The sequence below is a fragment of the Nelumbo lutea genome, chromosome 5 (genome assembly GCF_056320005.1).
Source record: "Nelumbo lutea isolate HS-2025 chromosome 5, American lotus-T2T, whole genome shotgun sequence".
NCBI lineage: Eukaryota > Viridiplantae > Streptophyta > Magnoliopsida > Proteales > Nelumbonaceae > Nelumbo > Nelumbo lutea.
The window spans coordinates 10,943,646-11,014,705 of NC_142688.1; the positions used below are offsets into that span (position 1 = coordinate 10,943,646).

General features: G+C 39.2%; 4 protein-coding genes across 11 annotated transcripts; 3 read left to right on the forward strand and 1 right to left on the reverse strand.

The window, feature by feature from the left end:
* Positions 1–511: 511 nt before the first annotated feature.
* LOC148850305 (caffeoyl-CoA O-methyltransferase-like) lies at positions 512–2,131 on the reverse strand. Its single transcript, XM_088946336.1, has 5 exons — positions 1,791–2,131; positions 1,598–1,677; positions 1,347–1,491; positions 1,129–1,260; positions 512–993 (listed from the first exon to the last, which is right to left on the reverse strand). The coding sequence occupies exons 1-5, from the start codon at positions 1,884–1,886 to the stop codon at positions 700–702; spliced, it is 747 nt and encodes a 248-aa protein (XP_088802462.1). The 5' UTR covers positions 1,887–2,131; the 3' UTR covers positions 512–699.
* Positions 2,132–17,245: 15,114 nt separating this feature from the next.
* Positions 17,246–25,415, forward strand: LOC148850306 (NAC domain-containing protein 71-like). Of its 3 annotated transcripts, XM_088942406.1 has the most exons (3): positions 17,246–17,923; positions 24,049–24,375; positions 24,906–25,415. In XM_088942406.1, the coding sequence occupies exons 1-3, from the start codon at positions 17,420–17,422 to the stop codon at positions 25,056–25,058; spliced, it is 984 nt and encodes a 327-aa protein (XP_088798532.1). In that variant the 5' UTR covers positions 17,246–17,419; the 3' UTR covers positions 25,059–25,415. The 3 variants fall into 3 exon arrangements, 1 of the variants encoding a protein (XP_088798532.1); XR_016098616.1 differs by lacking the exon at positions 24,906–25,415 and having other exon boundaries at positions 17,287–22,458; positions 24,049–24,168; XR_016098617.1 differs by lacking the exon at positions 24,906–25,415 and having other exon boundaries at positions 17,287–19,472; positions 24,049–24,164.
* Positions 25,416–36,941: 11,526 nt separating this feature from the next.
* Positions 36,942–46,934, forward strand: LOC148850307 (E3 ubiquitin-protein ligase MBR2-like). Of its 3 annotated transcripts, none has more exons than XM_088946550.1 (7): positions 36,942–37,809; positions 38,939–39,084; positions 40,883–42,753; positions 45,968–46,021; positions 46,318–46,416; positions 46,505–46,648; positions 46,734–46,934. In XM_088946550.1, the coding sequence occupies exons 3-7, from the start codon at positions 40,975–40,977 to the stop codon at positions 46,863–46,865; spliced, it is 2,208 nt and encodes a 735-aa protein (XP_088802676.1). In that variant the 5' UTR covers positions 36,942–37,809; positions 38,939–39,084; positions 40,883–40,974; the 3' UTR covers positions 46,866–46,934. The 3 variants fall into 3 exon arrangements, 2 of the variants coding, with proteins under 2 accessions (XP_088802676.1, XP_088802677.1); XR_016099589.1 differs by having other exon boundaries at positions 37,493–37,809; positions 45,968–46,171; XM_088946551.1 differs by lacking the exon at positions 38,939–39,084.
* A 12,194-nt stretch (positions 46,935–59,128) lies between these two features.
* Positions 59,129–66,243, forward strand: ALC (basic helix-loop-helix (bHLH) DNA-binding superfamily protein). Of its 4 annotated transcripts, XR_016099915.1 has the most exons (9): positions 59,129–60,310; positions 60,443–60,556; positions 60,651–60,716; positions 60,803–60,868; positions 61,195–61,240; positions 64,494–64,811; positions 64,891–64,960; positions 65,632–65,764; positions 65,853–66,243. XR_016099915.1 is itself a non-coding variant. In XM_088947700.1 (8 exons), exons 1-8 carry the CDS (start codon positions 59,762–59,764, stop codon positions 65,905–65,907), a joined length of 1,371 nt encoding a protein of 456 aa, XP_088803826.1. In that variant the 5' UTR covers positions 59,129–59,761; the 3' UTR covers positions 65,908–66,243. The 4 variants fall into 4 exon arrangements, 2 of the variants coding, with proteins under 2 accessions (XP_088803826.1, XP_088803827.1); XM_088947700.1 differs by lacking the exon at positions 61,195–61,240; XR_016099914.1 differs by lacking the exons at positions 61,195–61,240; positions 65,853–66,243 and adding an exon at positions 65,407–65,542 and having other exon boundaries at positions 59,131–60,310.
* The last annotated feature ends 4,817 nt before the right edge of the window (positions 66,244–71,060 follow it).

Sequence of the window (71,060 nt, forward strand, 5' to 3'; positions counted from 1 at the left end):
GGCCCATATTCAGGGTTGGTGTTGATTTATAAAACCCCAAGTCAGGATCGGCCCATGTGAAAAGTGGTATTCAATGAATTAAGCCCACCTCTGCAATGTGCGAGTGCGACCACCAAAGAATCCACTCATGCGCCTCACGGGCACATCCACCGTGCATCGGTAACATTTCCGATGTGCGTGTAAGGTCGGAGTGAGACAACTTATATAAAAAGAGTAAATTCGGTCTCGATTTCAACTAGATAGAGTTTACGTCCACCGTGCATTGGGGACATCTCGCATGAATAATAACTTAGTACGGTAGATGTTCCAATACATATTAGGATGCGCGTATTCACACTTTACTGCCATATTACTTTTAGTAGACCCCACCTAGATTCACTAGTTTCGTTTTATCTGATTTTTTTCTGAAATCCAAATGTCAATCAATCGCGCCTTACAAAATCTATGGCTCATTTGCTGGACGGTGCAGATGATGCATCATTACATTTGCTTTATGTGTTAATAATTTGACTGAAATAAAATAATAACCATATCCCTCGATACTCGATAAACGGTAAACGGTATTACATCAACAACCCCAATAAGGAAAGGAAAAACAAAAAGGAAGAAAAGAAAAAAGAGAATTCCATTGCTCTTTCTTATGGTCAACCCTTTCTATTTTGATGAATTTGGAAGTGGGGTTCAGGTTGAGACTTGAAATCAGCTGATGCGGCGGCAGAGGGTGATACCGTCGCCGACGGGGAGCTGGCAGATCTCGATCCTGGGATCCACAGCCAGGGCTTTGTTAAGCTCCAACACGAAGTCCCTGTAATACCTGACGTACTTACGGAGGGGCGCGTCCGGCGGAGCCACCACCGACCCGTTCCAGAGGGTGTTGTCGTACCCAATTACACCCCCGACCTTCACCAGCTCTATTAGCCTCTTGTGATAGTTGAGATAGTTGTCCTTGTCCGCGTCCACAAATATGAAATCGAACGTCCCATGATACTTTCCCTGTAAATTCATTCATATTCACAAAGCCCGTATATCAATAAATCCACCGTTTGTTGTTGATTTAACGATTGAAGGAAGAACGACTCAGAGATGGATGGTGGTGGGTTAATGAGGAGGAAAGGATTAGGTACTTACGTCTTCGATCATTTGGTCGAGAACAGGCAGAGCAGGGCCTTCCTGGAAATCGATCTTGTGGGCTACTCCCGCCTTTTGAATTACCGGCAGGCCCAACTCGTAATTCTCCCGATTGATGTCCATGGCCAAAATCTGAATAAATCGGCAGCCAATATTTTAATTTTCTGTCAAATATTCTCTGTTTAATTATTTACATTATGCAAAGCAGTTTTGGGTACCTTTCCGTCGTCGGGGAGGGCAAGGGCGGTTGCAAGAAGAGAATATCCGGTGTAAACGCCGATCTCCATGGTATTCTTGGCGTTAATGAGTTTGAGGAGAATGTTCAAGAACTGACCTTCATCGGCGGAGGTTGTCATGATATTCCTGTTTTTTCCCCATGGAGATTCATATATTAATTAGCTCCAGTCCCACAAAAACCTCTGTTTAATATGGACCAACAATTATATGAGATGAGGGGATTGAGACCCACCATGGATGTTTCGCTGTCAATTCTCGGAGCTCCTTCATGGCCTCTGGTTCTCTGGGGTACACGCTGGTTTCAAGTATGTACTGCAGACAGAGGCAGATTTATCAGGAAAAAGAACAACTCGAATTCAAAGGAGAATGAGTATGGAGAGAAGAACAAATAAATTTAGATGAGACTGAGAAGAGAAGCTGCTTACTTGATAGAGAGCATCACTTTGGAGGAGACTCTTGTGGCCGACCTCCTGATGTCTTCCGGCCTGGTTGTTTTGTTGCTCTTCCTGCTTGGTTGCCATTGATAGTCTCTCTGGGACTCTTGCTCTGTTTCTTTCTCTCAGATTTCTTTAGCCTATGTAACCCTCCCTCAACCGATCACAAAAGAGAAAGGAAGGGAGTAGTATTTATTAAGCAGCATTGTCGGAGCTGGTGGAGGATGGTTCCACTGACCGACCGCCCGCCCGCCAGCCAAATGGGAGATTGTAGTTTGGGAGTTGGTGAGCTCCCTCCAGCCTGGTGCCTGGTGCGGCCCACAAAACCCCCACTGACCAAATCCTTTTAACTACATTGATGTGGACCGGCCCACCCACTCTTTTACTGGTCGTAGGTGGAGGTAAAAATTATACTTTACACCTTCTCTTGTTTTTTATTCTCTAGTACTTCCCTTCACTTTTTCTCCATTTCTCTTTTGTATTAAACAGACTTTTCAAAACCTCTGAAAACCCCTCATATCTACTCTTTAGAGATGAACGGATTTTGTAAATTTATATCGTGGTTCTAAAAATCGGACCGGACTGGACAGTCGGACCATTTGACCCTGGGACCAATTTATATCATGGTTTGAATCACTGTTTTCAAAATTGGACCGGACCGGATCAGAAAAACTAGGAATGACCGGTTTTATTTTTCTTCAAAACCAAATTTCCCCTAAAACCGTTGATTTTGGTCAACAAACCGTTGAACCGGCCAGTTAATAGTTCAAATTGTTTGAACCGTTTGAATCGTTTGTACGGTTTTGACCATTTTCCAATTTTTTTAATTTTTATCATAACTGGCCGGCCATTCGGGTTGAACGGTTGAACCGTTCAAATCGATAACCAGATCCTTGACCGATTCGTTTTTAAAAACCATGGTTAGAATAATGCTCAAAGTATAACCACATGGGCAACAACTAGGAAAACACCTCGTGACAACTAGGAAAACACCCACCCAACAAACTTACGAAGTTGGTGACCCACCCGGGCACCAGTCTGGCCGGCTTGGCGCGACATGTGCGCGGCCTGACGCGCACCAGTCTGGCGCGACCTGGCGTGACCTGCGCGGCGCGCGCGGCCTGTGCGAACTGCGCACGGCCTGCGCGACCTGGCCGACCTGGACCCGTCGACTGACACAGGCGCCAGTTTGACGACCTGATCTAGGCACTGACCCGCCGACTGACACAGGCACCGACCTGACGACCTGTCCTAGACACTGACCCGCCGACTGACATAGGCGCCAGCTTGAAGACCTGATCTAGGCACTGACCCGCCGACTGACACAGGCGCCGACCTGACGACCTGGCCTAAACACTGACCCGCTGACTGACGCAGGCACCCCTTTGACAACCCGGCCCAAGCACTGACCTAGCCGCCTGACATAAGCACTAGCCTGACGACCTCGAGGGGTTCACCACCGTACCCCGGTTCTGACAGGATGCGACGAGTCTTACCGTTTGGAGGCTTTTCACCCACCTAACCCGCGAGGACTCCGGTATATAAAGACCTCACCCCCCAAAGGGGAGAGGGATGGGAAAAAAAGGGAAGTAACCCTGCTCTCTAGCTCTCTCATATTATCTTCAAAGCTCTCTACAATAAGAGTGCTAACTTAAGCATCGGAGAGCCCCCACCGGGAAAATACCCCTGGGACCTCTGATTCAGTTCTCGCAAGTCCTTTAGCTCCCGCCACCTACGAAGAGGAGGAAAAGATGGAGTTCTCGAAGGTCCCTCAGCTCCCGCCACCTACAAGGAGGAAAAGATGGAGTTCTCGGAGGTCCCTCAACTCCCGCCACCTACAAAGAGGAGAAAAGAGATGGAGTTCTCGCAGGTCTCTCAAATCCCACCACCTACAAAGAGGAGGAAGAGATGAAGTTCTCGCAGGTCCCTCATCTCCCGCAGCCTACAAAGGAAAGAAGACCACCTCATGCTGAGGGCAGTCGGATTGTGCCGCACCAGGGAGCTCCAGCATTCTCTAAGGCATTGGCCGCCCAGTAAGCAGTTCGCCACCAGGCAATTCGTCCCCAGGCAGTTCGCCACCAAGGCAGTTCGCCCCCAAGCAGTTCGCCACCAGGGAGTTCGCCACCAAGGAGTTCGCCACCAAGGAGTTCGCCACCAGGCAGTTCACCACCAAGGCAGTTTGCCCCCAGGCAGTTCGCCACCAAGCAGTTCGCCACCAGGGAGCACCACCAAGTAGTTCGCCACCAGGGAGCACCACCAGGCAGTTCACCACCCGGTAGTTTGTCACCAAGTAGCTCTCCACTAGGGGCTCGCCACCGAGCAGTTCGCCACCAAGCAGTTCTCCCCCAGGGAGTTCGCCACCAAGTAGCTCATCACTAAGGCACGCCACCACCGAGTCAAATAACGAGGTACTTAGGCAAAAAATTTTACATCACAAAACATTGGTACGTGGCCGAAAACGGTTACATCAGTTTTTAAAACCATGGTTAGAATAATGCTCAAAGTATAACCACATGGGCAACAAGAACAAACAACCAGAAACTAAGTGATGGAGCGCGATCCGGCCGGTCTTAGCTGTCCGCGGCCTTGCTTCTGAACGGGGTAGCAGGGAACCTAAAACGGAGGAGATGGGGAAGCTCCAGGGGGGAACCCAGTGTAGAGGCTCCGAAGCTCAAGTTAGAATCCTTCAAAAGCAAGGTAATACTAGATAGCGCAAAGTTTGCATACCTCGTTTGTCGGGGGGCAGAGGACTCTTATAATCACTTCGTGCACTCGCCCCGAGGCCCTTGTCAGGTCGGGTATGATTACCCTTGTGCTTGTGAATTCGGCCGTCGTCCTTTCTGCTGAGACAGAACCGTCACTGCCTAATCGTCTTTCTAACTGGAGATGGCGGTGTCAGTGGCGGTGGCAGGTGGCCGTTTAGAGTGCTGCCGCCAAACGTCAGATCCCAAGTCAGTCAGGCGCGGCGCCCTCAGGCACGGACTTCCTTAGTGTCAGGCATGGTACGACTTGTTTGGTTTTGGTGCCCAGAAGGTGATGCGAAGTGCTGAGCGAGGCGAGGTCTTGAGCTCGGAGGTATCTATAGGGCAGGTCAGTCCGGCGAGGTGTATCCCAAACTATCACAAGGTGGGTCAGTTCGGCGAAGTGTACCCGAGCTGTTACAAGGTGGGTCAGTTCAGCGAAGTGTATCCCGAGCTGTTACAAGGTGGGTCAGTTCGGCGAAGTGTATCCCGAGCTGTTACAAAGTGGGTCAGTTCGGCGAAGTGTATCCCACGCTGTTACAAAGGGTGAGTTCGGGCCCCCCGTAGAGAGTTCAGTCCGCTGGTGTCCCTTTGTTCCCGCCTAGGCTTAGCCCCTTTTGCCGAGCTGTTGTTTCTGCCACATGTCACGTAATAGAGAGGTCGGGCCAAATCTTCCTTCATCACTAACTAATAATATTACAAGACTAAATAGTGGGTTCATTTGACTAAATAGTAAAATTAAACTAAATAACTAGACAAGAAGTAACCTGAGCACTCTAAACTTAACATATTGCCAAATCATCAAATTTGGATTAAAGGGGATTTGAAGGTTGCCAATTGTCATAAACTGCCTTCCAAGAGAAAGATCATCTGCACATCAGTTGGAGAGAAGGAAATCAAGTAGATCCACTCTTACACATCAGTCAGTGGATCTATTATCTACGCCGGGTCAGTCCCATGAGATCTTCAGTACAACTGTAATATATGAACATCTGCAGCGTTGTATTTCTCAAAAGATTGACATAATTTACTCTCCCTTTTTTTTTAAAAAAAAAAGGGTCAAGATAAATTTAAGAAAATGATAAAAAAAAAAAGTGAATGGAGTTTTGGATAATAACATTTTTCTGATAAATGGGATACTCAACAATAAGTAGCCCTCCCCCAACTCTCAATCTCCCTAATCTTTGGTAAAGGTAGGGGTGCAATTTGGGCGGGCCCAACCTGAGTCCAGATTGATTCGATCAGTAATTTTGTGGCTGGCCTTGGGATTTTTGTTTTGGGGCTGGGCATGCGTCCAAAAGTTTAAGCTTTTAAATTTTTTTTGGATTGGATTGGAGCCTAAGGGCCTGATTTAACCTGATCTTTTCCCAATCCAAGCCCGACCTGATTATATACATGTAAACTTATCTATTTATCTATACATATTGCATGCATGATACACACATATATATCACTTTTTAGTTTTTAATATAGATTAATTGACCAACTTGAGCCTCACCCAAACCCTGATGCAACCCGAGTGCATCAAATATTTGTGTGGGTTGGGCTCAAGTTCAACAATTCGGGCTTGACCTCAAGCAGGGGCTGGACTTGAGCTTAGGGTTGCCCTGAAGCTAAAACCCAACCCAACGCATCTAACTTGCACAACAAGGATTCGAACCTAATCCTTCATTATTCACTACAACCAAAGAAATGTTTAGATTAGGGTGGATTCGATCTAAGCCAAGCCAAATATTTGATAATTCAAGCTTAACTCAATAGAAAAAAACATGAAGCTCAAGTTTAGGATTGAGCTAAATTTGAGTTAAAAACATGAAATTGAATTTGGCTCAATTCAAAAGCTCATATATTCAAGTTTGACTTGGATCAATGATAATATATAAAAAATAAAAAAATATACATAAAAAATTTATGTAGAAAATATATATATAATATACATATAAAAGATTATTTATCATTGTACATAGAACAAATTAAGAATATTATTGATGCGACCGGTTCTGGTCACGTACCGATTTTTTATTTTTTGCTAAGTATCTCGTCATTTGACCTGCTCAGGAGAGGATGGTGGAGCTCCCTGATGGCGAACTGCCTGGGGGATAGCTGTGCCGAGCTCCCTGATGGTGAGCTACCTGGGGGAGAGCTGTGTCGAGCTCCCTGATGGTGAGCTACCTTGGTAGACTCGTCATTTGCCCTGCTCCTAAGCGGCTTGTGACTCAGAGAATGGTGGAGCTCCCTGGTGTAGCGCAACTTGACTGCCCCCTGCATGAGGTGATATTCTCTCATCTGTGGACAGCGGGAGCTAAGGGACCTGCGGGAACTGAATCAAGGGACCTGGGGGTATTTACCCGGTGGGGACTCTCCGATGCTTAAGTTAGCACTCTAATTGTAGAGAACTAGAGAGCAGGGATTAGCTCTATTTTCTTTCATCTCCCCCCCCCCCCCTTTTCTTTGGGGGTCGGAGTCCTTATATAGCGGTGTCCTATCAAATCAAGCATAACCGCCTCTATCTCTCAGCCGCAATTGTTACCGCCAGAGTTGAGGTGGCGAGTGCAAGCAGCTGTTGCAGAGTACGGCTCTGCCAAGCAAGGGACAACTCTCAGGTCTGGCAGGCATGGCATTGCCTGGCGAGAGACGTGGGTGCAAGTTTCTAGATCTGTCAGGTACGATTGTTAGGCAAGAGATCTTCCTGTGATATGCCGAACTGCTCTTCCGCGAGCTACCCTGCAAGTGGCGAGTTGCCTATGGCGAGCTGCCTGGGGGAGAGCTATGCTGAGTTGCTTGTGGCGAGCTCTGTCGAACTGCCTATGGCAAGCCATGCCGAGCTATTTGTAAGTGGCAAGCTCTGTCGAGTTGTCCGAGTTGCTCGAGTTGCCAAGTTGTCAAGAAGCTGCACTTGGTTTGCATGAGGTGCCAAGTGTCACAATTTCACTAGAGGGCCAAATCCGCCCTCATCAATTATATAAGTCGGAGTGGCCATGTTTGGGAGTGCTTATGTTAAAACTTAAAAGTACTTGTTTATTTGAATAACCACTTATTTCATATTGGGCATTCGGTAGTGGTTTTCTCTAATAAGAACTTAAACAAGCATTTGTGACTATTTTGTCCTATGTTTTTTTTCAAATTTTACAAAAATACTTTTATAAAAGTACTTTTACGAAAGCATTTTAATAAAAGCACTTTTGTAAAAGTACTCTTACGAAAGCACTGTTATGGAGACTATTTCGTCCTTTATTTTTTTTTTATACTTAAACAAGCATTTGTGACTATTTTGTCCTTTATTTTATTTCAAATTTTATAAAAGCACTTTTACAAAAGTACTTTTATGAAAGCATTTTAATAAAAACACATTTACGAACGTATTTTAATAAAATCATTTTACAGAAGTACTTTTATAAAAATATTTTTATGAAAGTACTTGAATAAAATTCAATTAGGGATAGTTTTATAAGTGGTATTTTAAAATTCAATTAGGGATAATTTTGGAAGGAAAAAATTGAATAAGTACTTGTCTTATAAGCACTCAAAAAGTTTGGAAGTTTGGACTTGAAAATAAGCTCCTATTTTTTTAAATAAAGACTTATTTTGGGCTTATTTTCCAAGCACCAATAAGTGCTTGATGATGTTTTTTTTTTTTTTTCAAATAAGATGAATTCCCAAACATAGCTTAAACTTGCAAAATTCATGAATCGAATTTCATAGATCTTGTGTTTAACTCGAAGCATGGATTAAATCCATACGAATCAAGATATTCACAAATTGAGCTCGATAGCGCGTTTGGTTCTCGCTTGATAGCGCGTTTGGTTCACCCACAATTTCATAGCTTCGAAATTGAAATATTAAAAGAGGTGGTGGGACACTGGGACCCTTCCACCAACCGCTATCTCTTACTTCAACACCAATTACGAATTACGATCTATCACAAAATTTTACTGTCCCTTTTTTTATGAAAGAAAGAAATAAGTAGAAGTGATCACGGTGTTCATGCATTGGAATTCTGGGCAAAAGTAATATATAGGAAACAAGCAGGTCCATTACCAACCACAACGTAACAGGTCATATTTGTTGGGGATTGCGACCTGTTGATTTATTTGTCTATTTCCACTAGAATCCTACAAAAGTTTTGCTTGGACCTAAGCAATAGAATAAGTCTTTGATTGTTAGGTACTTGCAATCTGCACATGCCAGCATTAGTTGGGGATAATGCAGAAAATTGAGAGAAAAGTAAGAGTTTCTTTAAGAATGCTCATTGCATCGTCTCACAGCGCTTTAATTAAACTTGTCACGGTGAAACGCAAATGCAATAGTTGAGCAAAGCTAATTTAAAATGGTCTTATTGTCATGGTTAAAAGTATCCATACATATAAATGAAGATATTTCTTTTTTTTTCAAAATTCGGCTTTTGAGAAAATACTAAAACATATTTTTATTAAAAAAGAGTGAAATCCCAAAACACCTTTGTTTTATCTGTCGTAGCTCAACGGAAGAAAGCTTTCCTTCGCGCGCCCAATCGCTCTTACAGACGACTTATTACAGTCTCACAGGCTTGTCACGGCCATGTGCTTTGGAGTTTGGGTCTTTGGGGTAATAACACCGAGCCGGCCATTTTGGTAACAAAAATATTAAGCCAACGTAAAGCTTAAATTCGGGTTCTAGTTATTATTCGTAATGACTAATGAGTAAGGGTGTTAATCCGACTGGATTTGGTTTAATGTGATCCGGTTAAATGTGAATACATTACAAATGGATCAGGTGTAATCCTATCCAAAGAATATTTTGGATTATATTAGACTAGTCCAATTTAATGCTTGTACTATTTAATCTATTTAAATTTGTTTTAATTTAGATTAAGTTTAACATAAACCTGATCCATTGAAACCTACTCACCTATGTTCTTCATGGATCAGATATTGACTCAATCTAACTCAATCCAATATAAATTCATTACAGATGGACCAGGTCCAATTCAATCCAATGAATACTTTTGGCCATTAAGTCTAGACCAGTCCAATTCATTATGTCTTCTTGGTCCGTCCATCCGTCCAATTTGATTTTGATTTGGACAGCTCCAATCCAAAGCCAGTCCAATATTGACACTCCTAGTAATGAGTAAGCCCGATAATTCATTAGACATTATTTGAATGAACCAGGAAAGCCGGGTAAGCACAAGTACAAGGACGATTGGACTACTCTAAACCCATTCCAGTCTGTGATCTAAACCGGAGAATTACTGATGTGGGCACCATTAAATTTTCACTTAAACTCAATATGGAAATAGTATAAATATAAATGTGTATGTTATAAATACATAAAAATACTATAAAGTATAAGGTTTTGCACTCTATATATTTTTATTTATACTCCTTGCAAATTGAGCCTTAGTATAAATACAAATATGTACAGTGCGCAAATCTTGTATTTTGTACTCTAAACCTTATATTAGCATTATATATATTAGTATTTTGTACTCTTCCCAAACTGAAGGAAAGAGTACAAATATATTAAGTACAAATAAATACAAAATACAATGTTTTGCATTCTATGTATTTGTATTTGTACTCCTTCCACATTGATCCTTAGGTTGTATTTGGTTGCAGTGTAATTTTATTTATACTAGTACAGATGCATAGGAGTGCAAATGAAAAAAGTGTAAATTCTTGTTTAATTTTGTTTTGGATTTTGCTTCATTTGATTTATGTCTTAATTTACTTCGTCAGTACTGCAATTAAACAAAATAAGCTAAAATTTGAAACAAAAATATGTCAAAATTTACACTCAAATCATTTGCACTGCCATAATTTTGCATCAGTGAAAATTTATTTGCATTGCAACCAAATGTAGCCTTAGGCTCAGTTTGGAAGGAGTACAAATGCAAATATGTAGACTGCAAAACCTTGCATTTTGTATTATTTTGTATGCATTTGTACTGTACATATTTGTATTTGCATTACTTCCAAACTAAGCCTTAGTGAAGATTTAATGGTGCCCACGTTAGTATTTGCATTGTACATACCTTCCAAATTGAGCCTTCTGGTTTTTTTTTTTTTGGCGGGGGCGGGGGGGAGTGTTAAAAATCCTTACAAAATGATTTCCTCCCGTAAGAAACTATTCAGTAGTGACCCATGCAATGCACGGGGCTACTGAAAAAATGAAGTAATGGTGATTCACCACATTTTTATATATTTATAGTTATTTGCATATAAAAATAATAGAAAAATAATATTCTTTTCATTTTAATATATAGCTTATATATTATGAGAAGTAATTGCTTAGCATGAAAATCAATTGATGATGACTCATTTGATGGGTTTTCAGACATGTTGTAGTTGAGACTTGAGATCAAGTATTGTTGTTCCTAGGTTTGGGGGATAGACTACCCCTGTTGTGTAAATGTGATCAAAACTCAATTAAAAAATAATAATTTCAAAATTGAAATGAAGAAAATAACCAAAACAATCCATGAAACAAATCTAGGTTAAATCTATCTATCCATCTATATATCTATGTAATAAAAAAAGACAAAAATTAAACTTGATAACCCATTGAAAGGAGCATTGATTTGTTAGACTTTTATACAATGTAAATATTGGTTCACCCCATGTATTGGGTGCATGAATTTGGGTTTTGACATTGGCTTGAGTCTAATCTAGGGTTCATATTTAGGTTGGCCCTTAACCTAACCCAATCCAACTAATTTACACTCTTATAGTATTTCTGGTCGGTTTTGGTTTAACAATTTTCCAACTTGACCAAGTTAGGTTAGTTTCGATTTTTCCATTTGTAAACCGACCCAACCATAGATATATACTCTTATATATTTCTATTGTTTAACTTTCGATTAACAAAGCCTATGCATCGCAAGACTGTCCATGTTAGCATGCCTCTCCTTGCTCCATTACCCTCACATTGCATTCTCCTTGACTCTCTCTCCTCTCTCCTTCACACCATTCCCATTAAGCCATGTCACCTTTCCCAACCTAACTACCAAAAAATATTCCTAGAAGCTTTCTCTATGAGGTATCTCATCTAAGCCATTAGAAACATATCATTTTACCACGGTCTCCAATCAATTCCTAAAATATCTACCCCCAATCTATATTCACTCTCTCATTTAAAACATTCATAACAATTAATAAATAGTTAAATACGGTTAATATTTAATCCAACCTATATTCAATGATCGAGTATTAAATAGTGTTGATGATGCGCATTTTGGCAGCTCCCCAGCTGGCAGGTGACTCGGATGCCTGGCTGAATGATTCCTACCTGGAATGTGGCTTGAATGCCTAGCTGAATGGTTCATACCTGGAAGGTGGCTTAGACGCCTAGCTAAATTGTGACGAGCCGGAGAGGTGGCTCTGATGCCTAAGTGAATGGTGACGATCTGGAGAGATGGCTCTAATGCGACCTACAAGGAAACGATGTCAGAGTGCTTGGGTTGCTTTACCCAGGGTGGGCACTCCGATGCTTAAGTTAGCGAATCATAGATTTTAAGATAGCCAAATGTGAGAGAGTTGGAGAGTTGCGAGAACTAAATTGCGCATCTCCCCCCCGGAGTTGGAGGCAAGGCCTTTATATAGGCATTGTTTGGGGTGAGCATCATGCAACACATTGGGGATCTCCAGGAGGACGTGCCAAACTGCTCTGAAGTCCTCGGAGGTAGTCATGCACGTAGGCCAATCTTTGTGCCTTACTCGGTTTCTCCCAAAACATTCAATGTGGGAGTACTTCCGAGAGACCCGGGAGTGATGGGATGCATGTAGAAATCGACGGCAAGCACATCTCGTAGGTTGCCACCTGGACCTCAATCAGGTTGGCAAGCCCTCGAGGGATGTCGCTCCCCACGTCAAGGTTGCTTCAGCCGATACTGACGAGGTACCACAGGTCGGCCTTAAACAAGGTGCTACTATTCGCTCTTAGTCGTGGACGAGGTCACTAGCTAGGTTTCTACTTGGTTGAGGGTGGAGACAGGTCGCCAGGTTGACGGTGGGGGCAGGTCGCCAAGTAGGCGGTGGAGGCAGGTCGCCAGGTCAACAACAGGGGTAGGTCGCCAGGTCGGCAACAGTGCCAGGTCGTTAGCTGGGACTCATCGTTTTGGCTAAGGCAAGTTATCACCTAGGTGGTTCTGGGTGTCACCTAGTTGTTTTGAGATGCCATGTGTCATGATGTTAGTGGATGGCCAAATCTGCCCTCATCAATTGCCCCCACTACCGAGCTGAGATCAGCTCAGCAAAGAGAGTAGATTTGTGCTTTGTCATTGGTCCTTTGGCCTGTTACCAACATATTTTGAGGTCGGCTTAGGGGTCCTTGATGCTAAAAGCGATTTAGCTTCCCCTTGCAATATGTGTGTCGATGTTGGAATTTAAATAGTGGGTCGGTGTCATGGCTGCATTGTGTCAATCCTCTAAGGTGTTGGTCATCTACTCCTACGATAAGCCACAAGGAGCTCAACTAGCGGGTAGACCTGTTCATGGGTCGGGCCGGGCCGGGCCGGGCTCGGACTGGGCTTTGACTCTTTATTAACAGAAAAATGTTAGGCCTGAGCCCGAGCCCGGCCCTAATAAAAAGCCCAAAGCTCGAGCCCGAGCCCGACCTAATAAAAGAAAGTCAAAATTTTCCCTATTCAATAGACATTATCTATTTTAATTCAGATGTTTTTCCCCTATTTAAATGAACAATGGGCCTACAAGTGAGTCAACAACCTTCTTAAATCAAAAAATTTATTCAAATGGACATCACATAGGGTTTTTACTTAGGTTTAACTATAGATCGGGCTGGGTTTACTTAGGTTTAACTATAGGTCGGACCTGGACGGGCTCGGGCCGGGCTATTTTGGCAAAGCTCGAGCCCGGCTCGAATTTTATGCAGGCTAGGCTTTTTCGCCCAAGGTTAAGGTCGCGGGCCAAAAAGCCTGTTCAAGCCCATCCGGGGGTCGGGCCGGTCCGGGCTGGCCCGTCGGGCCACCCGACCCATGAACAGGTCTACTAGCAGGGGCAGCCTTACTAATTGCAGGTTGCCAACTCGCATGGGAACCTTGAAAGGCTCAACCCGCAAGGGTGACTATAGTCCATTGGCCGCTGACTCCGTAGGAGCCACGGAGGGCTGGACCTGTAGGGGTACCTCGCGAACAGGGCTGACAAAGCTCATTTGGGCTGATTACCTGTGTCGCCAGGTCGGCGGAAGCAGGTTGCCAGTTCGGAGGCAAGTCTCTAGGTCGTCAAGTCATTAGAATTTTGATAGCCTAGTTTTGCTCTCAGCACCTCAGCCTATAGACACCTCGTCACCTCGACAGGACTAACCTGCGAGGTTGGCTCCACAACCTACTGGCCATCAACTCCTACGTAAAGCATGGAGGGCTCGATCTGCGGCATGACCTCACATTTTGTTGGCTATCAACTCCCACAGGAACCATGGAGGTGGCTTTGATGCCTAGCTAAATGGTGACAAGCTGGAGAGGTGGCTCTGATGCCTAACTGAATGGTGACGAGCTGGAGAGGTGACTTTGATGCGACCTGCTAGGAAACAATGTCAGAGTGCCCGGGATGCTTTACTCGGGGTGGGCACTCCAATGCTTAAGTTAGCGAATAAGAGATTTTAAGATAGCCAAATGTGAGAGAGCTGGAGAGCTGTGAGAACTAAATTGCGCATCTCCCCCCTGGAGTTGGAGGTAAGGCCTTTATATAGGCATTGTTTGGCGTGAGCATCACGCAACACGTCTGTGATCTCCAGGAGGACGTGCCTAACTACTCTGAAGTCCTCGGAGGTAGTCTTACTCGGTTTCTCCCAAAACATTCGGCGTGGGAGCTGACTTCTGAGAGACTCAGGAGTGATGGGATGCATGTAGAAATCGACGGTGAGCATGCCTCGTAGGTCACCACCTAGACCTCAATCAGGTCGGCAAGCCCTCGAGGGAGGTCGCTCCCAACATTGGGGTTGCTTTAGCCGATATTGACGAGGTACCATAGGTCGGTCGTAGACAAGGTGTTGCTAGCCGCCCTGAGTCATGGACGAGGTCGTTGGCTAGGTTTCTATTAGGTTGGGGGTGGAGGCAGGTCGCCAGGTCGGCGCTAGAGGTAGGTTGCCAAGTCGGCGGTAGAGGCAAGTCGCCAGGTTGGCAGTGGAGGCAGGTCGCCAGGTCGGTGACAGTGCCAGGTCGCCAGTTGGGACTCCATTGTTTTGGCTAAGGCAAGTTGTCGCTTAGGTGCTTCTAGGTGTCATCCAGTTGTTCTGAGATGCCATGTGTCATGATGTTAGTAGATGGCCAAATCTGCCCTCATCAAGTGTTATTACCAAAAGTTAATAAATACGATTAGTAAATTACCAATAATTAAATATTCTTATTAGTATGGTTAGTAAATTACCAAAATTAATAAATATTGTTATTAATTAACTCATCACGACTTTTTAAAGTAATATGGGTAAACAGTGTTAGATTCATATTAATTAACAACATTTTATAGAAATTGAGAACTCTTTAGCTAATTTATACAAAATTGAGAATTATATTTAAGAATTATCAAAAAGTATAAAATTTTAGTTATTGCTATTATTATAGATAATAATTGAATGTAGGTAGGGGAATAAAATATTACAACATTGGAAAATGAAATTACTAATTAATTTATATCGGAAAGTAAAAGATAAATTAATATAATTTTGTTAGTAAACTATCTAATAAATATAAGTATTTAATAACAATTTAAAATAAATTTCAATAAAACTTCATAATTACACAAATGTAGTAAATTTTTCAAAAAATTCCATAAAATTCATTGTTGTAAAATAATATTTTAGAAATTAAAATATATAAATTTTTTGAAAGTTTATTTCTAATGTATTAAATAATTATTGAAATTTGTTGGAATATTTTGGAAATTTTAGGAAAAGCTATTACATTTGATAGATTTTGGAAAACTATTGAAATTTTATGTAATTTTCATTGTAACTAATGGAAAATTATTAAATATAAAAGAGTATGGTAAAGGGAAAACTGTAATTTGAACCAATAATTACACAAAATATTAAGATAAAGTAGTATAATATTGGAAAAAGGAAATTATTGATTAGTTTATATTAGAAAGTATAAAATAAATTAGTGTGTAATTAAATCATTTAAAAAGAAAATAAATTATTTAATAACAATTTAGAAACAAATTTGAATAATTTTTCAAAATTACACAACGTAATAAATTTTTCACAATTTTTATAAAATTACATTTTTGAAAAATAAAGGCAATTTAGTGCACTTTTAGAATTTTACCATGTGGCAATGTTGGGTTGATGGGGGAGTGAGTGTCTTGCCTTGAACTTGCCCAACATAAGGCACGGGGCGGGGAAATTTGAAGAGTCCCCATCCTTGATGAGGAGTGGGTGCCTTGCCTTGAACTCTCTCGACATTGAGGATGCGACGGGGAAATTCGAGGATTTCCCATCTCCGTTCCCCTAACGGAGAGTGGGTGCCTTGCCCTGAATTTGCCTCACACTAGGGATGGGGTAGAGTATCTTGACTATAGGGCGGGGACAGGGATGGGGTGCCTCGTCCCGAACCCGCCTTGTTGCCTTTCCTATATAATTGCTAATTATTAGTGAAATTAATAAAAATGTTAGCTTTTATAATTATTTTTATTTATTTAAGGTCAATCAAAATTTCATTTAAAAATAATAATAGTTATTAAAATTACTAAAAATGATTAATAAAATTAAACTTATTAAAAATATTTATTCATATTAAATTAACAATAATTATTTTATGTAAATCAACATTAAATAAAAATAGAATTATTAAAATTTTAAATATTAACAATAACATTAAATACTTTTAATTAATTTACAACAAATTTCGATTATTAATTAATCTTTCAAAAATTTCCGTACATCGCACCGGTCTCGGCTAATATCACAATACAATTTTAATACTTAAAACCTGGAATGCATATGAGGGGCCTGAAACTGGAATTACGATGTATACAATTAGCTCCGGTCGAGATCGAGAGAGAGAGAGAGGAGTGAGAAACTGATTCGATTCGAGAGGCAGCTGCGCAGGTCGAGAGAGGAGTGAGAAACTGAGATTCGAACTCGGAGTACCGAGGGAAGCTACACAGCCTACACTCACTTTTGGGATGAAATGGGAGCTAACGGGACGAATTCCGTCGTATTAGCTCCGCATGAGGCTGAGGCACTTGCGTGTGAGAAGACACGCGGCGTCTTTTAATAGCGTGGGACGTTTTTGAGGCGCAAGTTTACGAGGGCAGATTCGAACTCTTACCAACATCCCAAGAGTCAAGGGATGATTTCCTCCTGACAATGGAAACAAAGGCCACGTCATTGAGTTTCAAACACCCCAATGAAACACAGAAACGTCATTAATGGAAATTAAAAGGTAATTCAGATGATGTCTGAAGTGAATTTATTTCCACCGCTGTCCTGTTCATTTTTTCATTTACTCCATCGCAACTCGGAAAGGATGCGTGTGTTCTCGTCACTCAACTAATCACAAGCAGCCAACTCAACATAATTGTTGGGTTTGCAGTTTGCACAGAGTTCACTCCAGCGCCCCACAACGACTTACAGCACATCCTAACCGTATATTGGAAACAGGTTCCGATGACAGTACGGGAGATGTTCCCAGTACGCGGTTGGAATGTGCCGCTGTTGTGAAGAGCACATGAAAGACAAAACCCACGTAGATAGAACTGTGTAAAACACATGGATCCCACCACCATCATCACATTCGAATAAGCAAGAAACTTCACAGCCAAGCTTTTGTAGTTCCTAGCTTCTCTCTTTGCCGTGTCTACTATAAAAGTCTCCGTTTTGAGATTTGCAAATGCATAGAGTGATACAGATATCATTGTCACTCCCCATCCCCATTCATGATTCATGGCAGATCCTAACTATTTTAAATGGATTCCGACCCAACTCCCGCCTGGTTTTCGATTCCATTTCCATCCCACCGAAGAACAGCTCTTATGCTACTACCTTAATAACAAGAACAACCAGGACATCGACAACTACCGTAACCTCTTTGTTCCCTGTACTTCCATCACCGATGTTTCGCTCTTGGGCTTCAGTGTGATTCAAGAGATTGATTTGTATAAGTACGACCCTTATGATCTCCCGGGGATCGCGTGTTTTCCTTTCGGCATCCGTGGATGTAAGAAGCATTGGTATTGTTTTACGGAGAAGGCGATCAGTGAGCGTGCGAAGAGGAAAACTAGAAGTGGGTTCTGGAAGAGAAGGGGACAGGCCCGGGATATTGTGGGTGGAAAAGATGGGGTTTTGTTGGGGAGGAGGAGGGATTTTGTGTTTTACAGAGGGAATTCGCCTCGTGCAACGAAGACTGATTGGATCATGTATGAGTATACCCCCGTTGATCGTCTAAAGGCAAATAAACTGGGCTCTGGAAATTTCGTTTTCTCCCTATTTCTTTTATTTTCTTCCGGTGGAATTGTTTGATTGTGCTTTTTAGGAAAAATGCTCTTCTCCTACTGTTATTTTAATAAGTATGCCATATCTGTATATTTGGTCACCCTTATCCTCGTTGAACCGTCAGTCTTCCACCATTCTAAAATCCCCCTCCCTCCAAATCATGGAGTTCTTTCACTGCTGTTAAAAATAGCGAGTTGTGAACTATTTTCTTGATTGTAGCGTTAACTATTTTCTTGTGAAGTACATGCAAAACATTATGCATGGTTTGCACTTGGGGGTTTCATAAATACCTGTTTATTCTCTTATTAACCACCAACAAGTTAGAAGAGCACATTTTGTTGCTTCTTAGGAGTAAATATGAGATTAGAAACATGAACAAATAATCACATGAAAAGCTCCAACTAATTATTGATCAAAAAGGAAAGAAGATGGAACTAATTAGTGATCCCTCATCCATTGTGCCATCTAGAGGCATTTGTACTTCAACCAACGTTCTAGCTTGAAAAGTTTAAGACCTTAATGCTAATTGTTTCAATCATTTGGAATTGGGGACTGAAGAGTTTTTATACATTTCTTCTTGGTGGAAGAGTAATGGTAGCAAAATAATATAGTAAGGTGAAGCATTTAACAGAGTGATGCAGAACAATCTGGAATTGGAATTAACCTGTAAAGGAAGTAGATAAAGACGATTTTGTCAAAAAAAAAAAAAGTACATAGTGAAGATCGTAGAGAAAGGCAGTTAAGTTAGGTTTGTCACCATTCGAGAGGACTATGAAAAAGTGTAGATCGGGAAGATGCAAAGAGTCCTAAACTGCCACACTGGGAATGTTAAATACAATATGTTGTCTGGATTTTCTTATGAGGCTTGGGGCAAAGCTGCTGAATAAATCCGGAAATTTCATATGCTCAATTGAGTTGGAAAAGTTTGTGGATCTGAAGGGTATTCAATTCAATCCAACCCATCCACCTCCATAACAAAATATCCTTTCCCCTACTTTTGCTCATAAGGTTGCCTGCAAGAGCATTGGCTGATTTTGGGATCTATTTGAGTTAGCTGTTGCAACTAGATGCTAAGGATCTAGCCTCTCTCATATGGTTCTAATTTCTGAAGAGACCAAGGATCTACCTTACCAAATCTTCTAGCATGTCAATGTTTAGGATGCCACAAGGGATAGTGAGGAAAATTGAAAAAATCATGAGCGATTTTCTTTGGGAGCCAGGGGAAAAAAAGAAGGATCATTTGGTTAGATGGGAAAAAGGTGATGAAATTGAAGGTGGAAGGGGGTTAGGAAATTGGTAAGGTTAGGCTGAAGAACCAGACTCTGCTTTGCAAATGGCTTTGGAGGTTTCCAAATGAAAATGAGAAATTATGGCACAAAGTTGTTGCAAGCATTCATGGCATGTCGAGAAACGGATGGGGTGCTGGATGTCTTCGTAGGGCTACCTTGGCTGCTCCCTGGAAGGCCATCCATGATGTTCTCCCTACCTTCCTAAATCATATCAGGTACAACTTGTCTTCTATTAGTAAAATCATATTTTGGGAAGATGTGTGGATTGGGGATACTCCTTTGGGTGAGAAATTTGCTTCTCTTTGTGATTTGTCCAGGTTCAAACAGTGTTTTAAAAGCGCAAGGCGCAAAAAAGGCGTAGGGGTCAATTTGTGCCTGAGGCGCAAGGCAAGGTGCGCGCCTTTTTTGAAGCAAGGCGCAAAAATACAAAAAAAAAAGTTAAAAAATAAAAAAGATGTCTGAAAATTAAAAAAAAAAAAGAGAAGCCAAAAAATTCAAAAAAAAATATTAAACATAATATTACTAAAAATATAAAGTTAAATTTTAAAATAATGCTTTAAAAAACCTGTTATCTAAAATTAAAATTCATAAACATAAGATGTAAAGCATATTCAAATGAGAATTTAAAAATAAAATCAAACATATAAAACATTTTCAAGCATATAAAAGCTCTACTATGCAATGTAAAACATATTACATTCCTGATTCTATGAGCCGCCTTTGTGCCACGCCCCTCGAGGCAAGCCCAAACAAGTCCACATTAGGTCTTAAATCTTAATTTTCACACAAAAAAATAATGATTTTATTGTTTTAATTGCTTTTTAGTAATACATTTTATTAGGATGAATGAATGAACCCCCCCCCGGCCCAGCCATTATGTTAAAAAAAAAAGCAAAAAAGCGCCAAATTTTCAAAAGGCGCATGCTTGGGCTGAGGCACAAGGGGCATCAGGCGCACCGGGCGTGTTCCTTTTGAAAGGGCAGGGCTGCGCCTAGGACCTAGGCGAGGCGCATAGCCTGAAATGTGCCTAGGCGTGCCTTTTAAATCACTGGGTTCAAGGGTATACCTATTTCAGATTTCCTAAGTCAACCATCTCACCTTCCTGGGTTGAATTGGAACTTTGGCTTTAACAAGAACCTTAGAGAGTCTGAACTTCTTGTTGTGTCCAAGCTGTTAGGATTGCTGAATGCAGTTTTCTTGGGAGAAGGTGGGTCAGTTTTGGGGTCCTAATTCTGACGAGTTGTTTTCTTGTAAATCCCTTCTACAATCGTTGGTTGCCACTCCCTCTTCTCATCCTTTCCCAGTCAAAGAAATTTGGTGCCTTCCTACTCCCTCTAAAATCAATGCTTTTTGTTAGGAAGTATTTCATGGTTGTATTAATACCTTTGATGTACTTCAAAGGAAAAGACCAAATTGGTGCTTGTCCCCCAACTAGTGTGTCCTGTGTAAGTTGAGTGGTGAGACTACTTTCCACCTTCTAATACCTTGCCTTTTTGTCAGTTTTATTTGGAATTGGTTTACTTCCCTTTTTGGGTGTAGGTGGTCTTCTCCTGACAGGTTGGAAGGTTTATTCAGCCCTAATGGTATTAGTGGCATGAAAAGGAGGGGTAAGATTCTATGGAAGTGTACTAGAGCAGCATTACTTTGGATTGTTTTGGAGGAAAGAAATGCAAGAATATTTGGAGGAAAAGAAAAATATAAGGAAGCATTAGTTGAAACAATAACATTGAGGGTGGCACATTGGGTAAAAAGATTGAAGTTGTTCTCAGCTTTTAAGGTTGAAGACTTTTTTAGGGTTTGGGGACTTATTGCTGTTTCCTCATCTACGAGACAACAGTTTTTTGAGGCATGGTCTCCTCCAACACATGGTTGGAAGAAGCTGAACTTTGATGGGAGTTGTGTGGGTAATCCAGGCCCTTCAGGCATTGGAGGGAGCCATTAGAGATGAAAATGGAAACATTATTGCTCTGTACTCAGGTCCTGTGGAGTAGGGTGATGTGGCAAGGGCAGAGTTTCTAGATACAGCATATGGGGTTGAGAAGGCTAAAGAGTTGGTTATTAATAGACTGATCATCGAGGGAGACTCAAAAACTATGATAAAATGGTTGTAGAAAGGGGAAGGGGTGACATGGCAGTTGAAGAATGAATTCCGAAGACTTAAATGGATGTCAGGGAACATGCCAATCCAGGTGGGATGGGTTAGGAGATCTGCCAACAGTTTGGCAGATAGCTTAGCAAAGCAAGGGGTTCAATGAACACATATGTTTTGGGCACATTTGTAATTTTGTTCCGGGTCAGCTTACTAAAGCTAGCTTCTTTCACAACTTCTTGTTGTATCCTAAAGTTTTCTAACTAATGAAATCTTTTGAGTTATTGATACAAAATAAAATAAAATAAAAACTTCTTCAGGAGAAAGCAATCTTGGTCAACTTATGCAAGTGACTTCTTACTGGAGCCATTAGTTGTGTTGTGTTGAGAAGCTAACAAACTAGTATCAAGAAAACGATTGCAAGTAGAGGAAAAACAAGAAGAAACACAAAACAGAGTAGCACAGAGCACACACAGATTTATGTGGTTTAGCTTATAGCCTATGTCTACGGGCATCAGAGGAGAAGAAATCCACTATCAGACAGAGGTTGCAGTTACAGTTTTCATAGCCTTCTCACCAATAACCTACCTCCCGAGCCCCAATACACTTGAAGTTCCCTCTCTTTGTATCTCACACATCTAGGTTTCCAAGATACAAGATAAAATTTCTGTGTAAGATAAAAGGCTATTTATATGTAAAACCCCAAAACTAGGTCGGCCGTACAAAACTGGTAAGTAATGGATTTGCTAGTCCGGCCTGTGAGTTCAGTGTCCTGTGAACCTGGGACCTGTGAGTCCAGCTTGCGATTCCAGGATATAGCAAGTCCAGATGAATTGTGAGTTCCACATCTTTGTGATTCTGGATTTTGTGCGAGTCTCAAATGCAATTGCCTCGATTGTGATTCCCCTATCACTACGAGTCCATACCTTGGGGGCTCTCTGCTTCCACCACAAACTACTATGAAATTTTGCCTTCGAGGTTTTCTCAACTTTGTCGGGTTGGGTCATGGAGCAGATTCACAACCTGGAATTCAAGGCACCACAACAAGTTGTCTTCAATTAACAAGACTAAACAATCTTCCTCCTCCTGTCACTTGTTGTGACTAACCACAGGTTCGAAAAGTGCATTCATTTTTAAATCTGTCCATAATTCACATATATGTCAATTTTCCATCTCAGCATCCTCATCTCCTTGCGGTGTTTCTTGATTGCCAACATATCCCATAAAGCATGGCAGGCCTTTTTGAGAACTTAAATATTTCCCCTTCATTTCAATTGTTATTGCTGACTACTTCCAAAGGGTGCTAATTCAGTAATAATTAATACACACATTAAACTTGCCAGATGTTCCATGTTTCAATGATCACGATCCACCATTGAATTTGTTGTAGCTAAACAATATCCAAAGAAAAAAATCACAAGCAAGGACACTTTTAACTATCTGATTTGAGACTTCAAAAGAAACATCTTTCCACCATCCACTTGAATGCGGTAAAATCAAATGGTTGTACTTTTCTTCACATGCTTGTTTTTATATTTGTGTTAGCCCTTATCATAGGTGCTAAGCATGATCCATGATCCAGTGGTTGGCTATTGTCTATCGCAACTTATCTACCAATGGGCCTGATCCAGCGGTTGTTTTTTTTTTCACAATTTTTATTTGAATGAGTTGAACGGTTGAGCTGCTTGACCTGCACCCAACTCCAAAATGCTTCTTCAAAAGAACACCAAAATGGTTATCGTCTGGTGTGAGCCTGACAACATTGGGAGATAATAAATGGAAAGCTATGTAAGTTTCTTTTTCCAATTTTTTAGAGAGGGTAGTTTTGAAAAAAAAAAAAAAAACTTACATTGTTCGGAAGTGGAAGAAAAGCAGTTTTATTGGTATTCTAGTAGCTCCTTATTGAGCACCCTTTGGTCCTCAATAATATGGCCTAACTTTCTTTGTCAAGAATATTTAGTTTTGTTATATCTCTTTCTGATATCTGATGTGAAACATTTTTTCTTGTTTTGAACTATGCTGGTGTAATATTTGGGAGGATTACGAAAATGAATTTTCTTTATGTTTGGATGGTTACATCTTATATCTTTTTGATAGATAACTGGAAAAGATTTCATTTGATAAAAAGAGAGAAGAACATACTGTGACAAAATGACAGCATGGACAATAAAATAAAAAAGAAAAAAAAACAGCATTAAGCTGACCCACAATACAACTAAGAGTAGGGATACAATTTACATATCAATCCCTGGCCCTGGAGAACCCCATACAAGATATTGCCTCAAAGCACCTGCTTTTGTTAAGGAATCAGCCAAGTTATTTTCACTCCTAGGAATCTTGTTTTACTCTAACATAAACATAGAAAACGATAATGTGGCATTAATATCAAGGTAGAATCTGACCATTGTAAGGTGTCAAATGTTTCCTCCTATTCCATTTCATTTTTTTCCCAATAGTATAATGCTAATTGTTCATTTTCCCAATTAGTAAACTCTGTAATTTTCATTTCATAGCAGTAAATAGCTTAAGTGTGTGTTTATATTTGTCCGTCAACATCCTTATAATTATTCCACAGTGTTGCTCCCAAGCAATACTGAAGGAAATGATCGGGTGTGGGAAGTTTTTTTGTTTTTCTTTTCCAGACAAGCTCCAAAATTTTTTCTTTATAGTTCTCATTAAATCCATGCTTCTGTAATTTGCAGGATTCCTTCGTTCTGTGTAGAATATTTTTGAGATCCCATAGTGGAAATATAATATCTGAGCATATCCAAAGTTGTTATGCTGAAAAAAATGTTCCCCAAATGCATGATGCTGGCATAAGTGTTCCTTTTACACAAAATGATGCAGATTTAGTATCTGGCGTTTGTGAAGTACCATTGCATGAAGACAGACATATTGATATTCACAATGAGATCCAAGGGTCTTCAATGAATTTGATTAGCAAGCCAGATGGTCCGATTGTGGCCCAACAAGTTACTGATGGATATCAGTTCCCTGTGGTTGTTCCACAACACAATGAGCATGAGTTGGTAAAACCTCTAAACAATTTCTGTTTTCACTTGGAACGTAATTCCCATTTTCTCTCTCTGCTTGATAACATTATGATGACTTAATGTTTCCTTCCCCCAGACAACATTTTCTGGCATCTCATACATAAAGGTGCTGATCAATGAGTATCATTAATGTCTGACTTGTTCTGTTGAGCATTTATGTGCCCAGTAAGATCCACCATGGCATGAAGCCCTGTGGGCTTTGATTTATAAATCGATGCATGCTCTGTTTGGTGTGGAATCCTTGGGGGGTTGGGTCAATTAAGAATATAATGATGCATGTGTATGTCGAGTCAAGGGAGATTTATAGAGCATCTAATTAGCAGTTGAGGTGAGCTATTGTCAGGGTAATGTGGGCATTTTTCAATTATCTAACTTAGGAAGCACAGAATATAGTCCTTTTATTTCTTGTTAAGTATGCATGTGCTCCTCACCATTAGCATCTTATATTTCAGATTTGGTAGGATAGCTCTGATCCTTTTAACCTTCTCATGATGGTTGATGTGCAGGTCAGATCCTCCAGCATGACCATTATTCCGAGTATTGGATTTGGTGGTGCTTTGGCAGATGAGTTAATAACCAGTTCCATGTTTCTAGATGGAGATTTCATAGAGTTAAATGATCTGATCTGCCCTCTTTCAGGCATTGATTTTTTGGAATAAAAATAAAAGAACTATTTCCCACGAGATAAATGGTGATTCAGTTGTGACAAATTAAATTATTGTTCACAATCCCTGTTTGAAGAAGGGAAGACAAGAAGCCAAAATCTTTTGAAAGAAAGGATAGGTAAAGAGTAAAGGAGAATATTGAATATGTTGTCGGTGTTTGCGGTGGAATGACTTATCTTATTAAGGTAGTAAAGTGTACCATTTTGCTGTTTTCTATGATTTCGAATCCACACTTAAATATGTATATATTTTGTTCTTATTTGTTTTTCATGTTACTGTTTGGGTCTGAATATGTGAATATAAGAGCAAGACCCACCAGCGGTTATGATGTGAATCGAATGCATTGATGCACCCCTCCCAGCTTGAACTCGGCTGAAATTAATTTCAGTCATTTTCTTCTATGGTAGGGGTTGACATGGATACCTCTGGGGAAATTTGAAATTTCCTCTGAATTTTCTCTAGATGTTCATTTTCTCAAGGATGTGTGTAAGGGATTGTGAGGCAATACCTGTTCGTGAGGGCAATCCTGGATACCTTTGGCCTGCTATATTTCCATTTGTGAATATTGCTGCTTTGTAGTTTTCATGGATTGTGAGGCATGCCATGCTGATGGGTAATGTTTATACGGAAAGCTAGCCCTGACTTCCTGAACTCCGACTTTTCAGTGTTAATAAAAAGGTGAACTACAGACTATAGTGCTTTCATCTGCTTAAGTTAAGCCCAGTCCGAAAGAGTCCCTTAATGCTTTTGTTGGACAGCTATTTTTAATTACAGATGATACCTGTAGCGCTATTATGTTAACTGGGTACTTATGAGAGCTTCAGAGTCCAGAGTTAGAGTTGCACAAGTTTGACTGTTCTATGCTGCTGGCTGCTGCAGGGACTAGTGAAACAGAAAGCTAGCCCTGACTTCCTGAACCCCGACTTTTCAGTTTTCAGTGTTAAAGTGAACTACAAACTACACTACAGTGCTTTCACTCTTTGGTTAAGCCCTCCCAAGGGGGCCCTTAATGCTTTTTTGTTGGACAACTACTTTAATTACAGATAGTACCTTTAGTGCTGTTTTGTTAACTGGGTACTTATGAGAGCTTCATAGTCCAGAGTTCCACAGCAGTCCGCTATGCTGCGTTTGAGTGTTTCCATTAAATATAGATTAGGGTTTAAGGTGGTGTCTCCTATGACCCATTGCTGAGTGCTGATGTACTTACTACTTGGTAAAGTCCTAGAACTATAGTGGCTTATAAAAGGACCAAGGAGACAGTAGAAAGCCTTACGTGTTGATTTCGGCCAAGCTTCTTATGAAAGGAAGAGTGAAAAGTTGGGAATTTCAGCAAGAGACAGAGGAAAGGGAAGAAAAGAGAAGAATGTCGATTAGGATAGATTAACATAACCCTAGTCACCAGCCCATCATTCTATTTATAATTAACTTAAGTATGAAATATTACAAGGATGCCCTTACTAGGGTGGCAAATCAAACTAAGTAATTACAGCTCTTTAAAAAATAAAAACTAATGGGCTCAAGGCCCAATAACATCTTAATTTAAAAGAAAATAAACTAAACACAAGTCGGCCCACTCAACACTCCCCCTCAAGTTGGGAGTAGATGTCATACATCCCCAACTTGCGTAGATCATGCTCCAACTTATTCTTTGCAATGCCTTTTGTGAGGACATCAGCAAACTGCAGATCAGAAGAAATGTATGGAAGACAAACTTTTCTAGAAGTTACCATTTCTCTGATAAAATGTCTTATCTATTTCAATGTGCTTAGTTCGGTCATGCTGGACTGGATTATGAGCAATATTAATTGTTGCCTGGTTATCGTAATATAGCATCATAGGTTCTTTTGCCTGAACACCGATTTCTTCCAACAGAGAACAGATCTAGAGAAGTTCTGAAACTCTATGTGCCATGACCCTATATTCGGCTTCTGCACTTGATATTGTTACAACTGTTTGTTTTTTACTCTTCCATGAGACTAGGTTACCCCCAACTGAGGGTGCACACTCCTGAAGTTAATCTTATGTCATCGAGGCATCCTTTCCAGTCCGCATCTGTATAGGTCTCTAGCTTGAGCTGTCCATGATTAGTAAACAATATGCCTTTGCCTGGATGTCCCTTCAAATAAGCAAGGATCCTGTCAACTGCCTTCCAGTGCTGGTCTCGTGGAGAATGCATGTATTGGCTTTCTACACTTACTGCATAGGAAATGTCCGGTCTTACCATGTACAAGTATAGTAGCTGACCCATAAGTCTTTGGTACCTCCCAAGGTCCTTTACTGGTTTACCTTCTGATGCACTGATTCTATAGTTCTGATCAATAGGGGTGTTAGCTGCCTTTGTTCCAAGTTTCCATGTTTCGATCAATGGGGGTGTTAGCTGCCTTTGAGAGATAAAAATTCCATGTTTCGATCTTGCAACTTCAATGCCTAAGAAGTATCTCAGTTCTCCAAGGTCCTTAATCTCAAATTCCTTATGCATGTTCCTCTTCAGACTATCAATTCCCAGTGACAACAATATCATCCACATAAACAATTAGGATCGACACCAAGGATCCCCTGTGCTTCACAAACAAGGTGTGATCAGATTGAGTTTGAGTGTAGCAAAAAATAATCAAGGCCTTTCTGAATCTATCGAACCATGCTCTGGGGGATTGTCTCAAGCCATATAGTGATTTTTTTCAGCTTGCATACTTTTCCCTCTTTAGCATTATCATAAAAACCAGCTGGAAGATCCATATACACTTCTTCTTGTAGGTCCCCATTTAGGAAAGCATTCTTCATATCCAGTTGAAACAAGGGCCAAGAGTATGAAGCAGCAAGAGAAAGGAGTATCCGAACAGAGGTCATCTTTGCAACTGGTGCAAAAGTCTCTAGATAATCAATGCCATAGGTCTGTGTGTATCCTTTTGCAACAAGTCTTGCCTTGTACTTCTCTATATTTTCATCTACCTTATACTTTATTGTGTAAACCCATCTGCATCCAATTGTCTCATTGCCTTCTGGTAGGTCCACAATCTCCCATGTCTAATTCTTAATCAAAGCCTCCATCTCTTCTTGTATAGATGCCTTCCACTCAGGTTTGAAAAGAGCCCCACTAACAACCTTGGGTATAGATACGGAATCAAGAGAAGAGAGAAAAGCACGGTAGGAAGGAGAAAGTCCACTGTAGGATAAGTATTGTGATATGCAATGAGTAGTGCACTTCCTCTTCCCTTTTCTAAGAGCAATAGGGAGATCAATGTTATCTGTAACAGTGTTAGTGGGACCAATGGGAACTGAAAATAGTAGAGGGATCAAGAGGAATACCTGGATCTATATCAGCCGAATCTAGAGTCACCAAGGGATCGATAGAAAATGGTGTGAGTTCTGCTGTAGTGGAATCAACCTCCTTATAAAGTCTCTGCCGTGAGTAATACTGTGAGACGGAACGCAAAGGGGGTGGCAAGGTAGGTGACATCGAATGGTTGTCAAGCACAGTAGTAGACACATGAACTGGAATTGGGAGAGGGATAGACTGCTGACTTACTTCCCCAAAACACTCCCCCTGAGAAGGATTCCTTGAGAAGAAGTATGTAGATTCGAAAAAGGTGATGTCCATAGTAACAAACCGGTTCCCAGAGATTGGATCATAGCAGCGGTACCCTTTCTGACTCTCTGCATATCCAAGGAAGACACATTTCTTTGCCTTGGAATCAAGCTTCGAATGGTAAGGACCAAGAATATGCGCAAAGCAGACACACCCAAACACCCTTAGAGGAATATGAAACATCTCCCCCTGAGGAAAAAGAAGGCTGAATGGAGTGCTGAATCCAAGTATACAAGAAGACATCCTGTTAATCAGATATACTGCCGTGAGAACAGCATCACCCCAAAAAGAACCGAAATTGTCGCTGTGATCATCATGCTTCTTGTCGTCTCAACAATGTGTTTGTTCTTTCTCTCTGCAATACCATTCTGTTGTGGACTGTAGGAGCAGCTATTCTGATGGACAACACCATACTCCAACAGATATGAGGCAAGATGTCTCTCAAAATATTCCCTAGCATTGTCAGATCTGAACATCTTGATTATAGTTCCAAACTGTGTTAATACCATCTAATGGAATTGCCTCACCAAGGATGGTACCTCATCACGTGATTTCATCAAGTAAATCCAGGAATATCGAGATAAATCATCCACAAATAGGAGAAAATAGTGATAGCCGTCCATAGAGGGAACATGATAAGGGCCCTACACATCCGAATGAATAATATCAAAAGGAGAAGAACATCTTTTATTACTCGGTTTAAAAGAGTGTCTACAATGCTTTCCAAATTCACAACCTTCACACTTCGACCTCGATAGACTCACAGACTCAAACAGTTTTGGAAACAAAGAACTTAAAGAAGAAAAAGACAAATGACCCATACGATTATGCCAAAATATAATCCGATCCACAAGTTTTGAGTCACTGTCTTTGCAAACATGATGACTTTGGTGAATTGGAAGAGTATCCATGAGGTAGATTCCATTCACTTCATGAACACTCCCAATCGTCCTCTTTGAATCCAGATATTGCAAAATACAATGTCCATGAGAAAAAATTACTGAGTAGTTCAGATTCTTAGTCAAACTACTAACAAATAACAAGTTGGTGCTTAATCTAGGAACATGGAGGACAGATGGTAAACAAATGGAATCATTAATCTTGACAGATCCCTTCCTAGCAATAGGAACATGGGATCCATCAGCTGTGGAGACCCTATCTCTGCCAGAACTGAGCTAGTAAGAGGAGAAAATGGTGGAGCATTGGGTCATCTGCTCTGAGGCTCTAGAGTCTATAATCCAAGGAGATCTCTCCTTACCTAAAGCAGAAACATAGTTTGCAGTGACATGTGGACTACCTGTGTGGGCAAGGGAGGTAGAGCGAGTTCCACCTGTGCTACCTGTACCTTGTTGTCTGGTTGCGGCTGAATTAGAACTAGCTATATCCCTTTGATTCAGAAATAACCCAAACCTCTCAAGCTCAACCCTCATTGCAGAATCTGCTACAAACTCCAAGGCAACTGTAGTAGGGGGGCCGGAGTGTCACCAGTAACTACCATATGTGCACTTCCTTTCTTATTCTTCAATCTGGTCGGCACAAGATGTGGGTGAAGCTTCCAGCAAGTATCTCTTGTATACTTTGGTTTTTTATAGTAGTCACAGACTAAGTCCCTTTTGTCTTCCATCTTGTTTGCATTGCCATTTTGTTTAGGTTTCACAGCACTTACCATAACAGACTGATCAGACATGAGATTCTTCATCATTACATCCCTCCTGCACTCCTCTCCTGACATGAATGCATATGCTTGGGAGAGAGTGACACTGTCCCTGGAAAGATGATGTTGTCGTGCAATGTCATACTCAGGGTTAAGGTCAGCATGGAATTCAAACACCCTATACTTCTCTAAGCGTCTTTGATAAGTAGTTGCATCCTTGGTGGTTTCCCAAGCAAATGTCTCTAGATGGTCAATCTCCTGCCACAGAGTCTTAAGGACTGAAAAATAAGCTGCAACAGATCAATCTCCCTGCCTAGTAGTAATAATCTGATTTCTCAGTTGATAAGCCCTAGCAACGTTATCCTTTTGTGAATAGGTCTTTGCAACCCCATCCCATATCTCCTTAGCAATGTTTGCCCATAAAAAGTTTTTACTTATATGTGGCAACATAGAATTACACAACCATGTCATTATCATATAATTTTCTTGCACCCACCGGGAGTTGCCAGTTTCGGGTTTTACCTCTTCACCAGTAATATACCCCAATTTTCCACGAGCCCCAATGGCCATTTTTGCAGATTGAGACCATTCCAAGTAATTTGTACCATCCAACCTAATTGTAGTAATGGTTCCGGTTTTGGAGGGGTCTCCAGCACCTCCTCCCAATGGTCCCATTTTATTCCCGAGCTTATATTCAACTCTGTGTCCCTCCATGTGTCTCAAAGAGGTACAGAAAACAGCTAAAAAATGCAACAAGAATAAACATAATACCTTATGGAACCAACGACACTCCTTTGGTGTCCTGGACTTTCTTCCTATGAAAGATTCCTTTTCGGTGGGATGGGGAGAAGAGAGAGAAGAAGCAACCGTCCTCTCTAGAGGCCTCCAAACCACATGGAACTTGAATCGCCCCTTACAAAAAACCTAGAGGAACCCTAAAAAAATAGGGTGCCACTACCTAGGAAAAAATTGAAGAGTCCAACAAAATCATGACTCTTCCCCTTTCTTCAGTTTTTCCTTATTCTGATGAGAAACCCTAGACCAGCTACAGGGCATACATATTCATCAAGAAAATCCAAAAACTGGCTTACTAAAAGCTTCGATCAGCCTCTTAAATCTCCATGCAGTCGACTGATCTAAGGCTGCAAGAACGAATCTCTTCAAGAACCTTCAACCTGCTCTAATACCAAGTAGAAAGCCTTATGTGCTGATTTCGGCCAAGCTTCTTGTGAAAGGAAGAGTGGAAAGTTGGGGATTTCAGCAAGAGACAGAGGAAAGGGAAGAAAAGAGAAGAAGGTCGAGTAGGATAGATTAACATAACCCTAGTTGCCAGCCCCTCATTCTATTTATAATTAACTTAAGTATGAGATATTACCAGGATGCCCTTAGTAGGGCGACAACTCAAACTAACTAATTGCAGCTCTTTAAAAAATAAAAACTAATGGGCCCAAGGCCCAACAACATTTTAGTTTAAAAGAAAATAAACTAAACACAAGTTGGCCCACTCAACAGAGACCATGGAAACTGCCACGTTAGCCATCGTGCATACCAACCCACAATTGCAATCTGCAAGTTTGCAACTGATAAATGATAACTCTGAAGGGAGCTACCATCCATTAATATGAATGGGCTTGCTTGGCCCAGACAGAAAGGGAAGGGAGTTATGAGCTTTTTTTCATTTTTCAGAAGTGGAAACGTGTAGAGGGCCTGATGTCAAAATTTCAGGAATCCGCTCCTATCATAGTTTTTTCGGTGTAAATTGTGCTGTGTTGGGCCAATATGGTAAGGCTTGTGTGTGAGTCAAGCTGGGCCATGCTTCCCTTTCTTGGGATATTTTGGGGGTCAGCCCTGCACGGCCCATGGCCCGAGCCCATGCAGGTTGCAGACTATGCCGTGGGTCTAGCTTGTGTTAGGTTGCACCACGGGTTGGGCCTTTGGCTTGGGCTGAATCAGACCAAACTGTTTTTTTTTTTGACATTTTGATTTTTTTTTTTTATATTTTGCTAAGTACACACTATGTGGGTGTTTGGCATTAATGTTGTTTTCCGAGAAAATGGTGCCATGTAGGCACCACATTAGAAAAAGCAGTGCTTCGGAAAATGACATCTTATTTGGTACCAATTTTTCGTAAAAAACATTGCTTCAGACCACACCTTAGAAATTGGGAAAGTGTGGTCTGAAGCAATGCCAAATTCAATGTTTTCTTAGAAAAACAGCTCGTTGCTGCAAGCGATGATGTGGCATCATCTTGGATGTGGGATAATATGACCAATGCTGAAAATGGTTCCACAACACTAGTACCAAACAGAACCAGTGCTGTTTTCCCAGAAAACAGCCTATGTGGCAGCACCGCTTCCAAACAAAAAATAAGAAAATGATGCTTATAACTCACACATGCCCTGCACCGATGCCAAATACCTACTAAAACTAAGATACTTCACTTTCCTTTGAGCTTTGGGAACAAATTGGAAAAAAAAAATCTAACAAAAAAGAAAAAAAAAAACTTAAATACTTAACAAAATGCAAAATGGACAATAAATTGGAAAAAAATAGGAATTTTATTTCTTGAATTTGAACAATGCAATGATCAATGGATGAATAAAATATAAAAAATATTAAATAAAATTGAAAAAATATAATACTTTTAAAAATTAAAAAAAATTACAATAATTGAATTATTGAGTATACAAAAAAATAACAAAAAAATATTGACTTCATCATTTTTCAAGTTCCACTTGCATCTTCATCTCCTTGATTTTCATCATCTTCTTCAGGTGAAACATCATGTGTAACATCATGCGCTCCTTTGTCTTGTAATCTATCCCCAACATCCTACCAATCTTTAAGGCATATATGCACATCTGCAGACTTTCATCATTCATGCAACTTCTTTTATCTTCTAGCACCCTAATACCTACACTAAAACAAGACTTCAATGGAATTGTATATATCGAAGGGATTAGTAAATCACTTGCCATAGCGGCAATGAGGGATATTTTGGTCATTATAAAGTCATTTATCACTTTACCTAAATACTCCTAAATTAGCTGTTATATAGTTCTTGGGGGCATTATTATCATTTTATTTTCCCCAAAGCCAAAATACATAAATACCCCCTATATAGTTGTTGGGGGGTATTTTTGTAACCCCCTCCCCCCCCCCCCACCCCCAAAGAAAAAAAATGAAACTAGCCATTGGGGGACGTTTCCAACAACTAGTTTTTTAGGTGGGCCCATGGGGCAGACCATTCTAGCCTGCAAGCCATGGGCAGCACGGCCCGCACTATTGTGTTGTAACATGCCAATCTACGAACCTGAAACCCCAAACTTGACATGACTCATACAATCGTGCCATGCTCGACATGGCCCGTGAACCATCATACCAAACTAGCTCAAAATTGTGTCGGACCATACCAAGGCATAGGTGATATGACCCAATTTATACCTCTAGTTATATCATACATACCGTTTATTATTTTTTTTTGGCTAATTAATAATGGGCTATCCTGACCTAGTTAAATGCCCCCCAAAAAAAAAAAAACTAACCTTGTTAGGTTAGGTGGGTATAAATAGATGGACAATTGTGAGCATGGGATTGTTTGTCCCTTTACGTGGTAAGCATACAAAATTACAAATTGATTTTCTCGTGTCATTTCAAAGTGGGTCTTCCAATCACCACCATAAAAATATTCTATATGTGTGGTGTAAGATGGATATGTAAGGATTACAAGAAGAACTAAGCTTTCTTTGTCTATTTTATATTATTGGAAATTCAATTGTTAGTTTTCTTTTTCTGACAAATAAAGAAGTGAGAAATGGAGTGCTTCTTTCTTGGTACCTTCTGTGTTAGTGGGGTCAGGGCGGTAACGTTTCTTGACTTTGGTATGTTGACTTTTCTACCTTAACCCACCATGGCCTAAAGTTTCTAACTCTTTTGTTCTGTGGTTGGGTGATCAGTAATGATGGGTATATTCTTTTTAATCAAACAATAGATTCCATTAAATCCACGAGTTGGACATGAGCGTATCCCCTTCAATTAATTGGGCAAATTTCTAAGTATACTTTCTTGTTTGAATGTTGTATAATGTTACCTCTATTGTTCAAAAAAATTACTAATTAACGTTAAATATTTTAGAATTGAATTATAATACTTTAGGGATAATTCAAAAATAAAATTATGGGATCTTATAATTTTAAAAATTTAGAGAAAATTTAAAAATATTTTTATTAAATTAGATATATTTTACTAATTTACCTTCGGGTTCGAAAAATTATATACAAAACCCGCCCCCGTCCTATACATGGTTTGGGGAAAAATGATTTTCCTTGTCCCCGCCCCATCCTTGTTTAGGGTCGGGGAAAATCTACCCCTTTCGGGGCGGGGCGGGGCCCCAGTTTTACGGGGGAATTGCCATCCCTATTACTTGGGCACCAAATGGATTGGCTTTCGGCTTTCCATTGTGCTCCTCAAAAGGTAGCTCGGAGATGCCTGATGAGAGAATTGAGGCTTCCCCAAGCCTGACGAAGTGAGCACGGACACAGTGTAGGGGGATTTGGGTGTGGACTTTGGTCTTACCGAATTGGTCGAGATACCTTTGCCGTTGCACCTGGAAAGCGATAGTGGAGGCATGTGTTCTTGATGCTTCTGGCTCTCGTAGGGAATGCACAAGAGTGAGAGAACAAAGGGGAAGAAGGAGAGAGAGAGAGAGCGTGCTTTTTGATCCTAAAATACCTATTTCCACTGGGAATAGCGTTAGACTGGCAAGTGTCTGGAACGATGACTAAGCTATAGTGGTTGTGTAGGTGTCTGGAAACTGAGTGGTTTTGCAGGTTTGTTGGATCTTAGGTGGGATCTAAGATCTGGTCCGTCGTTTGCTACTACAACCTTTGAGAGGGAATTCGTGCTGAAGTAGGGAGTGAGAGGGGTCCGTTGCTGCAACGAGCGGTGGTGCTGAAACATGGGAGAGAGAACGAAGGGGGAGAAGGAGAGAGAGGGGCTGGAGGTGGAGGGGGTTATCGCCGTCGCTGGTTAAGGATTGAGTCAATTCTGTTTGCTACTGGTGAAAGGAAGAAGATGAAGAAGGAGGGAGAGGAAGAGGGATAAAGGGTAAAATTAGGTTTAAAAAATTTATATATTACGTGAATAGAATTAGTCAATTATTAAAAAAAAATATGGGCAGCGTTAGATAATAATCGAACAGTAGGGATATACTTAATCAATTGGCTAAATCATAAAGGTAATTTAAAAAATTTATTCTAGTTAATTAGGTATCGACTGGTTGCAGTTTAGAGTTGAGATAATTTCACGGGCGTGATGATGTTTGAACTTTGAAACGAGTCTGGCAACAACTGATTGCATAAGGAGACAAAGAGGACGGTTGTTGTTGGAACTGGACATGGACGTTGGTTTCTGAAAGCTATCAGCCCATTTTTCACCGAGAGGACCAGATGAGTTAAGAGTTAGATAGAGTACATTACAATTACATACAGTTGTATTCGTATTCGATCATTTTTCACTGGACATGAGCTTTGGTTTGTTTCTTTGCTTCTGGTTCTGGGTATATCAACCAACGCCTTGTATAAAGAGGTGTTGGTTGAACAAACTAGTGCATCTTGGATTCTCTTTCTCTTTTGGATATAATTGGTTGCAGAAAAGAAAGAGAAAACCCATTAAAGAAGAGCAAACCATCTTTTCTAACCCTCTCAAATCCCAATTATAATGTTCCAGTTTTGTTCTGTGAAAGAGTGAAGAAAAACAGGAACTGTCCATACATGATACGTGCTTCCCTTAAAGGAAGAAAAAGGAGAAAAGGGAGAAGGGCATGATTTGGGATTTTGGGGGTGGGATAATGGTTAATTGGATTGTTAAATGTCAGGTCTGAAGCAATCTTTAACCCGCCCTGGATCATGGACCTGCTGGGCGCTTTTCATGTACTCATGTTGATTCAAAAGACACAACGAATGACAGGGGAATCCCATTACAATTTATAACCCTGAGTCCCTGACTGACAACCATATATCAATACACGCAAAGGGGTTTATAATTATTCCGTCACGATGCTTGTGTGCACACAATTAAAGTCAGTCTCTCCTCTCGACCTATTTACTCCAAAAATAAATTGCTTCAACCCCACCCCAAGCTCCTTGCATAATATTTGCGTAGAGTGGGTGTCATGTTTGTCAACCACTGAACCCCATCTGCCTATGCTTTCCATAGTGAGAGAGGCATGTAGAATTATATAGAATGAAACAAGAGAGAGAGAGAGAGAGCAATGTTTCTGTCTGTGGGTTAAAATAAAACTCGAAATTAGAAAAATAAAAAGAAAAGCAGGCAAAGCTGGACTCCTTTCAAAGGCTGGTGGGCGATGGCCTGGGGAAAAAACAATAACAAGGTCCACAAATGAGAAAAAGGAAGAGGAAGGCGGAGAGGAATGAATAGAATGGAATCGATCAATATTCAATAGACCATGACTAGTTTAACCTTGTTGGGCTGATTCTTCATTAGTTTAATTATAGCTTAGTGGGGAGACTCAGAAGTTAGAAAGCGGAACCCTTATTTACTATTACAGTCTTGGGCATTGCCCAACAAATTTTATTTACTATTATATATTTATAGAGAGAGAGAAAGAGAGAGGAATAGGATAGATGTGAAGGCAAAGGGAGGGCAGCAGCTTCCAGCTTGGCGTGAGGGAGGTAAGAGAAAGAGAGAGAAGTGGTGACTACGGCGCGCATCGGGAGGCGGACCGCTTTTACATTGTCGAGCGAGAAAGGAAAGGAAGAGCGACGAGGGGTCGGGGGGTCGGCCGGAGAGAGAGAGAGAGAGGTGCGTTGCGTAGTCACCCTGCCTAGTGCCTAGTGCCGAGTCCTCCCTTTGGTTCTCTCTCACTTTGTAATTTTTGTATACACGACCTAGATCCTAGAAAACAACTGTAAATCAATGCAACTCTCATTGGTCAGCGTCCCAACACGACAACTTAACCTTACTTTCTCACTTTCTCTTTCTTGTTTGGAGATTAATTAATATTAAATATCATTTTTTATTTTATTAATTAATAAATATTAGGCAATTAGGAGGCATTGCCAATTTGCCGTTGCTAATGCTACCTCATTTATATTCTCCATTCTTTCTTTGTTTGGATTAACACTTGATTAATTATTATTTACTGTCCTTTCTCACCCTCCTCCCACCGTTCTCTCTCTCTTTCTTTCTATTTCTCTTTTCCCTCTCTCTCTTTTCTTCCTCTTATCTCTTTCTTCTTCCTCCTCCTCTTCCTCTATATCTGTTTCTTGCTGAGTTCCTTCCATTTGTCACTGGATTTTGTTGCGGTATTCTTCTTTTGCACAGAGACTCTAGAAGAGAGAGGAGGGGGGAGGACGTTTCCTCATCTCTTTCGCGATTCTTTTTTATCTTTTTCTTTTTAAATATAAAACTACCGACCGACCCACCGATTGACCGATCAAGTGATCGATCTTTTCTTTGGATCCTCCTTGGCTTCCGTTTCTCAGGTATTTTTTTTTTTATCATTTATGGATTGTTAGTCGTTTATTTGTTAAATTTATGGAATATAATTCTGTGATTTTAGGAATTCTGAGGAAAGCTTTGGTTATTTCTCTTTCTTCGTTAATTTATGTTTTTTCATTATTGGATTTGGGAGAGGAAAAACACGGTTAATATAGGTTCATCTAGGGTTTGCTCTGTGGTTTTCCTTATTCTCATCTTTATTTTTTTTGTTTTTTTTTTTTTTGAGTTTTGACTTACTTTTTCTTGCTTTTCTTTGTTTGACGGGAATGTTTCTATTGTCTGCTTTTGATTGTTTTCGATGCTAGGTGATTCAGAATGAATGAAGATTTTTGGTTCCTTGTTGGCAGGGGGGGGGGTGGCTTTGGTGATTATAAAGATCACAATTTTTTTTTTTTCATTATTTTCTTCTTCAACAGTTGGTTTTATGGATGCAACAAGGTTTTCGTGTTTGTACTACTTTGTAAAGGCAAGGCTAATAGATATTACTCATGCATGCACGCATGGATGATTCCTTTGTCCACCGCTGCATGGTTATGATTCTATAGTATAGGGTTAAATACAAGACATGGATTTTATGTGCGTGTTAGTAGTCGGACTTACATTCTTCCCCTGTTAAGGACTTAGGGATCTGATGGTGATGCATCGGTCGTCCTCCTCTTGGGTAGCACGGTCATTGCTAGAAAACATTTCTATTCGTCTATATTAGAATAGAAGCTGAGGTTTGCAAGGCTCTCAGACAATATTTGTTTGGTTTTTACCAACTTATAATCTTCGCCCCACTATGGCAGATTGAGACTGCGTTTAGGTCGATCATCGATTACGAAAGGAGAGCATGTTGGAAGTTGGAGTGAGGAAGGAAGAACTTTTTGATATAAAATTCATTTCATGGGATTGCTATGTTTCGGACTTGGTGCTTGTTTCTCAAGCCAGATTCTTCTTTTAACATTTTCTTTGGCATTATACCTCTAGAACCACCCAAAGCGAAACATTTTTAACCTAGTTTATTGTGTTGTGCTTCTTATCTTTTGGACTTTGACTGCTGTTTTTTTATGAGTTCTCTGAAGTTGTCAACTTGCTTTCCTTGCATGTCATTGTTGCCTTGTGTTGCTGTAGGATTCCCAATGCCAAGTTGCTGTTTAGCATTATCTTGGTTAAGGAGATGACTGTTGACGTTCTATTGAGGCTTTCCCTTTGGAATAGGACAACGTTCAAGTCTCACTTATTAGCATTCACTTCAGTTGCTAGGATCATCTGATGTGGTAAAGTTGTTGGTTTCTAGAATTTATTCATCTACTTTTTCTCTCTTTAGGTTTAGCAGTTGGTTAATAACTTGGTTTGCTGTGTTTGTATAAAACCTCTTTGAATAAATGGATAGTTTTGAGGAGGCATACATGTGCAAAGAATTAATACATGTGTAATGAACCATATTAAGGGACATACTCAAGAAGCATACATGCGAAAAGAAACATAGCAATAAAAGATAGCAATACATGTGTAATGAACCATATTAAGGGATATGCCTCCCATGCTCCTTTTTCTATTTGACATTGCCCAATATTTATCTTGCAATATGAACATCTATTTCAGCATATTCATGAAGCAATGTTTCTCGGAATTTACCAAAAAAAAAAAAGAAACAGTGTTTCTTGGTGTAACAAACCACTTTTCATTCTGGTTTTGTTGGATGCATATTTTGCATTGGTTTTGCCTGAAGAAGCTTCTTGCGTGGAGGTTTATGTGAAAGTAGTAATTTATTTCTGTAAGTTTAGTTTTATGTGAAAATTGGATTATTGTTATTAGCTTCACTGATCACAACTCTAATAACATAAATCATTATTTTTTTTTGGAGGCTGCCATGCAATAAAAGATAGTATCAGAAATGATCTTATTCTTAGGAGCCTAGGAGTAGCTCCAATTTGTGATAAAATAAATAAGGGAGGGCCGGAGGGGAGGTCGATTAAGATGGTTTAGTCATGTACAGAGAAGACCATGTATGGAACCCGTAAAAAAGAGTCAATCTATTACAAGATGACAGGTCTAGAAGAGTTAGGGCAGGCTGATAAAGGACATGGGTTGATGTAGTGATAAATGATATGAGGGCCCGTAATTTCACAATGGATATGGCACTGAACAGAGTGAAATGGTGGAACAGGATTCATGTAGCTGACCCAAATATATTGGGACATAGCTTAGTTGGGTTGAGTTGAGTTACTATGCGATAAAAGCCTATGACTTGAAGGGTAACCTTTCCATTTACTATTTTTCTAAGTGATATTCTGAGAATGAATGGTGTAAATTTTTAATTGAAAATTGTACAACTGAGTTACTGAAGTTATGTCAACAGGAGAATGCCACTTTTCTTTCCTTATCTTTTATTTATTTATTTTTCTATGTGTGTGTGCGGGGCATTGGTTGGAAAGTTCAAGTTACTCTTTATGGTAGAGAGATATTTAGATATGTTTATTATTTTTACTTCTTATCTGGGAGCTATAGGTTAAAGGAATGCTGCCAATATCCATGTTAAATATCTTAAACAAGAAGCTATGAGAATCAGCTGATTCAGTTCCAGATAATGGTCATCAGGACCTGAGGTAGTATTTTCCTAGTATACGGTGAATTCTTGTGATCTCTATATTTAGCACGAAAATCAGTTCTTTTGTATCACTCTTGAAAGTATGGTCAAACTAGTTTATTAGAACAAATCCCATTTATTGAAGGGTGAAGGGAACTCCATCCTTGAATATTTGAGTGCAGAAGAATTATTGTCATGAGTTCTAGCTGATTAAAGCACAATATTTTGACTATCAAATAAGGTACAATATTTTCATTGGTTTGAATTACTATAAAATGCCTTTTGAGCTTTGCAGTATTTTTCGAATTGTTATATTGGTTTCTAATTCATAGACAAGGAGTGCATGCTGAATGGACATACTTGTCATTTTCCCATTTTCTTCTTTGTGTTTCAATATTTTATTAAGGTGGTATCATATCCTTCGCTGCACCTAAGCCTGTGATTTGTTGGACTAAAAAGCAGTGTATATTCTGTATTCAATGCAGCTTGCATGGCTTTAGGATTGTGAAAGAAATTCTATACGTAATCCATTACTAATTTGAAGCCTTATTTAAGAGAAATAACAAAATTGCCCCTAATGCAAGGGCAAAGGAGTACTGTGGATTCCTTACCCGAAGCTTTTGAGTTTGACCATGGATCTGGTTCAAGTAATACCAGTATGGATCAGCAGCATTTTTGGAACACTATGTTAAATCCAGTAGAAAACCGGTTGCCAGAATATATACTATCTCCTACTGAAACAAATACTACATATGGCAATTCTTCTAATCTTGATGGTCGAAGTCTGAGTGGCTGGAGTTTGGGTGAATCTAGTTCAGGTGGTACTCAAAACCTTCGTGATGAAACTAAGATGGAAAATGGATGGTCATTGTCTCCAAGTGCCCTTGCTGGAGGCGGGTCCACGTCGGAAGAAAGGCGATATGAGACAACTGGTATCCTTTCTCTCGAAAGTGTTAATATAAGCCTGAACAATAGTCAGGATGCCGATGCACCTTTGCTTTTGCATAATTCCAGATCAGATGATATCCCTCGGAATATAAACTTAAATGCTGGATATGTAGGAAGCAGTCATATTGGTGGTCGAGTCATTGAAGGTGGCGGGTGTTCTCATATGTTTAAATCAGTTGAATTAGAAAATGAGCAAACTCCATCTTCTAGTGGTTCTACTGATCCCTTTGTAAGTGCTTCTGCAAGTTCTGGGTATTTGACAGAAGAGAATGATGGCAGACCAGGTTGTTCGTTAGACGGTCGACGTTTGTCCTGCAAAAGGAAGGCCCTTGAAAGTGCTTCTGGGCCATCTTTAAGTGGAAGTTCAAGTTGCTTCCAGCGAGCTGAAAATAGTGCATGGCATGCTGTTCCTACTCGTAATAATGCTACTACCAGCTTGACTATATCTACAGCTGGGGAGAATCCTTCTGGTGTTAATCATACAGAGCAATTGAACCCAAGAATTGGTATTGGTATGCGAATAGGATCTGGCAACCATCCTGTTTTAAGTGCAGCTGGAAATGCAGAAAGTTCACAGAGAAGTTTCCGTATGAGAACCAATCCTGCACACCAACAAGATTCTGTACCATCTAATCGTTCATCTACAGGGAGTGCCATAAGACGCTCACATGCTTGGTCACCCCATCAATCATCTAGACATTTTCCATTTAGTCCTTCTTTGGAGTCAAGGCAAACAGCTACATCAGCCAATGCAACTGGACAAGGCCAGTCTAATGTAATGCATATTCCTGGGTTGCCACGGAGTGTGCACCCCCTCCCTTGGAATGGGGGTTCCAATTCAAGGGGTGGAAGTTCATCAAATCCGGCCATTTCTGGGGATAGAAGTACTGTATTACGAGAAGAAGCAAATTCAAGAAGCATCCCAAGAAACATTTCAGAGCATCCTGTGTTTGTACCAGCAACTGAGATGAGAAACTTGGCTCAAGACCCAACAACCTGGAGTTTGGCCAATGGGAACATGAGCCTTCCTGGGAATGTTGCATCTTCTTCCCGAATTGGATCAAGTTCAAATTCCCATCCTTCACCTTCTCCTGCCTGGGTCCACCATCACAGTCATCCCTTTCAATATCAACAAAGACTATCAGAACTTGTCCGACGGTCCTTGTTTGCTTCTGCTGGATCTGAGTCAGGGAGCCAGACTAATAACTTACCCCCATTGCGTTCAGGGCCTGGCTCTTCTTCACAAGAGGTAGTGCCTTCTTCTGGAGCTTCTCACCAGGGGAATCATCAGCCCCATCGAAGGTCACCATTCTGGATGGATAGACAAGGTGATGGTGTTCTTGGCGTTCCCTTTTCATTGAGGAGTTTGACTGCTGCCAGTGAAGGGAGAAGCAGACTAGTATCTGAGGTTTGTTCTTTTACCAAGTTCATTTGGAGATTTCCTATTTCTGTGCATTTTCTGTGTTATTTTACCTGCTTATTCCTTTTTTTTTTTAAATCTTGGAAAGAAAGTTTCATTATAAATACAATCTCCATTTTCAAATGCTAATAAGGTATGGTTTCAGGGGTGCATATTCTCTCTAGTTGAGTACCAGGACAGTAGTTTTATACTTCATAAGTATGTTATAACATGATTATGTGTATAAAAACATGATGCACTTATTGAAGAGAATGCAATTTATCCTTCCTGAAGTTAAGCCCTGGTGGTTACCTGATTATTATTGTTATTTTTGAAGTAACTGAAACATTTTATTAATGAAAATGAAAAGGAGGTAATTAGTACAGGCAATCCTTTGATAGGGTAGCAATTATTGACTTACCTCAACAGTGTTTGTTACAGGCAATTACATGCTAGCCCAGAACCTTTGGTTTCTATTAACCCCTTGCTTAGCTTAAACTTCAGCTGCAGATCTGTGCATCCATTGTATCTTTGTAACCATGCTCCTTTTCAGCCATGCAATCTGCTTAAGTTCATTCCTATTGTCCCAAACTGCTTTCTGACTATTTTGTAACCATTCAGTGACAACTTTAGAAATAATGACAATCTGAAACTTGATAACCCATACAAGTAATATGGTTAATTTTCTCAGAGATTGTATCCATTTCTACATTTTAAACTCTAGCAGCGTAATATTTGTATTTCCTGTTTATCTGCCAAGAGGAATCTTGGTGAAACTTTGCATGTGTATGTCCATACTTGCTTCTGCAATTATTTTAAGCCTTGGCCTCTAGATTCTCTCTCACCAGCATCTTGACATTAGAATATCAGGAGTCCAGGATTGGAGGTTGGATATTGTTTAGTATGTTACAAAGTTCTATGCACTATTGAGTTCATGACCTGCACTATTATATTCATGAACCAGACACTCTTTTGTCTCTTTCTTGGTTACCTATGTAGAAATGTAAAGCTTACTAGACATTCAGTGATATGATGTGCCGAGTTTTGCATCAAATGGCCAAAACAGCTCGAACTCTTCATGTCAAAAACACCCAAATTATTTGGCAGATTCACTTAGATTCACTTTCATGTTGGAAGGTTATCATGATTCTTTTCTGAAATGTAACTACAATGCTATTGAGTTTATGGAAATGGTGATACATTTTTGACATGGGGAAGGGCAGACCTGTTGTTTATTGGCACCTTGTTCTAATAGGTAAATTTGGTCAATGTTTAAAATTCTCTAGATTATTTCATACTTAAAGGTATTTATTATTATATGCATCATTTTTATTTGGTCCACAGGGTCAGTAAAATGTCCATTATGGTATGGAAGATCTCCTAGGTTAGACCCATCTAATTGTGGGCTGAAATGCCCTTGAGCATGTCCAACATGCATTTACTTGTGATCCAGGAGAAATATTTTCAACTGCTGGGAAGGAATATTTAAGAAGTAACCTACCAACTGATGGTGGCTCAGTTGGTAAGTAACTGGCTATTTGTTTTTTTTTTTTTTTTTTTTTTTTATCAACAACACTTTCATTAATTCATCAGTAGAAGATTTACAAGTGGAAGACAAACACACTTATCTTCCAAGAGTCACAAAGAACTTCAAGAAAGGAAAGAAGAAAATACAAAGATACAAGGACACTAACATTACAACTTAGCCCAAAACAAGGAATCCCTTTCTGCCCCTTGTTTTACTAAACCGTTAGCTAGGGAATTAGCTGATCTCTTAATCCAACATGTCTTAACTTCCATCTCCCGCACCAGCCATTTGAATTTCCAGTAACTGGCTATTTGTAGCAGAGACCTGGGATGAAATCCCACTGCCACTAGGGTTGGGGGGTTACCCCCAGTTTGTGTAGCCCCATGAAGTGAAATAATATATATAAGAAGTAATCTCAAGCAATCTACTTGGGTGTAAAACAAAATTAAGAAATAAAAAAAACCTCAGTTTTCAATATTCTTGTTACCATTTATCAAAAAATGGTAAAGAAAGAAAAAGCTTTTGGAAATAAGTTTTCTATAAAATCTTTACTTGATATATAGATTCCTGGTTGTTTGGTTGAAAGCATAGAAAGTGATTGGGAAAACCATCTTTATTATTTGTGGTGACAGCCAGCAGAAAATGCTACTGAACATTGATGATCTTCACAGAAGTAGATGGGAAGAAGCCGAGGCCGGGAGACTTGAAATTGGGATTCGTTAGTTGGGAATTATATGAGCTTGTTCACTTTTTTCACTTTGGAAGCTCAACTTGGAAAATGATATTATGGCGTAAAAAAGGAAGCCATGTCCCAAAAAGAGGGGCAAGTTAGGAAGTAGATTTCTCAGAGGAATTCTATTTCCTGCATGCTGAACTTGAAATTTCTATTTTTTTAAACCAATTTCTGAAACTTGGTTGTCTGCCCAGCCAAACAAAGTGAAGATGAACTAGGTTAACTCTACAAATAATACATGCACCGACATCACTGTTTTTGGTTAACAGTGCTTTTGTAGATTCACAAAGACTAGAGGAAGAAACTTATAGGGCTACTTTTTTATTTCCAAGTTCTTTCACTAGAAATGACCTATTCAGTCAGTATTATCTATGTGGCATTCTTGTTTGATTTGATGATTGCAACCACCATTTGAAAATGATTTCTGGCAAATAAATCCTTTAACTGTATAAAGCAATTATAGAACTTGCATTCCGTTGCAAAATTGGCTACCCAAGAAAATGTAGAAACATTATGGATACCCTCAGAAACAAGTAAGCGTATTGTGTAATTTACATAGTCAGTTGAAATAACAAGGATGGGATGACAAGTGATACAGAGTAAAAAATGCACGACTTTAGGGGCTGAGTCAGAAATGCAATTGCTTATTAGTTATTACTTGTGGAAGGACGTTACTGAAGGAGATTGCTTGACTGTCATCCAAACCACTACCACTGCCATTAGAGAGAAGAAAGCAGAAATTAAGAGAGAGAGAGAGAGAGAGAACTTAAAAGCAAGTGTCAACTCTCTGCTTTTGTTGAATTAGCAGCTGATTTTGTTCTGTAATTTGATGCTCTATCTGTTATTCAGTAGATTGGTAATCTTACATTCTACCAAATCATTAGTATGGGGGAAGCAGGAAGCTGTAGTTTCTCACAGAAGCGTTCTGTTGGGGCTAACATTTTCCATTGTATTTTCTCCAGCAATTACGCAGTGTCCTGGACCTTGTACGTAGGGGTGAAGGCTTAAGATTTGAGGTAAGATATAGTTTTGTTTTATCATGTGTGGTTGTTAATTTTAATGCTTGAACCCTTATAATTACGGTATGGTTGGTATGACTTCCAATGCTCTGGTACTGGCTTGGGTTTGACGAAATTGCCCCTCCCCAAACAAGTCTGGAAAAACTGGTCAGTTTTTTCATAAGACTTTGAACAACTTCTTCTTTTGGATAGATCTGTACAAACAAACCTTGTATGGGTTTCCGTACCTTTTCCTTAATGCTTTTGATTTCACTCAAATTTGAAAATTGGTTTGAACATGTGATGTTTTTCAGGATGTTGTGATACTAGACCAGTCGGTATATTACGGGGTGGCTGACTTGCATGATAGGCACAGAGATATGCGGCTTGATGTTGATAACATGTCATATGAGGTTAGAATAATGTCGTAATAAAAATTAGTTATGATGTGTCATTTACCTATGGAAGATGGTTCAATTAATGCAACAAGTGGAATCTCAGGAATTATTGGCATTGGAAGAGCGCATAGGCAATGTGAGCACTGGATTGAGTGAAGAAGCGATTTTGAAGTGTCTGAAGCAGCGAAAATATTTAGCCATTAATATTGGAGCTCCGTCGGAGGGCGAACCATGCTGTATCTGTCAGGTAAGAGTTAAAATTGGCCTGACGTCAATTACTATTTAGCTTTAGAAGTGTAGAGCTCGTCTGAAAATCAATTGTTGTTTTTCAGGAAGAATATGTTGGTGGTGAAGATGTAGGAACGCTGGATTGTGGTCATGACTTCCACACAGGTTGCATTAAACAATGGCTAATGCATAAGAATTTGTGTCCTATTTGTAAAACAACAGCCTTGGCTACATGAGAGAGGGAAAACACCATTTGATTCCTTCGTTTATCGAATCCAATGAAATCCAACACCCTGGGTGGATAATATCTTGTTTTGCTCCTCTTTTTAGTCTCTTCACGACAGTGGTTTGGTGAGTTGTCGTCAATGGCAAGCTCTTGCAATGTCAAGAAGGGCGACATGATAGGTGTGGCATGCACAAATGCAATTTTCCATTTCTGGTGGCCTTGACTACTTACTGACCTCTTGGGGCAGGGGTAGGGTAGAGTAATGATGCTGGCGTTTGGTGAGGTTCCCAATGAGACCTTCGTCTTAATACGTAGTAGTTGTCTTTTTCTTTCTGGACTGGAATACCAGGTCGTGGCGTTGCCTTTTGGTTAGCTTTACCACCAGGATCCCATTAGGTATAGGGCCTGGGCCTTCATTGGGAATTTAATTAACAAGGATCGGAGAGAAAGACGGAGGTGGATTTCCTTCCATCTGGCTTACGGATTTGCTTGTGTGTGCGAGCATTGACTGTTTAAGCTTGCCGTATACGCTATAACTTGGGTTATTTAGTGAGAAATCGATGTGTTTACAATGAAAGTGTATTTGGGATTTTTGGCCTTTGGGTGCGCGTTAGGCCTTTTTCAAGCCGTACGGAGTTGAAAGGAAGGATCCTTTTCTTTGCATTTGGTGGGAAATTATTTCGACTTCTGATTATGCTTGCTTCGAGCAATGATAAGTCCAGCTGGGGTGGCAAATGAGTCCTTTTGCAGAAATAAGAAATTGGTGGGGCAGTGAAGTGAGAAAATGGAATTAGTAATATACAATCATTTACAATTACAAGCGACATGTAAAATGATAGGTAGGGAATATTTTTTTTGGTAAATTACAGATTATTACCCTGTTGTTATGGTAATTTTGCTTTAGTACCTTAATTTTAAAATGTGTTATCGCCAAAGGTTCAAAGTATGAACACGTATCGGCTGATACGTATCATTCTGGGACTCCTCTGATATGTCCCTACAGTGGGTGTGTCGGGGGTCTGACCAGTTCAGGGGGTGGAGGAACCCTAAACTGGTCCGCCTGAACCAGTTGCAAAATAAAATTAAAAAAAAGCATCAAAAGCTGTATTGATTCGCTTGATACGCTCATACCGTCATATTGGGTGTATCAATATTTTGAACCTTGGTTACTGCAATACTTAAACTCTCAAAAACTACCAATTTACATATGCACATGATGTCACATGTGACTTGAATCATTTCAAAATCTCAAAATTAGCCTTCAAAAGAAGATATCATTCATCGTCTTCTTCCTTGAAACTAAACTAGAGCAGTAGCATCTTCTTCTTCCCTCCAACTTAGAGATGAGCATAATTTGGTTAAAATCGAAAAGCCAAAAAAAATTTAGTTTTGGTTTTTTTGGGTTTTAGTTAATTTGTTTTCAGTTTCGATTAAAAATTTGGTTAACCAAATTAACCGACTTTGGTATATAATATATAAAATGTAATAGATAAATATAATATAATATAATAAAAATTGCTTTTATAATATATGTTATATGTTCTATTATATAAATTAAAACCCAGCCTCAGAAGTTTCCTTTTGGCATCTAAACCGGGCTGGAACTGCAAGCCTACAACTGAATCATGGTTAGACATGTGGTTATTTTCTAGTAAAGCAGCCTGATTATTTTTTTCTTGTTCATCCCTAAGAAAGAGACATCAGTCCATTGGAGATTAAATGATTTCATTATGGTTTTTATGTGTTCTATCTACCAAAAATCAGTGTTGCTTTTTGGTTACATGACAAATTTCTCATGATTTGATTTGAGTCTGATTTTCATAGGAACCAATTTTTATTCTTAAACTTGGACAAACCACGGAGATTCTAAAATGAATATGTTAATGACCAAACTTTTTAAACTCGTGATAAAAAAAAAAATAAAATTTTCGTAACTTTAAAAAACATTTATTGGGACACAATATAAAAAGAGGATAAAATAACAAGTGACGAAAAGGTTAGTGTTGAAATGGCATGGGGATAGCCATTAAACATTTAGAGCATATTGTTCATAAGTTTGAATTTGGAGTTACCAATAAAGAGCCTCTAGTCGTGGATTCTATAAATGTATTTGATTGTTTACGACAATAAAGGATAGTTGGTAATTTTACCATCTACTATAACGCCTATCAACAGTGTTGAACTATGAAGTGGTAATTTCTAGAAATTTAGGTAGCCACACTGTTTCAACTGCCTTTTGTAACATTGCAAGTAGCGAGATATTCTCGATGAAAGGCTGTAAAAATCGTTCGAACGAGTTTTGTTCTGACTGAAGCCGAATTCGTATAGTGGCAAATTTAAGAGTAGGATATTAAAATATGACTACTTCCAAATTACATGGTACTAAATATTAATATAAAATTTACCCTTTATTTTTTCTAGAAAATAATATTCAGTTGGACCAAATGAATAATTTTGCATTTTTCTGTTCCTGCTATACCGCCACAAGCTTACAATTTGGAAAAGAAACCTGCACGATTGGTGGGTATGACGGGCAGAAACCATCTGGCTTCAATTAGCTCAAATGAAAAAAAAAAAAAAAACCAAGTAGTTGTACTGTTGTACATCATATAGTTTAAAGCAATCCCTGATCAATGAGCTCGAAACAATGAATATTATATATAGGTCATAGGCATAGCAACAAATATTAGCCCATGTATTTGAAAACGGTTTTGACTGATTGCACCAGAAGATTTGATGTGGTTTGACCAAGTCAACATGTTCAAGAACCAAGCGACCTAGGAAAACCGTTTTGACAGCCGGTCTGTGATTCCGAATGTCTTCTGATCATCCGATCCATTTAAGTAGCCGACATTGTGGACCAGGCCCAGGTGGTCGGTCCAAGGCTCAAAACTACGCTCCAAAATCCAAATCGTGTATGCACGTCGCAACCGAACCGAAACCCAGGGCCAGATGAGATATTGAGATGGTGGTGCTATCTATCTGCTATGTTTGGACTTTTGCACGAAGTTGGAACATGGATTTGCTGAATCTGGTCCGTCTCTTCTTCACTCCTCTCTTCTCTCTGATAGATAAACTCATAAACCTTTCCCGAGAATTAACCCCGAAAAGAAAGCAAGAAAGCGAAATAACATTATTGAGACAAGTTGGGCGAGGGAAGGAATATAGAACTCTGCTCAGTGCTCAACTGCTCATCAAGTCATAAGTCTCACCCCCGGACCCGGTCCCACTTGACATGACCTTTGCCGGCTTAATTGGTGGGGTATTGTCTATTGTAGAAGCGCTCCGCCGTTGGATGGTTCTGATCTCCTAAGTCCTAATCTATTGCCGTGTCGTGTGTGTGGATGTGATATACTACTGAGTGACTCTCGACTCTGAGGTCTGATCTGATCTGGTGACCCGGTTATCTCTTCCGGGTGTCAATTAACTTATTACCGAGGAGCGGGGAGAGATGGATGGGATGGATACGCGCTGATACATTTGATAGCGACGCGGATTCTTTGTCCTTCACCTTCTTGTCTGTGTCTCGTCTGGTGGTCGGTCGCGTGACTCGCGTCGTTGTGTTGGAGATCCATCTGTCCAATAATTTCATGCCACGTATTACAACTGACCAACAAAATCTGACGCACAAAAATACAACATTATTCGTCCTCTCTATCTCTCTCCTTCTCCTTAAGGTGTCGCTGACCCAGACAAGACAATGAAATTCTAGCGTGAGACTCTCTGAGTGAGATAGAGTTTGACCCATCCCTCTCTTTCTCTCTCTCTCTGTGTTCACAAGAATAAACAATTTAGAAAAGATGCAGGGGGTGGTGAAAAGTCATTCTCTAGTTTCATCTTCTCATCCCGATTCCACATCAACCAAAAAAGAAAAAGAACAGAAAAAAAGCTACTCTTGATTTTTCTGTTTGGTGAATTCATTTCACCAGAAATAATAATAAGAAGAAAAAAAATAAAGATTTTCTGCTTGACAAGAAAGACGATATTTTATTCCCCAAATCTCCCTACTTTAGAAGCTTTTAGAATTTTCAATCCAAAATGATGATGGGTTTTTCGAAATGGTTTAAACCCATCAGCCATCATGTCCTTTGACAATAAATTGTCAATAAGAGAGAAGGGACAATGGGACCCATTCCCATCTAAGTAACCCTTGACGTTGAGGAGGAGGAGAAGGAGGGGTCTCATCCTCCTAATTAATAAAAGTCCCAACTCCCCAGGCCCAGCAAAGTGAAGACAGGAGAATAGAATAGAATAATGGTTCCTGCCTTTGGCTTTGGACTGGACCATCATCTTCGCTTTTCTGACCTGTTGGAAATACATGGAATCTGTAAAAATTTGGGCACCATCTTCGCTTGCTCCATTAGCTTGTTTTAGAATATGTGGGGGAATCTCCAGGGATTTCCTTTAAAGCTGTTACACCCACCCACTCGGATAAAACGTTTGATCCCCCCCACATCAAAATCATGTTTCGTCGTTTCCGTATGAGATGATGTTGCCTTGCCTCTTCGCGTCTGGATCCTGATAAGGCCTTCCAGCTGTTTGTAAAATCGTTCGATCCGGGCTTTTTTTTTTTTTCACTCTAGCATTCACCTTTGTCGAATTTGGGGTCTTCATCCTCATTTCTATATTTGAAATTAGTGGTGGGACAGCAAATTTATATCCTCTGTCCCTGCCTGCTACACTGTCCTTTTCGTCACAATGAAAGCTAGCCAGTTGCAAGATTAGTTTGGAAATAGTGTAAATATAAATATACAAATACAATTTTATACAAACTGAACCAAAGTTAACTAAGGGGCCGTTTGGTAATTCATTTTAGAAGATCTTTTGGTAGTTTTAACTGTTAAAAGATTTATTGAGTTTTTGATAATTTTGTTATCACGTCTTTGAATAAAATGAGAAAGACACGAAAAACTCTATTTAAAGTTTTCGGAAATTAGTCTAAAATTTGACGCATCAACTTTTGACAGCTAAACCTATCATAAACCGAATAGAAAAAATAAGACAACACAAAAAGACATGCCAAACGGGATCAAATAGAGTATGCATTGACTGAACATAAAGGTAAGAATCCAAGGTCGTATGGTGGGTGGTAAAGTTTTTCAGCAACAAGTTGGAAAAAAAAGGGGTAAAGTAAAACTGCAACATTATTGTCAGTGAAAAATTAACTGCCTTAATTTTTATTAGAAACCTTGTTAATCATGTTAATTAGAAACCTCTGAAAGTCCAAGAGTCTTTCCCGTGACAAGATGCTTTGTGGGTCATAAGGACCTTGGGATTCCTCTCTCTCCATTCTTTTATTGAATCAATTATGTGCAACTTAGCCATTAAAGACAAAATTATCAAAGGGCAACACTGAAGTTACCTCTCAATTTAGTGCTGGATGTTTGTGGAGGGAAGACGTTAACCTTTGAAAACCAAATTTTCAGGGTTATTTAACATTTGTTAATGCATAACTGTTTGGAGTTTTACAATTTTGGACTTGACCTGAACACAATTAGAGTCAAACCAAACCATCTCAACAGGGCAAAGGTGTAACAAAGAAAGAAGAGAGAGAGAGAGAGAGAAAGAGAGAGAAAGAGAGGGGTTTTATGGTCAAAAAAATCTTTTATGTGGCAATAATGGGTGGGACCGTGGGAGTGTCCATGACCTCTGCCTCCCTAAGATGTGATAAATAAAACAACAAAGTTTTTAACAAACTCAATCTATTTATCTCTTTAGTTCTGTAATATTGCCAAAGTATTTTTTAAACCTCTGCATCTCCACTCATAGTACTTTCCATTTTTTGTCATTTAGGAGGAAAAATTACTAAAATGGGAAAAAAGGTTGCCCCAGGTAGGGAGCTAGGAAATAGTCTTGATTGGCCATGTTTAAGCTTAAACCTTACCACCCACGTCAGGCTTAATCCACCTTTGGATTGGAATACTATTCTAGTAATAAAAGTCCTTGATTCTTTTCAATTTAATGTTTCCCATAAAGAGAGGTTATGTGGAGATAGCAACGCTGACGATTTCTTTTTTTCCATGAGTCTAGTGAGAGGATTTTTTTAGAATTCTGCATTGAGTTGCAGAGTACTTAACCTATATTTGGGAGAATGATTGATCAGTTTAGGTCAGAATTTTGTAACTTCATGAATCCTGACCATGAATTGATTTCAAATTTATGGGCAAGATGAGGTTTATAAGGGGGGCTACTAGTAGATTATGGGGCATTTTTTTATTGTTTAATCTTTTTTTCTTTAGATATTACAAATTATACATAGGGGGCTGGGGAGTGGGTTGTTATAAAATACACCGGTCAAATCTAATCTTGTGAGATCTATTTTACCATGAATAAATCTGTTCATAGGCCAGGCTTTGGGCCTAACTTAATACTGTGGCCGGTTCGGGCTTCAGACCAGATTCTTTAAATTTTATTAAAAGCCGAGCCCGAACTTAGTCCATGAAGATATCTAATCACGAGACTCAACGCAGGTTTGATGCTGTGACTTTATTTTTGGAGGGATGCTGAATGACCATCTCAGTTCTGTTTGGTAATGGAGGTCTATTTTACCACGGAGAGCCATCCTTTGGAGGAAGCTGAATGGACCATCTCAGCTGTTTGGTAATGGGCATAGAAGGAATTCGAGAACACCTTTAAGATATTATTTTTAGCTCTATTATTGTTACTACATAAATGCTCAAATTCATTATAGCATAAAATAGTCCAAACATTTAAATATGGTTAATGAAAATAAATGATGACGTAACAAGTCATCATTTTTCATGGTGTGCCATTGGTGTGATTTGATAATTGACATTGATTCATACCTGCAAGAGTTTCATAAACCTATTTGTGGACTCTAGACACCTTGTGTGTGAAGCACTACTTGGATTGGTTGCTTTAGATTTTGATTATTTGAAGGTATTGAGACTTATATAATTTGGTATGTATTTGGTTTTGTGGGCATTTATAGATATCGTGTTTATTGCTTTAAATGTTTATTTGAAATTTTTCATTTTAAATTTTTATTTTTTTATTTTAAACCTTCTTGCTTTTGTTGTTTAGTTAGGCATAACTTTAAACAGTTTTTACTTTTCACATCATATTAACACCTCATAAAATATGCCATGTAGGTATTTCATTTTAATAAGTTTTGGGGCATTGAGGGAAACAAGAAATCGACATTTCCCCAAATGCTTCATGCACATAAATCCAAACATTTATATTTTTTTTTAATGCTTATTTGATAAATGTTGAAACCAAAAATGGTTTTATGCACAATAAACAGCAATGACTATGCCGTACTGAGGTGTGGAGTTTTTTCAGTAAACCCACACGGAAGCAAATGTAGCCTTGGCGTTTCACTGTGAAGTGTGAAAAGATTGTCTACACTAAATGAACACACACAAGAGTGTTGTTATTGTTACTCAAAACTTTGAATTGTTAACAAGTCAGTTGCACCAAGGGGAAAGGGGGGTGTTTTCCAGTGTTTTGTTTTTTGAGTTCCAAAAACAAGGGTAAAAAAATACTGATTCTTAAAACAAAAATATAGAATTATATTGTTGGTTGTGTAGTATATTTATTGCTTCCAAAACAAAAGCTATAAAAATGATCAGACGGGCCTAGATTTTGTGCTGGAGCTCGGGTCTTGTATAAAGCGTGAAGCCCGACCAAGAAATTTAGGCAAGATTTTTTTTTTTTTTTACTCAAAAAACTAATTTATTTATATTAAATGACCTCAAAACCCAAAAATACAAAATATTTCACTATGCCTTGAGAAGAGAGGAACAAAGAAAAATATGTATTATATCTTGGCCCCATTTTGTTTATAATAATAATGGTATGGAATTGAAATCAAAATGAGTTATTCCGATTCCAAGTGTTTGGTTGGGCAAAATCAGAATTCCATTCCCATTCCTGCTGGGATAGCATCCCCTGATTTGAGGGAATGGCCTTTCCCTACCCCACCCTTGGGAATGAAATTCCATTCCTGCTGATTCCAAATGTCATTCCCATTCCTATATGAACCAAACATATTATGGAAATAGACCATTCTGATTCCGACTCTATCTGTGAATCAGGCGGACCCATTTTTTATTATATAACATATTATCAAGTCAAAAAATCCCAGCTCGAAAAAAGCTAGGCTTACTGTTTTGGGCTTGAGCCTAAGCTCACATGCTTAAACTATTGTCCAAACCTGACCAAGAACGGGCCATCCCAGCCCATTGGGCTACCTGACGAATGAATAGGTCTATTTCAAAAGCATGTCGCATGTGGCTACCCCTCCACCTGGAGTTAACTTAGTGGGTCTAAAAAAGCATGTTTTCCTTTGATATTTGATTATAAAGCATGCAATATTTGGATTGAGATTTCCATTAAAAATCTATGTTACTAGAAAGACATGATACCAAAAATGATTTGACCAATCAACACCTGCATAAATTTTAATAAATAGATACCATCTGATTGGTTACCACTTTTATGATACTCATTGACTGGTTACAAGTTTTTCAGTTGTAATATCTTTTCAATATCATAGTTCAACCCTTAAATGGATATCATCTCGTTTTTCTAAATTCTAATTTTAATGTTTAATGTTAAATCCATTTAAATGTGAGTTTATATGAATATGATCTAAGAGGGTATATATGAGATGTTGGTTTGTATACCCTATGTCAAATAGTAGCGCATATCAGATTCTAAATCTGGGTCAGTTTTCATTTTAGAGTTATTTTTTGTAAAAATTTGTAAGAAAATTACGTTAATAATGCTTTTTTTTTTGGATATAACATTTTATGATAAAAAAAAATGTTGGAGAATAATACCCCCTTAAATGTGCAGGCACACAAATTGGCCCAACGCAAATTGTTGCACGACAAACTTATTTTTTAGTTGAGAAGAATATAAATACTAATATACATATATATATATTGCATTTATATCAAGGTGACACCTAAAAGATTAAGTTCTTTTTATTGCTCTCCTTGCCCAAACAAACCCCAACCAGTTTTTATATTATACTTTACATTATTTTTATACTTGGATCTCATATTATTAAAATAGGCAGCAATACACATTAACATTATTTTTTGATGCTTCATAAACCAACATGACTTTGTATGAAAATTCATGGTGAGACATTTTCCATGCATATGTGATATTCTTGTAGGGTGTGTACACGATTTATGCTTTCAGAAGATTCTACACCTTCGTATTTACTACTTTGAGACGAATCTCCTACAAGTAAAAACTCTACTCACATAATATCTATACGTGTATAGGGAATATCTCCCATAGTACATCAATATTAAATTCATGAGGAAATGTTCGCAATGTGTGATGGGATTCCCAAATTTTCATGATGTGTGCAATGGTTTTGCTTATAGGAAATCCCCGCTCATATTTAAGGGGACACTTAGTCATCTCAGCTACTGGGTCAGTGACCACTGATGTCCACCATCAATGCTTCAGAATCCATTAGATGCTGAGGGACTAAAATGGTATGGTCATGAGACGGAAGTAGGCATTTACTAAAATGGTAAAAACTTTATTGAACCCAAATATGCACCTTTAATGGAATAAGCCAATGCACTTCAAAACAATAAAGGCAGGAGTGACTCGGCCGATGGAATTACTAATTTTTATGTGCTTTCCCAGTGGTCCCAAATTCAATGTGGTGGAGATGATTCTAATTTCTGAAGCAATGTCTTACATATGGTGGTGAAATTAAATAGCTAGAAGACTATCAAAAGAAGAAAAACGAAAATGAGAAAAATTAGTGTGAGAGCTTAGGGTCCGTTTGGTTTATAGTTGGATTCAGAATCAATATCTATTAGAATTGGATTGGAATGGCTTATTCTTATAGTTTGTTTGGTTTAGATGGGGACCAAAATGGGAATTGAAATCCGTTAGAACGGGTTTTCATTAAAGGCCAAAGGAGAGGAGGGAATGGTCATTCCTAGGGGTGTTCACGGTTTAGTTAATCAAATAGCGAGCTTATATTTGAAATCGAACATACACCACCGATTTTTTGAAAACCGGTAATTGAAACCGAAACGAGGTCGATCGGTTAATCAGTTGACCGGTTTGATTAACTATCAATTTTTTGGTTTTTTTATATTTATAATATATATTATAAAACATTATATAAATATATAATAAAAACTATAAATACATCTAAAATATTATATTTTAAATAATAAATAATATATTATATATTATAAATATGTATTTATATAAAATGCATATTTATTAATTTATAATATGTGGGTGATGTAAAATATATGTAATATACATAAATATAGATATAGTATATAGAAATATATGTATACCAGCTAGTTCGATTAACCGTCATTTTTTTTTTTATATTGGTTAACGAAATCGAGTTGATAACTTCATTTTCTTAAGAATACCAAAATGAAATTAAACCGACCAACTCGATTAACCATAATTTTTTATTTGGTCTCATTGGTTCGGTTTTTCTTTCTCACCGCTAACCATTCTCTCAAATAGGGGAATGCCATTGCACTAGAAAAGAAAATGAGATTCTAAATCAACCCAACCAAACAATTGGAATCAAAATGATCCATTCCCATTCTGATTCTAGACCCCTATTCCTTCAAAGAAAACAAGCCCTTAATCTATTTCAGTACTCTTACTACATGAATATTTTTGCTTTCATCTGTTTTTTTAGGATTGTTATATAAAAAATAAAATATGTTATTGAACTATGTTTTTCCCTTTTTTTTCGTTTTGAAACCCAAATATAAATCTGTTTTGTTTTTAATTTTTGTTTCAGGTTTAACAACAACAAAAAAAAGAAAGCATTTGTATACATGCAATAAAGAACATATTAACATATTTTTTATGCTTACTTTCGAAAAATCAATTTATTCTCAAACAGAATGGCTTTGATTTATTTTTAAGACTTAGCAAAAAAAAAAAAACAAAAGACCATCATCACCCTTATTTTCCTTAATTGTTTTTATTCTTTTTTTTTTTGTTGTTTTGGAAATAAAACAGCTCCTTCATGTGGTGGAAAATAAGAATTTGAACACTGATGATCTTTTTAAGTTATTTTGCATTAAACACAAAAAAAAAAGTTGTCTCCCCCATCGTCGATGGATTTAATGAGGTGGAATTGGGAATGGGTTTGGATGAAACAATCATTTTCTTCGTTTTTGTAAGTCACAAATGATACTGGAATTATTTATAGGTAGCTTCCGAGACTCGAGGAAGAGGTAAATTTGCAAGGTCATGACATTTTAAGCATTTATTATTTAATATTTAACAAGCAATGTATCACCCGGTCCATGGCGTGTTTTGTTTTTTTCTAATTTTTAGGAACAGGGTGTTGAGTTCATGAGTTTGGTATTCTCTCTCTTTTCCATTATCAACCCTAACAAAATGATTTCTTTGATTTTTTTTTCAAATGTTTCTTCCTGTGGCATTTCTTTTGGGTATTTGACATTATAATAGTAAATATTTTGTTTCTCGTATCAGAAAAAAAATTAATTTTTAGTTTGAAAAACAAAATCAAAGGCCAAAAAACCTTTTAAATTCTGAATGGTGTCACGTGTCACGAGACGGGGAAACATTCTCATTTCTCATCCCAATGTATGAAGTAGGAAGTAAAAGACAGAGACGCACACACATACGACACAGGGCACACCCTTAACCCTTTCCTTAGCATTCTAAAGTTCTAAACGCGGAGGAGAACATGGTAGTAGCTACGAGCTAGAAGGCTGAAGCCCAGTAGTAACCCACCCAGTGAGTAGTGACCCACTTCAACTTGCTGGGCCCCACGTGGGTTACGGAATCTGAAATTATCTGCCCAATAATGACTTGGAGGAGGAACATCATCTGAGTTTGCTCTCTACGCATCCAAGCCATTGGATTGGCATCCAATGTACACCTCAGAAAATGATCTCCATTCTCCACTCTACTGCTGCTACCTAACTTTTATGGACGACTCAGAATTCTAGGGATAACAGGCCAACCGGCCAGAGAGAAGGCGCCTGGCACCCGCCCACCGCCACCGTCCATGATTTGGCCCATTTCATTTCTATATGACTAAATCTGCATGACTGCATCCAACCGCCATCTACTTAGGTGAACACGTGGATTATGCAACAGTGCCACGTCGTTTACACGTGTTAACTTTGAGCGGTAAATTAAGTGGGACCCATCCAATGCTGGGTCACGACTGTCACCTGTCAACGAGTAGATCGATGCGATGCGAGTTAACTCTGAAAGGTTTGATATATATATGGAGGTTCCCTAGTTTGTTTTGTATTGTAAATTTGTAATTGTTCGCAGAACTAACTTCTCTAAGCTCAATGAACGATAAATTACGGCCGGAGCCATTTGATAATTAGATGCCAGAAGGCCCAAAACCCAGAAGTCCAGAACAACAACAGAGATGGAGAGGCGGAGAGAGAGGAACCAACTAGGCAACTACCAAGGCTTGATTTTGATTTGATTTTTCATTTTTGATGGGGTTGTGGCCTGGTGGGGGTGTTGGGAGTTTGGACTGGAGTGGTACGGGACTTTCTTTTTTGCAGCAACACAGAAAAACACTAAAAATTAAAACTCTGCAAGTCATAGAAAAAGAGCTTTAGCGACCGTATTCTCTTTTTCTCTCTACATTTGCCTTGGCTTCTGCTAAGTAGTCTAACGAGCCTGTGGTTTATTATTAGAGCAGGCACAGACAGACAGCACCAGCCCTGAAAAAAATAAAAAGGGGGGGAAACTCCAGAAACCAAACCCACAGAGAGAAAGTGTGTGGAGATGGGTTTGCAGAAGAAGGAACATCAACAACGCCTGACCTGCGCTTTTATTAGCTTTTCTCGTGTGGGTGTGGAAGATGAGAGCTGAACTTTTTCCTCCTCCCTTTCTATCGCTTTTCTCTTCCTTCTGACTTCTATGGCGGACATGTATGAAAAAACCTGCTCTTCCCTTCCTCCACCATCCTCTTCTCCTACTCCTACTCCTCCTTCCCGTCCCGCAGTTGAATCAGACGATATCTCGCTTTTCCTTCGTCATTTCCTCCACTCCTCTTCATCTTCTTCTGCTTGCATGTCAGATAGGTCCAACCAAATGCCCTTCTCATCATCGTCTCTTTCTGCCCCTGCTCCTCCTGCTTTCTTTTCTTCTTCTCCACTAACTACATCTAAAGCTCTCCCGGAGCATCCACACCATCCATACGGGTCAAGTCTTCCATTTGATTCCGCCGACTGCCGAGTCAGGAATGGAACCTCCAACTCCAAGGTCGAGTCCTCCGGCGTTGCAGTCTCCTCCAGTTCCAGTTTCATCTTCTCTTCTTCCGGCCTATGTTTCCCATCCGAGGCGAAAGAAAAAGCAACTATTACGACTTCCGTTGGGACTGCGGACTGTGATGATGTCACGGCAACTGCCAAGCAAAGAAAGTCCCCGTTGGACAATGACCTCGACGACTACGAATGCGAAAGCGAGGTTCTTTTATATCCTTGTTTCCTTCTGTATTTCTTGCAACTCGGGAGAACTTTTTTTTTTTTTTTCCCAAAGATTTGTTTTCTTTTTTAAATTATCGAATTCAATGGGTACATGCATGCCTTTTGATCGTAGGAGGGTCTTGAAACGTCAGAGGAGCCATCGAAACCTATGCCCCCTCGTACTACTTCTTCGTCGTCATCTTCAAAGAGAAGCAGAGCGGCCGAAGTTCATAATTTGTCTGAAAAGGTTGGGGTTCATAATATAGCAAGCTCTCATGCTTTTCCTTCTATTATTCCCATTGCGTTATGGATTTGTTTTAACTGTGAAATTTGTTGGGCAGAGGAGGAGGAGTAGGATCAATGAGAAAATGAAAGCATTGCAGAACCTTATTCCAAATTCGAACAAGGTATTCGCTTGTTCTTTTTCTATCTCCTACAATGCTTTCTGGGTTGAAGCCATTGAAAGTCATATCCGATATTCTGATTGTGGCAGACGGATAAGGCTTCGATGTTGGATGAAGCCATTGAATATCTCAAGCAGCTTCAGCTTCAAGTACAAGTGAGTACCTCTCTTTTAGATGTTGGAGCGCTCTCCATTTCTTAACTCCCTCCCTTCAAACACACAGAAAAAAAGAGAAAAGCAAAAAGGTGTTAATGAGCAGTATGTGCCTATGTTCTTGGACAGGGATCCCTGTTTATGCAATTTTGTACAGTGTCTAAAATGATTAGACGCGTTATGGCTACCCACCATATTGGCTCCTCGTTCATCTTTTACCTTTTTCTTTGTGAGTGTTGATAGGGTGGAGGGTATCTTTTCTGTTCTATGATTCCTTGTGCAATTTGTATGCTTTCTTTTCTGAACAAATTCAAAACTTCCTATTGAAGGTCAAAAGGAAGTTTTCCTGTAAAAATGTTGGAACAGACGTAAAAGGTATTTCTTGTTTCTCATGATTTTCTTTGGTTCTCAAATTATCAAAATTAAAATAGTAATTTTATATCTAATATAGTGATTACACGGATAAATCGTTTTAGGAAACTGTCATTAATGGCATAAAAATTAAGTGTGAATGAAGTTGACAACAATTTCAAAGCTAATGTTAATTATCAAAGTCTTGGTATTGTTAAAATGCAATTTAGCATCTTACAGGATGTTCCATCTTTATCCTCTATGGTCATGGATTAAAGGTGGGAACAACCATTTTCCCTCAAGCTTTTAGCTAAAAGGTGAAAATACTGAAGTGATCACAAGAAGCTCCATTCTCTTCTTCTCCAGGCAAGTATTTAAGTTGATTGAAGCCTGTAGATGCTCATAAAACATAGTCAGGAATGACCCAATGAGAGCTACAGTTAATTGCCTTGTCTAGGATTAGTGATGGTGAGGAGTAAGGGTTGATGGATTAATTTCCAGAGGCATTAGGCTTCAATTGGAAAATGGAATTCTTACAGTTGAAGGCAGAGCTTTCTATGGAATGGTTAACATTTCATCTTGGTTTCCTCATTTTCCTTTATTCTAGCTTCACTTATGCTTGATAAGGTTTTTCTTAAGAAAAATAATTTTTTTATTTTTTTTTGTGCCATCACATTTTGCAGTCTTCTTTTTATCAAGTGTGAGTAAAGGATGCATTCTATAAGATCTTTTCAGTAATGAACTTTTGATGTCATAAGCATTGGAAGCTTGACAGCATGAAGGAAACTGAAGCAAGTGGGTGTGAAATGGATAAGAGTCCAATGATCTATTTAGTCCTCTCTGGCATCCTAATAAGGACCCCATGGAGATGAATTCTTTCTGCAACCACTTTAGGATTCATTGAAGAAAGGTTTTGTAGGAAGTTGGTTTCATCGAAAAGGGCAGTTATCTTTTAACTGATGAAGGACCCCATGGAGATGAATTCTTTCTGCAACCACTTTAGGATTCATTGAAGAAAGGTTTTGTAGGAAGTTGGTTTCATCGAAAAGGGCAGTTATCTTTTAACTGATGGAGGAATTATTTTAATTAAAGGCACTTTATCCTACTATTACACTTCTGTCCGTTTGCCTTATGTCCATTCTTAAAGTTTTGGTTTGCTTGGTTAGGATTTGGTTCTTTCTAAAAGGTCATGATCTACTTAATTGGAAGAGATGATAGAATACATCTCCAGAGGATCTATTTTATGGGTTAATTAGGTTTCTATACTTCTACGAAAAAAAGGGTTTCTATAAAGATTTTGGTGTAGCATGGGAAAATCTGCATCCTGAAGTTATTGCCAATGACCAATTTGGCCTATTAGTATTAATAAGCAATCACTTTCTAGCCCTCATTTCGCTGGATTAAGAGATCAGCTAATGGTCTAGCCAATTGTTTGTTTGAGTTCAAATCAGCCCCTACCAGATTGCCCCCCACAACGTCCCACAACACATCCCCGTCGTGTGTTGTGAGCATCTCCCGATGATGACATCATCATTTCTGGTATCATCATCGGGAGATGTTCCCAATACACGGCTTGAATGTGCTGTGGGATGTTGTGGGGGCCAATTTGCTCTCTGTTTGTTTAGGAGTACTGCTACTAGAGAGTTGTATTGGGGTCTGCACTTTCTGCTTAGTGTAATCTTAGGTTGGACGTATAGGGAGGCTGTAGGAATATAACCTTGGGGTTTGTTTTTTCTTTCTAGTCGCTCCCTCTCCATGTTCTTTTTTCTATGATCTTTTTCTGGTAATAAAACTTTCTGTCATTGTTACTATTAAAAAATCAATCACGTTCTAGCACAACTAGTTTGGTGTAACTTTATGAGATATGAATGGCATTGCCTTTTCTCCTGTTATGGGAGCAAAATCAAAATCATCAAAAGTTCTTATGGTCTTGAAGACATTAATGGAGAGATGTCAAATGATCATTTTCCCTCCAATCTTTAACAAGAGCTGTCAAATGACTTCTTGATGACCCATCTTTGATTTTGTTTGGGTATGCTATCCAGTTTTTCTATATGCCTGTGGGCTTCTCATGATTTTATTAGTTGTAGTTTTCATTTGGATTTAATAGATTTTCTAGAATTTTGTTATGAGCTGCTTAACAACAATAAATGTCAATTTGAATTATCACATTGGAAATCTTGGATTTATGGGGTATTTTAGCCTTTTAAATTGAGGGTTAAAAAGAATTAATTCTTGTAAGCATCCTGCCTCCATTACAATCAGAAAAATATGAATTTTTACTTCTTAGTAACTAGTGATCATCTGACCATAGTGATTTTCAGGCTATAGTGCATCCTAGATATTGCCAAATTTTAAATATTCAGAATGGCATATACTTTTGTTTCACTTGGTATGTGATTTTTGATTCTTCATCCTTGCATGTATTTTCAATTTGATGGTTGGCGTGATATATTGTCATTCTGTTTGGTCCATGTGAATGAAGTCTTGGCAATAGCAAAGTCTTTACGCTCTTGACTCTTAAAACATCTGATCACACAAGCCAAGTTCCTATAGATTGACAACAAAATACGAGCCTACAAGGATGCCTCGTGCCCTAATGATTGGGATGCTTTCCCCATTCCATCATGGAGCTGCTCAGTCATTCTTATCCTATTTCTTAGTATTGGCTTGTGAAGAGAAACTCTACCGTTTGATAATCTTAGTGGTAAATTGGGCCAACTTTCATGTATAGCAGAGAATAAAGCTTCACTCATTTGGAAGCCCTCCTGGTAGGCTCTTAACCAAAGTTTCAATTCATATTCCAAGCTTCTCTTCTAATGCCATAAAGCTTGGGTTTCCTCTCTCTGTTGTCTTCCAAAGATCTGTTCCATCATCTGTAGACTTTCCATAATAAAGTGGGGACCTTGTTCTTTGTTGTTTGCATCATATGCAATCAGAGTTAGCATCTTAACATGTGTAAAGAAAATAAAATAATCCTCAATCTTTCTATTCAGTTGTCTGCCTTGTTTGTGGGTTATTAGTACATTTTGTAGTGTCTTTAACGAGGCTTCTGTATCCAAAGACTTTAATTTCTCAGATATTTCTATGTGAATTAATCAGATTCTGACGAAGTCACGGAAGACACCCTAATTGCATCCACACCCATAAGCAGAAACATACAAGCTCAGATATGCTGGTTACCTATGACTTTGATCTATTGCTGGTTCCCCAATAAGAATGTTCTTTCAAGCGTGTAAGTAGAAACCATGTTCTGACTGTACTGTTCATTCTACAGATGTTGTCAATGAGAAATGGATTGAGTCTGCACCCAGTGTACCTGCCTGGAGTATTGCAGCCTATACCACTGCCGCAGGTGCCAATGGACTTCAGTGGGGGAAGTGGATCATTACATATGACAGCGGGAACAAGCACACTACCTATGAACCAAGAAACCTCAACTCGAATGGCATTTAGTCTTCCCAACCAATGCACTTCCTCTCATCAACCGGTTGTCTTACCCAGTATCACAAATATCAGCAATTCCGAAACTTCATTTGGGATTGGATCATCACATCAGGCTCATCATGGACCATCTCTGTTTTCATCCTCTAAGGTTGGTGAATTTTGACTCCTTAGATACTCTTGTGCAGATTCATGGGAATAAGACTTACCAATTTGTTTTGTATGTGAAGGAAATCTATGGGGAAAATACATTGCCTCGGCAACCATTCGATATGAATCACTCTGTGAAGAACCTGTCAGGTGGGTCTTCTTACCTGAGAACTTTCAATTTTGATTTCCCAAGAGGTTGGATATGTTATTTTGCCGCCACTATCCCAGATTATGACTGTCAATGGTCCAGGTCAGTCCAACAGACCTGGCCTCATAGGGTCTGGATCTGCATTGAGTTCTGATTGTATTAATAGGGTTGGGATTGGTTTTACTTGCCCGTGGCAAACATACTCCTCAATGTTTTCTACATGTTTCTCGTAGCTTACCCATTCTAACTTCCTCTAAGATATTTATATACGAGTTATTTTGAGAAGAGAAAGCAAGAAAATTAGTGGATTTATTGTCAAATTACCCAGACTTGTCAAGTAATATTGGGCAACCCAATTAATAATAGGCTTAGTTCTTGGTCTAATAGTTGTGGACCATCCTGTTGGTATTGAGTTTGGGTCAGGATTGGGACTCTGTTTTGTTATCAGGTCTGCTCTTATCTGGTCTGGACCCAACCATGCTGGCATAAAACAATATAGCATCTGGCATTTCGTGTTGAACAGGGGTAGGCCACTTTGATTATTCTACAAGACCAAAATTAGATGATCTTTCCCCTTCCAAAAGGTGATGCTTTACATGATCATATTGCCTTGCATTTTATCTAACAAAAAGTTCAGTTTTGGGAGGAAATAAAAAGAAATCCATGACTACAGGGCCTCTGCATTTTGATGAACGAGCCATAGAGGAAAACTCTCAGGAGGCATGCATGTCACAGGGAGAAAGATCACATGATGTGCTCCCTAAAGATATAAACAGTAGTCAGTTTCTCATTCAAAATTTGCATGGGTAAGAGATAATTGTGAAGCAGATGTCAGTTTCCTCATCTATACAATCAACAATCTTAGTTTTTTGTTTTTTTATGTATTATTACCAGCTTGGAGACCAGAAGTATGTCACATGACAACAAAGTAAAGATGCTGAACTTTTGAAGCTGATGACACCGATAGCATCAGTGGTGTTCAAAGTACCTAGCTGACTCTAGTTGTTATCAACATAACCCCATTTTCTCCACGTTGCTCATGAATTGTCTTCAGTACTCTGGATTCGAACACCTCGAAGTGTGGAGCTATGAAGTTCAACGTCACTCTTTGGAGGTGCTTGCAGCAGTTGCTTTGTAGAATAGTTGATGGAGAAATGGTGACGCTTCTTTTTCTAATCTAAAACCTCCATTCTTTTGGTGGGGCGGCAGCCCTGAGCCCTGCCATCTGTTTGCACCAGTTATTATAGAGAAACCATCTTTAATACAACATGTTTCTCCTCGGAAATTGAAATGGGACGTCATAGAAATTGGTTTCCCAGCGAGCCACGAGCGTTACTTAAATACTCTGCTATATGGTATATAACGCCGATAGTTGCATTGGCCTCGTCAATAAAACGACAATCATCCCAAATTTGATTATTTGAGTCCATTTCCATTTCCCCACCACCCACCCACACACCCCACCACTCTATCCGTCTTTAATCCGCCATTATTTTCGTTACACTTGCAAATAACCGAGCTGTTTGTCTAATATATGCATTAATGTATTTAAAACAATAAATGTCTTTGTCATGGTTTGACACAGGTTTAGTTTTTCCTTACTTAGGTGGTATTATCGGAAATATAATCAATGTGATTTTTGAGAGAAGTGATGTTTTTTCTATTGGCCCCTTCTAAAAGCTTATGCTTATGCATTCTTTAAAGGGTGGTCAACTTTCTTAGATGCTTAATCTTGGCAGGACCAATATTCTCTTGTGGCCCTAGTTAATAGCTAGTGTGGATATCAGGGTTTTTTATGGGCAGATACATATGTTCATGGGAACAGTGTATGGATTGGCATTGTGCAATGCACATTAAGGGGAGGTTTTTCATGCGGATCTGGCATGTTTTTACATTTTGCCAATCTCGTGCTTATGTTGATCGAACTATTCCCTATTGCCTGGGTGTGTTATGTGCCTTGCATCATCAGTGCCCCACTTTACATCATGGCCTTTCCCCTTTGGCATGTAAGCGGTGCTCTCATGGATCGGCAAGAACCAATACAGTGTTTTGGTCAGGTGGAATTATTCAATAAATTGCACATTACCCTTAGACACACTATTGCATTCCGCATTCCTTCGGCTGCAGATACAGTCGGCACTCGGCATTAGACGTGGCTTCAGCTTTGATTGAGCGCCGATTTTAAAGGAAGCTGTGTGGTTGAATGAAAATTGTGGTGAATTTGGTTTTTTCAGGTGTTTTCATGGGGACAGAGCACAGGGGCTCGCTTTACAGGGCTAGAAGTCGCTGTGTGGATTCAACGTCCTTAAAAAAGATGCGATAATCATTTATATATTACGTAGATATTCCAATCTGACATTAGAAGAGTCAACGTAAATGCCACGCCAAGGGAAGTTCTATGGGATGGTGGGACCAATCGACCAAACCACCTTGGGCGACCAGAAACCGCTATAACTGTAAATTGGGCCGTGCTCCCTTGCAAGTTGCAAGTTGCAACCTGATGGTATATACTTCTCATGGTTGATCTGGTCTGTGGTCTGGCTTGGCCCAAGGCTCAACTTATGGACCAGTTCAGCCAGTAACATGGGCACGAGCTGCCCGTGGGCCATGTCATGTCAGTCCGATTTATACCTCTAGAAACTACGTTTCTCACTGTCATCAATTCAGGGTCACGGAAACACCAGCCCCGGCATCTCCAAGACGCAACATTGTGCATCAGGCCAGAAAGAAGAAATAAACAATTATGAGTTGTTAACCTCTCTGAGGAAAAGCCGAAAGCATCTCACAACAATATCGATAGATAGCATCGAAAGGTGTTGGTATCCTCAGCCTTTAATCAAATGATTGGTGGGGTGTTTGGCTCACTGTAGCGGAGACTCTTGGGATCACCGGATTCGGTCCTCACAAAATTTGTCATCACACCGTCCTTCCAACACTAATGGCCGTGCATTTGGATTCCTTTCTTTCTTTCTATGTTTTTTGAGTACCTAGTGTGGACGTTCCTTTTTCATTTTTCTTTTTAACTCCAATTCTTCTCAATGTCTTCCGATGGCATGGATTCAGCAGCCAAACAATGTTTACAATAAGGATAAAATTCAAGTTACCAGCTTTGATATTTTTCCTGAACCAAAAAGTAAGAACACCTAGTTTTTAATTTTCGATACTATCAGCCTGGGCTGACCTGAACATTCAGTTAAGCTGGATCAGCTGTTTTGAGGCATTCCAAATAAGCTATCTAAACTAAAGAGGCTGAAGCGAACAGCCCAAAAATATGATCGACTGGCATCCCATTTGGGCCGGTCAAGTTTTTCGTCAAATGTAACTTAACTTAAAGGCTGTTGATGTAGAGATCGGCCACTTTCAAAAGCCAGAAGCCACTGCACTTCTGCCCTCTCAAACGGGCACTAAGCTGGTTCAGCTGCTTTGAGAAGCTATTCAAAGAGGTTGAAGTGGACAGCCTTTCAAATGCTTGAGTGACCTTCTGGGAGGGCTGAAGAGCAGTGGCTTCTGGCTTTCCTAGGTAGACCCCACATGGATAACCTATAAGCTATGTTCCGTGAAAACCCTAGAGAGCCCAAATCAGTCGTCAGTTGGTAATTTCAAGACCTGTCGGCTTCAGCGTCTTTTAATAGCTTATCCAGAGCTCTTTCCAATTAATTGAATCAACTTAACTGAATCTTAGCACAACACTAGATTGAGTATGAAGCAAAAGAGTAATGGGCCCAAATGACCGCTAGGCTTCAGCCCACCCAAACGAGCACTGTACTTTAAATTTCTAGATGGAGCAAAAGAGTTGGGAATTTGGGATCCTATTCATCAAGCATCCTGCCAGCCTTATCTCAATTCAACCGTTTCATTCCTGTTATATCATCTATTTCAAGCCTTAATCCACCGAATCATCACCATCCAACAACTATTTGATCTAAAGTATTCAAATCCCTCCTGACAACCCAATTCACATTTCCCCACACTAAAAATAGCAAAGGACAAAGTGTGAACCCATAATTGCAGTCTGGGCCGTGCCACAACTAAAGGATGAATTTTGTGGTAGACAGTAATATTGTTTTTTGTTTTCTTTTTATGAAGCCAGGAAGACGTACGATATTATTGTGTTTCTATTATTTTGTCATTCATTTTAACGTCTTGTCTTTCAAATGTTATATCATATGCGCATATTTCGAAGCACAAAAACGATTTAATTTTAACTAAAATGGGCAGTGCAAATTAGAAGTGTGTAATTTCTGATTCAATTTTTCTTGGGGTTTCGCTTTACTTTGCTTGAGATTTTATTCTACTTCATGTGCACTGCAAACAAACAGAACAAAGAAGTACAATTTACAACAAAAATAAATCAGAATTTACGTTCAACTTATTTACACTCCCATACATTGCACCGGTACAAGTGAAATTACACTGAAAACAAACTAGGACATTTTTCCTAACCTAGACTAGATAAAAATGAACTCTACCTGTTGATGCTGATTCTGGCCATCTTTCGTGATACTTGGTGAATTTTGTGCGTGTTTAGCCAATAGAAAACATATGAAAGTCACAAAAGCATACATTCTTTAGGGAGATGAGATCATATATTCTTCCCACTGCCAGTTTTCAAGTTCATTAAGTGCTTTCCTTCATCTAAAGGCCAATTCCATGGATATTCCTTACTCTTTCCTTGATCACCTTTTTTCTTTTTAAGCCCATTTTTCATGGGAATCAGAACCTTAAGATGAGAATATTGTGCTAAGAATACCTTTAGAGAAGTTTATGATGTGTGTTCCTATTGATTGGTGGAGCTCCTAAGTGGCTGACATCATTGGACTCAAGGTTCTGGTTCCTTTAAATAAGTCTGTTGATTAAGTTGCCATTAAAGGCCAATTTGAACATATTCTCAACATTCTTCAACTTTGATGTATGCCTACAGATATTCCCAAATGCCATGTCAAGGCCCATACTCAATGGATTGATGATAAAATTTTTATTGCTAAATTTTTCCTCCATCCCCATTTTCCTATCCATGAGGATCAACCCATCAGCAAAAGGGACTCAAAACTTGATAATTGATTTCAGCATTGAGAAATATTTTGTCAACATTTCTTTTGTATGCCATGCCAAGGGAAAATGCAATTCTGCTGTGAATTCAAAACAATAAGCAGAAGTATTCACAAATCAGGAAAGAATTTGGATGGAAGAGAAACCAATGAATGCAACAATTGAGAAGCTTAATTTAAAGTCAATTTTAGGCCTCTTACATGGAGGTTACTGTCTTGGACATCGGACTACTTTCTAAAGAAAAATGGTGACAAATGGATAGAAACTGACACAGACTGCTAAAAAAGAGTTTGATATGAAGCAAATTGGACTATCCCCAAAAAGAGAAAGGAAAAATTGGAATACTGTGGTTGTGTTTGATAGCATTGCTGTTTCTACCTGAAATGTTTTGGGTTGATCGACACGAATTGATGCACAACTGTTAGTTGAGGTTGTTTATAGTTTAAATAGGCTTATCTCAAAAATGCATGTGCAGCACTGATCATTGACATTTATAGTTGAAATGTTAAATTTCCATTTCGTGTTCTATGGGGTAAGAGCTGAAGTGACTTTCATATGTGTTGTGGCAATAAATATTTTTCATCAATTTGTATTGATATATGTAGTACTGATCATTGATGTTTATAGTTGAAGCGTTAAATTGTTGTTTCCGGTTCCATGAAAATGAAGTCTAATCACTATAGCTGAAGTGACTTTCATATGTGATGTGGCAAAATATATCTCTCACCAATTTGTATTGATATATGTGGTATTGATTATTGATGTTAATTAGGGGTGTTTATTATATGGTTCAAATCACAAAACTGAATTGAATAATTTTCTAAATTGCAGTTTGTGGTTTCGGTTTGGTTCATTGAATTTTATAAACCGAATCAAACCATAAACCAGAATTTTATATGCATATATATATTATGAACATATGATATATAAACATTATATATAATATATCTAAATGGAATGCGTAAAATTATAAATATATAATGAACTCTTTATTTTATAATAAAATAATAAATAAAATTTTAATTTTTAATTTTTAGGAAAGTTATTTGGACT

Excerpts from the sequence above, each read along its gene's own strand:
- LOC148850305 (XM_088946336.1), bottom strand. The coding sequence starts at position 1,886 with ATGGCAACCAAGCAGGAAGAGCAACAAAACAACCAGGCCGGAAGACAT. Across the intron at positions 1,492-1,597 it reads TTGACAGCGAAACATCCATG|GAATATCATGACAACCTCCG; the intron begins GTGGGTCTCAAT and ends GGGAAAAAACAG. Across the intron at positions 994-1,128 it reads TCGACCAAATGATCGAAGAC|GGAAAGTATCATGGGACGTT; the intron begins GTAAGTACCTAA and ends ATGAATTTACAG.
- LOC148850306 (XM_088942406.1), top strand. The coding sequence starts at position 17,420 with ATGGCAGATCCTAACTATTTTAAATGGATTCCGACCCAACTCCCGCCT. Across the intron at positions 17,924-24,048 it reads CCCCCGTTGATCGTCTAAAG|GATTCCTTCGTTCTGTGTAG; the intron begins GCAAATAAACTG and ends TGTAATTTGCAG. Across the intron at positions 24,376-24,905 it reads AACACAATGAGCATGAGTTG|GTCAGATCCTCCAGCATGAC; the intron begins GTAAAACCTCTA and ends GTTGATGTGCAG.
- LOC148850307 (XM_088946550.1), top strand. The coding sequence starts at position 40,975 with ATGCAAGGGCAAAGGAGTACTGTGGATTCCTTACCCGAAGCTTTTGAG. Across the intron at positions 46,022-46,317 it reads GTGAAGGCTTAAGATTTGAG|GATGTTGTGATACTAGACCA; the intron begins GTAAGATATAGT and ends GATGTTTTTCAG. Across the intron at positions 46,417-46,504 it reads TTGATAACATGTCATATGAG|GAATTATTGGCATTGGAAGA; the intron begins GTTAGAATAATG and ends GTGGAATCTCAG.
- ALC (XM_088947700.1), top strand. The coding sequence starts at position 59,762 with ATGGCGGACATGTATGAAAAAACCTGCTCTTCCCTTCCTCCACCATCC. Across the intron at positions 60,557-60,650 it reads TTCATAATTTGTCTGAAAAG|AGGAGGAGGAGTAGGATCAA; the intron begins GTTGGGGTTCAT and ends TTTGTTGGGCAG. Across the intron at positions 64,961-65,631 it reads CTCTGTGAAGAACCTGTCAG|GGCCTCTGCATTTTGATGAA; the intron begins GTGGGTCTTCTT and ends CCATGACTACAG.